The sequence below is a fragment of the Aulonocara sp. 'chitande type north' Nkhata Bay genome, linkage group LG7, assembly GCF_057382095.1.
Source record: "Aulonocara sp. 'chitande type north' Nkhata Bay isolate Kocher_YH1m ecotype deep benthic linkage group LG7, A_spYH_male_GT1.1, whole genome shotgun sequence".
In the NCBI taxonomy this organism is placed as follows: domain Eukaryota; kingdom Metazoa; phylum Chordata; class Actinopteri; order Cichliformes; family Cichlidae; genus Aulonocara; species Aulonocara sp. 'chitande type north' Nkhata Bay.
Genome location: NC_141350.1, coordinates 67729234 through 67785400, shown reverse-complemented (window position 1 = coordinate 67785400; position 56167 = coordinate 67729234). Strand labels below are relative to the sequence as shown.

The 56167-nt window shown below is 42.6% G+C and overlaps 5 protein-coding genes and 1 pseudogene across 5 annotated transcripts; 4 read left to right on the top strand and 2 right to left on the bottom strand.

The window, feature by feature from the left end:
• Nucleotides 1-5474: 5474 nt before the first annotated feature.
• LOC147326793 (mixed lineage kinase domain-like protein) lies at nt 5475-10907 on the bottom strand. Its single transcript, XM_086302686.1, has 2 exons — nt 10673-10907; nt 5475-6508 (listed from the first exon to the last, which is right to left on the bottom strand). Exon 2 carries the CDS (start codon nt 6500-6502, stop codon nt 5843-5845), a length of 660 nt encoding a protein of 219 aa, XP_086158812.1. The 5' UTR covers nt 6503-6508; nt 10673-10907; the 3' UTR covers nt 5475-5842.
• Nucleotides 10908-18096: 7189 nt separating this feature from the next.
• Nucleotides 18097-23303, top strand: LOC147326792 (zinc finger protein 277-like; annotated as a pseudogene).
• Nucleotides 23304-34779: 11476 nt separating this feature from the next.
• On the top strand, nt 34780-35807 carry LOC147326791 (mixed lineage kinase domain-like protein). The gene has a single exon (XM_086302684.1). It carries the CDS (start codon nt 34780-34782, stop codon nt 35437-35439), a length of 660 nt encoding a protein of 219 aa, XP_086158810.1. The 3' UTR covers nt 35440-35807.
• Nucleotides 35808-38979: 3172 nt separating this feature from the next.
• Nucleotides 38980-42110, top strand: LOC147326790 (uncharacterized). Its single transcript, XM_086302683.1, has 2 exons — nt 38980-39150; nt 39835-42110. Exons 1-2 carry the CDS (start codon nt 38995-38997, stop codon nt 41710-41712), a joined length of 2034 nt encoding a protein of 677 aa, XP_086158809.1. The 5' UTR covers nt 38980-38994; the 3' UTR covers nt 41713-42110.
• A 610-nt stretch (nt 42111-42720) lies between these two features.
• LOC147326789 (uncharacterized) lies at nt 42721-44156 on the bottom strand. Its single transcript, XM_086297801.1, has 2 exons — nt 43674-44156; nt 42721-43095 (listed from the first exon to the last, which is right to left on the bottom strand). Exons 1-2 carry the CDS (start codon nt 44154-44156, stop codon nt 42769-42771), a joined length of 810 nt encoding a protein of 269 aa, XP_086153927.1. The 3' UTR covers nt 42721-42768.
• A 7958-nt stretch (nt 44157-52114) lies between these two features.
• Nucleotides 52115-55834, top strand: LOC147326788 (transmembrane emp24 domain-containing protein 6-like). Its single transcript, XM_086302682.1, has 4 exons — nt 52115-52888; nt 53113-53239; nt 55031-55203; nt 55440-55834. The coding sequence occupies exons 1-4, from the start codon at nt 52463-52465 to the stop codon at nt 55671-55673; spliced, it is 960 nt and encodes a 319-aa protein (XP_086158808.1). The 5' UTR covers nt 52115-52462; the 3' UTR covers nt 55674-55834.
• Nucleotides 55835-56167: the final 333 nt, after the last annotated feature.

Below are 56167 nucleotides of genomic sequence, written 5' to 3'. Positions count from 1 at the left end.
TCATTCATATCATGTCAAATGGCTGAATGACAGTGAAGCTGAGTCTGAGCTCTCTTCTGCTTTAGTCATTTGTGGCACAAATTTAAAAAGTTTCTGGAAACATCCCTCAGAGGTTTTGGTCCATGTTGACATGACATCATCACACAGCTGCTCCAGATCCATGATGTGAATTTCCTGTTCAACCAAATTACATTCAACTCAGTTCACTTTTATTTATACAGCAAAAACAACAACAGTTGCCTCCAGGTACTTTATATTGTAGAGTAAGAACCTTATGATAATAAAGAGACAAAAGAGAAACTCCAACAATGACATGTGAGCAGCACTTTGGCGACAGTGGGAAGGAAAAACTCCCTTTTAACAGGAAGAAACCTCCGGCAGAACCAGGCTCAGGGAGGGGCGGGGCAATCTGCTGTGATTGGTTGGGGTGAGAGAAGGAAGACAGGATAAAGACATGCTGTGGAAGAGAGACAGAGGTTAATAACAGATATGATTCAGTGTAGAGAGGTCTGTTAATACATAGTGAGTGAAGAAGAAAAACTCAATGCATCATGGGAATCCCCGGCAGCCTACGTCTATTGCAGCATAACTAAGGGAGGATTCAGGGTCACCTGGTCCAGCCCTAACTATATGCTTTAGCAAAAAGGAAAGTTTGAAGCCTAATCTTGAAAGTAGAGATAGCGTCTGTCTCCTGAATCCAAACTGGAAGCTGGTTCCACAGAAGAGGGGCCTGAAAACTGAAGGCTCTGCCTCCCATTCTACTGTTAAATACTCTAGGAACAACAAGTAGGCCTGCAGAGCGAGAGCGAAGTGCTCTAATAGGGTGATATGGTACTGTGGGGTCATACATACTAAGTATGATTTAGTCTGATGCTTGCAGTGTTAGTGCAAACAAAATGGAAGGAAACAATAATCAAAGCAATCTGGATTCTTCCAGCAGTGTCACTAACACAGATGTAGTGATGGACAGGTGTGACACAGATGTTTCTGATGCCCCTCGTGGTTCTGTCAGGACATCATTAGAGTGACATGAAAACCTTCAGATGTTATGATGTTACTCTTTCAAACCCTTTCACCACCCTCTCTCTCCCTCTGGAGGTGGTGCTCTCTCGGCCTCCCTGCGGCTCCTCGTTCTGCTCGAGCAGGCCGCTCAGGTGCGCTCAGGTGCTGCATTATTCACACCGAGCCCGGGGGCTCTAATTAAACCCTGGAGAGAATTGGAATCGTATGCCCTTTTGTTTAAGTGCGCTTTTCACTTCTCTATGTGCACGGCGCTGTTGTACTACCGTGGCAGTATAATCATGGTCAAAATCGATGGGTTTGTCTTTGACGAGGATCTTCTTCTGCCATGCGTTTCTGAGGACGGTTTCCTTTGTTTTGAACGGAAGAAAACAGACGACAATGGAACGGAGAGCGGCATCAGCACCTGGCTTAGGACCGAGGGATCGGTGAGCCCGTTGTATTTGTGGGTCAGTGCCATCAGGTATTAGCCTCTCTCTTCTGATCACATTTTCAACAAAGCTCATTACCGAACTGCCCTCTTCTCCTTCTCCTTCTCGATCTAGACTGAAGGTCTTCTAGCCTTTCACACAAACGCGGGGGCAAGCTAAGATGTATGTTATGTATGTTACGTCGTTGTTTTAAAGTAAACTAACAAAATCCAGAGCGACTGCAGATATGTGTAATTTCGCATAAAATTACTCACCGTTCGCGATGAACACAGCTCTTGATAAACCTTGAACATGTGCTGTTGAATATGTCCGCTTGTGTAGAAGAAGGGAACTGTGAGCTGTTTACACGTCATCAAGTTGTATTTTACATCGACAGAACTTAAAATTATATTGTTTTTTGATTAAAAGAAGATTTTAAATTCAGACAAATCACAATTATATATTGAGTAAAGAGGCATAATTTATGTGTCACCCGAACTCAATAAAATAAAAATTTTAATTAGGAAGTCTAACAGTATTTATGAACTTGATTTTTCATTTCACAACAACATATATATGTAAGTAATGACTAAAGATCCCATTAATTACTTTTTAGAGTGACAGCCAATCACCTTCTCAGCAGAGCGCACAACACGCTGCAGTCTCTGTTTGTCCCTGATAGTGGCTCCAGCGTACCACACGGTGATGGAGGAGGTGAGGATGGACTCGATGATTGCGGTGTAGAACTGCATCATCGTCCGTGTTGGCAGGTTGAATTTCTTCAGCTGCCTCAGGAAGTACATCCTCTGCTGGGCTTTCTTGATGACGGAGGTGATGGTGGGCTCCCACTTCAGGTCCTGAGTGATGGTGGTACCCAGGAAGCGGAATGAGTCCACAGAGGTGATGGGGGTGTCAGTCAGGATGATGGGGGGGAGTGGAGCTGTGTGCTTCCTGAAGTCCACAATAATCTCCACTGTCTTCTGGGCATTCAGCACCAGGTTGTTGTGGCTGCACCAGGACACCAGACGTTCAAAAGCAGAGCAGGAAACTGTTTTCTTTGTGAAAGTGGTCGCTGAGGAGTCCATGTGCGCTCAACGTGAGGTTCAGAGATTTAGCAATCCTAGTCATTATAATTTGAATGTGACTCATTGAGGGCTGAATAAAAACATTTTGTTCCCTGGCACATGTCTCTTCAGCTGAACAAGGAAATAATGACGACATTCAAGGATGTTCACAGAACGATTGAGAAGATGAAGGATAATGTCCAGCAAATTCAAATTCAAATTCAAATTTTATTTGTCACGTACACAGTCATACACAGTACGATATGTAGTGAAATGCTTGGACAACTGCTCGTGACCTAAAGAAAACAAAAAAGGAAAAGGCTATGAATAAGATAGGAAATAAATATGAAAAATTAAAAAGGGTAAATTTAACTAGGAAGGAATAAAATATAAATTAAGGTTAAAAATGAAATAACTGTACAACACAAATTAGAATGAAGGGTAAATTTAACTGGGAAGAATAAGATAAAATATATAAATTAAAGTTGAAAATAAAATAACTGTACAACAAAATACACAATATAGAACTATATAAGAATGTATGAAGAAATATAAATAAATATATGCACAATAACAGCAGCATATACACAATAACAGCAGCGTGATTTAAGTAATGAAGTGAAAACAAAGTCCAGAAAGTCCAGTGTGTGTGTAAGAACCATATGTGTGGGTCAGTACTGTGTGGTGGTGTGATTGAGAGACCGTATCGCCTGCGGGAAGAAGCTCCTCCTCAGTCTCTCTGTGTTGGTCTTCAGGGAGCGGAATCGCTTTCCTGACCTCAACAGAGAGAACAGTCTGTTGTTGGGATGGCTGAGGTCCTTCACGATCTTCCTGGCCTTGGTCCGGCACCGCCTGCTGTAGATTGAGTGCAGGTCAGGGAGCTCGGAGCGGATGGTGCGCTCAGCTGACCGCACAACCCTCTGTAGAGCTCGTCTGTCCTGCATGGTGCTGTTCCCGAACCAGGTTAAGATGTTTCCCGTCAGGATGCTCTCTATGGTGCAGGAGTAAAAGTTCCTGAGCACCTTGGAGGGCAGTTGGAAGTCTCTCAAGCGTCTGAGGTGGTAGAGACGCTGTCGGGCCTTTTTCACCACGGTGTTGATGTGACAGGACCATGACAGGTCCTGCGTGATGTGAACTCCGAGGTATTTGAAGCTGTCCACTCTCTCCACTGGGCACTCGTTGATGACGGGGGTCTGGTAGTTCCTCTCCTGCTTAGTGCTGAAGTCCACTATCAGCTCCTTTGTCTTACTGACGTTTAGAAGGAGGTTGTTCCTCTGGCACCAGTTCTCCAGATTCCTAATCTCCTTCAGGTAGGCCGTCTCGTTGTTATCAGAGATCAGGCCCACCACGACGGTGTCGTCAGCAAACTTGATGATGGTGGTGGAGCTGGTAGTGGCCACACAGTCATATGTGTACAAAGAGTACAGCAGGGGGCTCAGAACACACCCCTGGGGGGCTCCAGTGCTGAGAGTGGTGGAGGCTGAGACATGTCCGCCCATCCTTACTGCCTGTGGTCTGCCAGTTAGGAAGTTGGAGATCCAGGCTCCCCTCGTCGTGAAAAGACTTGAAGCTCTGTGGAAACTGGTGTTTTTCCTCGACCAGAGGAAGGAAGTTCAGCTGTCTGATGTGAAAAAAGCTCTGGAGAATTTCCTAGAGACTTTGCAGAAAGCTGAACTACTGAACATCAAATTCACAGAGGCTCACAAGATGAATCAGATGTGGAAGAGTTTGAAAATCTGAACAAGAGCCTCACTGATGACTACATATCGCTGTCTGGGGCTCTACACATCGATCGGGAGATGAAGCTGGATAAACGAGAAAAAAATGTCCAAGCTGGAGGCAAAATTAGCAGAGCAGGAGGAGACACTGGAGGAGACACAGAAAGGAGTGGCATCAAATTCAGCCCAAGAAAATAACACGTTCTACTGTGTCCTGCAATGAAGATCAGACCACACATTATAGGAAACTTTGTTAAACCTCTGAAATCACAAAGTTTAAAATATTTGAGATTATTATAATTAACTAGCTCATGATGTGCTTCATTCTTCAACTTGATTTATATGTGATGTGTAAAAGTATAAAAGTCCTACGAATGTATTATTCTTGATCTTTGTGGTGTTTTCACTGTGAATTTTAATTCCAGAAAAGAAGAAGAAAACAGAAACGCAGGAAAGGTTTTTCATCCGGCTCAGTGTTTCTCTGCAACAGCTGAACACTCGATCCGACTAGTTTGGCGTTTCAGCTCACCGATGCGACAGAAACATTAGTGGGAGATATTTCTTGGCAACTTTTAAAAGATTTGTCCAACTTATTCCAACGTAAACCCTGTCCGTGAAGCCAGGGGACATTTCATGGGCTTATGCGATTGGACGAGAGGGTGTAGTGCTACGTTATTAGCCAATGACTTGTCACGGTCCGGGGCAGCGGCCGTGTGAAGAGTGGAAAGGAGGACTCAAATTCAGCACTTACTCAGATGTGAAGGCGATTTATTGACAATATCAAACATAAAGTGGAGATGGCAAAACAGAACTAAGGATGAACTAAACTGGGTGAAACTACACAAAGGAGTGGCAAACCTGAACATGAAGGGAGAACAGCAGGGAGAGCACGCAGGGGATTTCACAGAGTATGAACACAGACGACGCGACGAGGAGCAGAGGAAAACACACACTATAAGTACACAAAGAGACACTGGGAAATCACACACAGGTGGGAGACACAGCTGGACCTGATTAACCTGACGAGACAGGGGAACACTAACACCAGGGACCAACAGAGGGAGCACAAACCCAAAACCCAGTATCTAAAATCCCAAAACACAAACCATCCCAAAACAGCCCAAGAATAATAAAGAGAATAATAACAATAAAGAACATAAACACAAAGTCACTGAGTCATGGCCGCAGGACCATGACATGACTGTTGATCACCACGCTGCATCCTCAGACTGCACAGTTTGAAGCAGATCAGATGAACGATTGTTAAATTAGATGAAAACCACACAGACACACATAGGCTCCTTGATTTATTAGAGATTCATTTAGCACTAGGACAAGAGGACACAAATTACATAACAATGTGAAAGAGAATAAATATGTGTGCACTCATTTCAGCAAGGAATAATTTCATTGTTTCACAAAACTTTATTAAAATTGTTTGTTTTTGAATCCCTCTCAAATCTATTTAATCGTGAAAAAAAGTAGTATTTCTTTTACAAAAGAATTTCTCGAGAATGAAAGTTACCTTCACAGCTTCCCAGTCAAGAAGACCTTCCAGGAGGAATGAAGGCCCATGAGGATTAAATAGGGATTATTATTGATCACAAATCATGCAAAGCGACTGGCCAAACTAGTAGAGCCGAAAACCCATCGGTGAAACAGTTCTGACGACAGAAACAGGGCTGATGGTCCTAATGACGGGCATCGGGGGCATGTTATTGGAGACAAGAACGCGAACTGTTGTAGTTTTGCAGAAAGGCTGGGCCAGAACAGGCGTCGAAGCCCGCATGGGTGCCATGATGTAGGCGGCAGACACGGGAGGAGAGGGGATAGGCGGTGCTGCTGGGGAAAACGTAGGACATGGGGGGTTAGGCAGCGGTGTGTAGGGGCGCCCTAAAACAGTTTCATACACCTTGTGCAGTATGTCGCTCTGCTCAACCTGCAGAGCTCCAGAAAGCATCTGGAAGTTCTCAGTGAGTCTTTGGTTCACCTCGCTGAACTTTGCTCCAATGCTGCCTGACATCATGAACTGCTTAAGCCGATTATTTTTTGAGAATTTTGACACCAGTTTCTCAGCATGTTTCAAGATGGTGTGGAGTTCCTTCAGCGCTTTCTCCACAGCGCCAGAGTTTCTGCCTGATCCCCTTTCTTTGACGGTTAAAACCAGTCCCTCCAAAGCTCTGACCCTGTCAGCAATCCGCCTGCAGCGTTCGTCATTGTCCTTCATATTGTCATACATCTCGATGATGGTTGGGCAGAGGCCGAAAAGTTCGGAGACCAGCTTATCCATGGTGAACTGTAAGGAAAGAAAGGTAACAGAACTGTAACGGTGCCATGGAGAAGTAAACTTAACTAGACTGAATTCAAATCAAAATCAAATCGAAATTTATTTATATAGCACATATTAAAACAACAGTGTTGACCATAGTGCTTCACAGTCAGTATAAGCATGAGACAATTAAAACAAACAATAAAACAGGACAACAAACAATAGGTAACAACACAACAAGCTAGACCAACTAGTTAGAATCAAAAGCCAAAGTAAAAAGATAAGTTTTAAGACGTGATTTAAAAGACTGGATCGACTCGGCAGTACGAACATGAACAGGGAGGTTATTCCAGAGTCTGGGTGCCACGGATGCAAAGGCCCGGTCACCTCTCGACTTCATTCGAGACCTAGGTTGTGCTAGGAGCCTGTGATTGGACGATCTGCTCTGTTGGGATTGTATGAGTGGAGTAGTTCAGATAGCTGGGCGCTAAATTATTCAGAATATTAAAAGTGAACAAAAGAATTTTAAAATCTTTGCGATATTTAACAGGGAGCCAATGTAATTTGGCTAACATTGGAGTTATGTGTTCATGAATTCTCGTACCTGTTAAAAGACGCGCAGCTGCATTTTGAATTAACTGAAGCCGGCAAAGAGAGGAGTGTTGGAGGCCCGAGTAGAGGGAGTTACAGTAGTCCGATCTGGATGTAATAAATGCGTGGATAAGCTTTTCAAGATCTTTTAAAGGAAGGAACGGCTTTGCTTTGGATATCTGACGCAACTGGTAAAAGCTGTTTTTTACCACAGTGGAGACCTGTTTCTCAAGTTTAAAAGAGCCCTCCAGGAACACTCCGAGGTTCCTTACAGTGGGCGAGAGATGGCTAGCGAGAGGGCCTAGGGCATCAGCTAACTGGTTTAGCGGAGTGTGACTACCAAAGACTATGATTTCGGTCTCGTTCAATGTAAGAAAATTATGTGATAACCAAATTTTAACTTCATGCAAGCAGTTGAACAGAGGTTGCAAAGAAGCAGTCACATCAGATTTCAAAGGTGAATAAATCTGGATATCATCAGCATAACAGTGAAAGGAGATGTTGTATTTACTAAAAATTAATCCCAAGGGCAACATGTACAAAGAGAAGAGAGCAGGACCGAGCACGGACCCTTGAGGCACACCACAGTAAATAGGGGCAGAAGCCGAGGAGTGTTGCCCCATAGCAACAGAGAACGACCTCTCTGAGAGGTAGGATTTAAACCAAGATAAAACCTTTGAGACCAACAACATGTTCCACTCTTGATAGAAGAATGTTGTGGTTAACCAAAGCAGCAGTCAAGTCAAGTAAAACTAAGACCACAGAATATCCAGAATCTACAGTTAAAAGAAGATCATTAAAAACTCTAAGTAAGGCTGTCTCTGTGCTGGGGCGAGGTTTCAAACCAGACTGAAACTTGTCATTAATACCATTTGCATCTAAAAAGGCCTGAAGTTGTTTTAGAACTACCTTTTCCAATATTTTGGAAATAAAAGGGAGTTTAGAGATCGGCCTGTAGTTAGTGAGAGCATTAGGGTCAAGATTTTTCTTTTTCATAATAGGTTGCACAACAGCATGCTTAGAGAGACGGTACACAACCTGATGACAATGATGCATTCAGCAGAGATAAGATACAAGGACCAATAACATGTAAAGCTTCCTTAAAGAAACAAGAAGAAAGAATATCATGCGGGGAACCAGAGATTTTGAGATGATCAATTATATCTTTTAAAACAGAATAAGACACTGGCTCAAACTGTTGGAAGACAGTCAAGCATTCAGAGGCTGGAACTGGGTCTAAAACTGATGATGAATGAGATGGATGAGAAGCCCTTAAAGCTGAGATCTTTCCAGAAAAATACTTTAAGGATTTATCACAAAGAGCAGGGGAAGCGTCCCTGTAAGTGGTATCAGAATTAAACTGGGATGAACTTCATCTGGAAGCTCTGATGAGCTGAACCTGAAATCTCTCAAAAAGGAAGTTTCAGATTCGGCTCAGAGGTCTGAGTGTGAGAGCTTCCAAAGTAACTGGAAGGATACGTTAAACTGGTGGATTACACACAGATTTATGTTCTAAGAAAAGGCTGCAATCACAAAGTTGGAGACTCCGCCCATAGAAACAAAAAATCATTTACTGTGAATAGTTTGAAGTGATGACTGCATTTGAAGAATTTAAAAAACAACAATGAGACACAACTTCACAAGCAGAAAATATGAACACTTGCCACTGTACATATACACCTCATGTAGAAGAACATGTATACAGAATGTGTTGAAGTTGAGAAAGGTCTAACAAATACCTGCTTTCCTCTTCTAAGGTAGACAATCCAATACTACATACAGAGAAAAATCCAACAATCATGTGACCCCCTATGAGCAGCACTTTGGCGACAGTGGGAAGGAAAAACTCCCTTTTAACAGGAAGAAACCTCCAGCAGAACCAGGCTCAGGGAGGGGCGGGGCCATCTTCCCCGACTGTATGTGTAATTGAGGCTCACAGTCAGAACCTGGTAGAAGCTGAATTACTGATTAAACTTCTTTACAGGCCCTGAAATTGACTCAAATATCACTTTGAGATGTGAAAATGCAGACGTGGAAAACAGGTGAGATTTAACAAACAATGAGAAAACAAAACAAAGTCCCAATGGGCAAAAGTGAAAAGTCCAAAAGGGAGAAAATCCAAAGGCACAAGGAACTGGAGACCGCAGACGGGGCCTGGAAACAGGCGCTCTGACATAGACTAGAGATAAGAAAATAAAAGACAATGACACAGGAAGTGAAAAGAGATGACCAAGCAGGGAATGAAGGACAGTGGATATACTGGACAGAGTGATGAAGATGGAGCTGCCAGGCAGGAGGAAAAGAGGAAGACCTCAAAGGACGCAGTGACGGAGGACATGCAGAGGGTTGGTGTGACAGAGGAGGATGCTGGGATAGGAGGAGATGGCGGCTGATGATCTGCTGTGGCGCCCCCTGAAGGGAGCAGGAGGAAGAAGAAGACTGAAATATGTTCATGTTCTGCTTTGTGATTGTGCAACAACCAGTGTTTGTTAAGTCAAGCATTCCTCAGAATCAGTGTTCAGTGTGTCTGTGTGACATCGCCGTGAAGATAAAGGTTGTTTTTGCATCACGACTCCAAAGAACTCTGTCCCGTCAGCAGCTGAACATTTTTCATACCAGGGATAAAACACACATACTATTGTGGAACTGCAGAAATGAAGCTAAACGTGCGTAGTCAAACGTAAAAACAGAAATGTTAACCAATTGTTTCAACTAATTTTAGTTCATAGACACAGCCTATGAACTGAATAGGCTGTGTGTAATAGGTTTGTAAGGCCATGTTACCCCTAAATTTCTATCTTGTTCAAAGAGAAGATATAAAACAAAGTTCTGAGCTAATCGACCTCAGTGTTCTCCTTTTTTAAAAATAAATAATAATAAATATATAATTTCCACATTTATAAGTAATGCAGTTTCTAACGAAGCATGAAGAGCATTTTGCATCTTTAGGGGTAAATGAAACTTTTCTGGAGCTTTAAATATACTTTCATACAAACGTGTAAAACTGGACCCAGTGGCAGCAGCTGATTCCACATTTAACTGCTGTATTAAAGAAACACTTAGCTTTTTATTTCTGCTGATTTAAAGCTCAGCTCATTTGAGCAATGGACAAGCTCACGTTAACAATCAAGGACGCGATCAGCTTTTCTAGTTCTTTCATGGACATTAAGAGAGAATTTGTTGTGAAAAAAGACACATTTTGTGAGCTATCCACTCGGTCTGTGCATTCGGGGTGGGGTGGGGAATCTCTTGAATGTTCGGTTACTGCAGGTTAAGCAGGTTAACAGAGTGGCACTGATACGTGTCCACCTTCACATTCTTCACTGTGAGTTTGTTTTTACAAAAGAATGCATTTGAGGAAAGATCGTTATCTTTGGGCGTAGAAACTCCACCAGTTTCTCATAAATGAGAGCATGCTGCAAGTGTCCGCGTTGGGAAATGACAAAGAATTTCCACTGACAAGAAGGATTATTTTAAAGTGGCAACTGCATAATTATGCTGTTTGTCCTTTCAAGACTGACGCAGACATGACAGGGTCATTGTTTTCTTTGTTATTTAGGCAACAGCACGCTGGACAACGGGCGTAGTCTTACAACTTACCTGCACATAAAGCTCCGTCACTTTTATATTCGGCTCAAAGAAACTGCTTGTTGTGCCGTAGCTACACACTCCTTTGAGCTCAGTGACTCCCTGCAGCCTCCCTGCAACAAATCAAGAGAGAAGATCCATGCACAGGTTTCTCTTTGTCTCCGGCACCAACTTCCCTTTAAGTTTCATTCTGCGTTGGTCAGCTTTTTATTGCAAATGCAGCAGAGGTGCACTCTTCTGTGCACCGGACCACAGCTACAACCTGGCAGGTCAAAATGTATTAAAGTTAGTGAAGGGCAGGATTTAGCCTCTGGCTGCTGAATACAACACGTTTCAACTCTAAATTCCCATTTGAAGAAAACACTTTCAAAGCATAGTTAAAAATATTAAACTGCTGCTGGTTTTAACAAAGATGACTCCAGGGTAAAATCTCCCATCGTACAGGAGCAGAGGAGTAAAGAGTTTGGGTATTTACCAGTCAGTGGAGGTCACAAGTGTTGCTGCTCAGGTGTTGAGGAAAATGAATGTCAATTTCATTCTTGTGAGTTTTTTAGGTGATTTATCTGAAACATCTCTGTGCTGACGTACAGCAACAGACACAACGATCTGCGTTAGCCCCGTTTATTATCAGCAGAATACTTCAAAGTAAAGCACGGATACCTGGAATGCTTAAGTATTTTGTACTTAGTTACCACCCAGCTGTTCTTGGTTTTGTTCTGACATGAATTGAATCAGAGTGAGCCGATGTTCTGAGCACAGACGGTCCAATCCTGACCCAGGTGAGCCTCAGCCCAACAGTCCAAGCAGAGAGGCCTGTAACGCTTCAGGTGAGTCACAGCCAGCGAATCACAACTGCCTGCTGTCGGTTTGCTTCATCCACACAGGAAGTGGCCCTCTGTGAAAAGACGTTTCTGTGGTGTGTGTTGGTAATCGTAAATGTAAAAACAGAAATGTTAACCAATTGTTTTTGAACTAATTCTAGTTCATAGAGTCCAGTTTGATGTGAGCGGCAAATATTTGATCTCTTTAAATATTTCACAGCAAACCCAGTAAGGCTGCACAGTTGGAGGCGATACCTGCGCTGCATGCACGTCATTGTTTACATCATGAAGGTACCAGTGTTGGGACTAAGGCGTTATTAAGTAACGCGTTACAGTAACTACGTTATTATTGTGGTAAGTAGCACGGTAACTAGTTATTATGCCAAAACCAGGAACGCGTTACTCGTTACTGGGATTTAAATATGCTGGTTATTCGTTACTTCGTGTGGAGGCATCGCGGAGCTTCCACAGATTCAATAACATTAGCAAGTGGTGGAGGCAGCAGGTGGAGGAGGGAAAGGGGAGACAGGAGGAGAGACCCGAGGCGGCCGCCGGTCCGAGTGTGAACTGAACTTCAGGTAAGAGGTTATGACCTGCAGTCTCTCTGGGTCAGATATGAACCAAGTTTAGGTGGAGTTTATTTTAGCTGTGCTGACTTTTTCGTACTGCGTGCTAGCTAGCATGACAGGGTTTCTATACAGCTGGGTGGTGCTATGTTACTGATGTTGAACTTTATTTTGTTCATAAGATTAATTATTAGAGTTGCCAACCGTCCTGTAAAAAACAGAATCGTCTGGTATTCAGAGAAAATATTACGCGTTTCTTATTGAGGTGAAAAGGAACAGTTTGTCCCTTAATTCAGCTACAATGAAAAAGACAAAGCTGCAGTTATTCTGTGTCTTTGCTGCACAGCTGCCTCTTCTTCTTTCATTCTCCCCCCTCCCTCTCCTGTTTCTACTTCAATCATGAAACTGATCAATGATCAGCTGATCGGCTTTTCTCTGTTGTTTGTTTATCGCCCACTTTGTGCCAGAAAGAGGAAACCAGCGGATAAACAACAGCAGCACGTTCAAGCTTGATCAGCTGTTGTTAGAATTTATTTAATATTAATTTCTAGTATCAGCTGATGTTTGCTGGAGCCACAGCTGTAAAGCTGCTGGTCATGGTGTGGGTTTGGATATGTGGTGAGAGGGAAACATGAAGATGAAACCAGGAGATGTCCTTACTGAACCATCAGAGCTGAACAGGTGATGGAGAAACAGGTTTACCTTTTAGGTGACAGGAATGAGTTGAAGTTATGAACTGTTTCTGAGAGACAAATAACACCAGGATCCTTTTCTAAGTAGCTGACAGCTGGTAACTGTGCAGGGGCGGGTCTAGCAAAGTGCTGCCAGGGGGCCATGTAGGGCATTAACAGGGAGAGGGGGGCACAAAGAAATACTTTTCTTTCTTATTATCATTTAAAATGTCTCGCTTTTAAAAAATAATTATCTGAGTCTTACAACAAACGATTGATAGATTGATGCATATATACCATCAGAACAGTGCACATCACTGTCACAACAGGGTTTATTTTCATTCAAAGGCTTTATGATTTTTCCTATAATGGCGGCCGGTCTCTAGTCAAATTCCCCGGGCCGATTTTTTGTCCCAGTCCAGCCCTGTAAGCAGCTCATCTGCAGTCTGGTGTTACCTACATCTTCCTATTCAGAAGGCAGAATTTCCGAGTTCTGAGTACAATCGAAAGCACCACGACTGCAGTTTTTGTGTTGGATGTAAAAAGCAGGATAGGATAGAATCAGGCGTGGGATTTCTCTCGTGGAAATGTGCACATTATTTTTTTCCTTTCTATTGGTAGGTGGCACAGTGCACTGTGGCAAGTAAGCAAGCTAGAAGACTGACAGTCTGGCTGGGTATCCAGTTACGGAAGCAACACATTAACAAGAGAATTCTGAGTAAAACCAAAGTTACTTTCCCTAGTAACTAGTTACTCTGAAAGTAACGAGTAACTTGAAGTAACTGAGTTACTTTTGATAGAAGTAACTAGTAATGTAACTAAGTTACTAATTTAAAGTAACTTACCCAACACTGGAAGGTACAGCCAATAGAATGAGAGGTGATATTTTGTTTCTAAGAGATGCACTCAGGTCAGGTACATGGAGACCTTATTTGTCTGCAATGATGTTTTGATGAACAGGAATGTAGCACAAAGTAAAGGTGAAAGCAGCCAGCTGTTAGCTTTAATGTTAACAGTTTCATTTATATTTTTATTCTACAAGCTGCACTGAAGTTAGGAGAGAAGAACAATCAATTATAGTTTGCTGCAAATACCTGTATATGTCTCCATCACTAACTGACACAACAAAGGGGACTCTTACCTTGTAGCGTGAGTGTTGTTGGGAAGCACAGCAGTGACACCTTGTGGTGAATAAGTTAATCACCATCACATAGCTGGTTGCCCTCCATCTACAGCAGCACAGTAGCCAGTAGCTGGAGATTCTGAGGCTGACGGTGCACCGGAGCCCTAGCATCCATACGCTGTTCCAGGCAGTGAATGTTCTCATGTTACCTGATGAATCTGTCTGATTGGTTATTATGTGTTATTATTGTGTATCACGCGTGCATATAACAGGTATTACGGTAAATGATACCTGTTGTACCGTAAAGTAAAAGCTATGTTTTTAGGTGTGACGTTAACAATGACAAACATACATATATATACACATACATACACATATGTATATGTATACCATATATTAGAACATTAGACTGCTGATTTATTGTGAATGGATGATATTGTTTTATGATGCACTATACTGCTGAGTTAAGAAGAGAATATTGTGTGCAGAGAGTCAGGGCCTTGCTGTTCTGATAGCAGAGGAGACAGAGCACATTCCACAGGAGGTTCACCCCACCACCTTGTTGGGAGCAGGAAAAACAATGAGCCGAGGTCATAACTTGGGCGCCGTGTGAGAGAAAGAATGTGAATGTTTAGGCCTTTACGACTAGGTGTTGCCCATTAGAGGCTATAAGAGCTTGAGTAACCCTCCACCAGTTTGAGATTTGCTGTGTCACTCTGCATGCATGTCTCCCCATCCGGAGGGTTTGTGCTCTTAAAGTGTTGAATTGTATGGAATAAAGGATTGTTGATTGAGCATTTATACACCGAGTATTGTCCTTCCTTCAGCCCAAAGATCAAAAGAATTGGGAGAATTGAACAATACATACATACATGCACACACAGACATACATATATATATATGTATGTCTGTGTGTGCATGTATGTATGTATTGTTCAATTCTCCCAATTCTTTTATATATATTTATATATATATATATATATATATATATATATATATATATATATATATATATATATATATATATAAAACACCCAGCACGCCCCTGCGGGCGGTTTGTCCTTGAAGCTCGGGTCCTCTACCAGAGGCCTGGGAGCTTGAGGGTCCTGCGCAGTATCTTAGCTGTTCCCAGGACTGCACTCTTCTGGACAGAGATCTCCGATGTTGTTCCCGGGATCTGCTGGAGCCACTCGCCTAGCTTGGGAGTCACCGCACCTAGTGCTCCGATTACCACGGGGACCACTGTTACCTTCACCCTCCACATCCTCTCGAGCTCTTCTCTGAGCCCTTGGTATTTCTCCAGCTTCTCGTGTTCCTTCTTCCTGATATTGCTGTCATTCGGAACCGCTACATGGATCACTACGGCCGTCTGCTTCTGTTTGTCTACCACCACTATGTCCGGTTGGTTAGCCACCACCATTTTGTCCGTCTGTATCTGGAAGTCCCAAAGGATCTTAGCTCGGTCATTCTCTACCACCCTTGGGGGCATCTCCCATTTTGACCTCGGGACTTCCAGGTTATACTCAGCACAGATGTTCCTGTACACTATGCCGGCCACTTGGTTATGGCGTTCCATGTATGCCTTGCCTGCTAGCATCTTGCACCCTGCTGTTATGTGCTGGATTGTCTCTGGGGCATCTTTACACAGCCTGCACCTGGGGTCTTGCCTGGTGTGATAGACCCCAGCCTCAATGGATCTTGTACTCAGAGCTTGTTCTTGTGCTGCCATGATTAGTGCCTCTGTGCTGTCTTTCAGTCCAGCTTTGTCCAGCCACTGGTAGGATTTCTGGATATCAGCCACCTCCTCTATCTGCCGGTGGTACATACCGTGCAGGGGCCTGTCCTTCCATGATGGTTCCTCGTCTCCCTCCTCTTTCTTGGGTTTCTGCTGCCTGAGGTATTCACTGAGCACTCGGTCAGTTGGGGCCATCTTCCCAATGTATTCTTGGATGTTCGTTGTCTCATCCTGGACTGTGGTGCTGACACTCACCAGTCCCCGGCCCCCTTCCTTCCGCTTAGCGTACAGCCTCAGGTTGCTGGACTTGGGGTGAAACCCTCCATGCATGGTAAGGAGCTTTCTTGTCTTTATGTCAGTGGCTTCTATCTCCTCCTTTGGCCAGCCTATTACCCCAGCAGGGTACCTGATCACGGGCATATATATATATATATATATGTGTGTATGTGTGTGTGTGTGTGTGTATATACAGGGAGTGCAGAATTATTAGGCAAGTTGTATTTTTGAGGAATAATTTTATTATTGAACAACAACCATGTTCTCAATGAACCCAAAAAACTCATTAATATCAAAGCTGAATGTTTTTGGAAGTAGTTTTTAGTTTGTTTTTAGTTTTAGCTATCTTAGGGGGATATCTGTGTGTGCAGGTGACTATTACTGTGCATAATTATTAGGCAACTTATCAAAAACAAATATATATATGTATATATATATATATATATATATATATATACACATATATATGTATATATATATATATGTATATATATATATATGTATATATATATATATATATATACATATATATATATATATACATATATATATATATGTATATATATATATATATATATATATGTATATATATAAACAAATATATAAACAAATTCTTTAAAGCACGTGCGTAAACATTTTAAGGTACCCAATTATCGCAGTTTGCGCCGTCTTTTGCAATGGGCCCATCGCACAGGCTGATATTGCGATGACAATAAATTTTTTATTTATTGTGCAGGCCTAGTACACAGCTGACAGCTCTATTTGACAACTGTTAGAATTCATATTATGGCAAGAACCAATCAGCGAAGGAAACAACAGTCTGTCATTTCTTTAAGAACTGAAGGTCAGTCAATCCAGGAAATTGCAAAAACTTCACAAAAACCATAAAGCGCTACAAAGAAACTGGCTCACACGAGGACCATCCCAGGAAAGCAAGAGCCAGAGTCCCCTCTGCTGCTGAGGATACATTCATCCACCAGCCTCAGAAATCACAAGTTAACAGCTACTCAGATCAGAGCGCAGATAAATGCCACATAGAGCTCCAGTAACAGACACACTCTACATCAGCTGTTCAGAGGAGACTGTGTGAATCAGGCCTTTATGGTCAAATAGCAAGCAGAGGAGATTAGTTTGGGCCAAGAAACACAGGGAATGGACATTAGACCATCTGTGCTTTGGTGTGATGAGTCCAAATCTGAGATCTTTGGTTCCACAAAGGTGAACGATGGTCTCTACATGCATGGTTCCCACCATGAAGCATGGAGAAGGAGTGTCTGGTAGTGTGTGCGCCAGTGAACATGAACTTTTAAAACTCAAAATATTTTTTTATATACTGGTTAAAAGTGTTTGTGAAATACTTTGTTCTTTATGCTGGACTAACAAACTGCAGTCACAAAGACTGACTGTGAGCACTTTTCGGTGATTACAGAGTCATAATAACGTGTCATATATGAGATTATCACCATGGCATGACATCACATCATGTATGTATTTGCAATATTTAAAAAAAACAGCTGACAGTGTGTTTTCATATTTTCATTCTGTGCTTAAAGGGAGAAAGGTTTATTATTTCTGCAGTATTGCTGTCATTGCTTTTATCTATAGTTTTTTTTTGTTGTTGAGAATAACAGAGTGAGTCAGACTGCAGGATGAACACTGAGCTGTTTGTGCCCCCCAGTGGTCTTTGACCACAACGTGCTTCCAGTGAATTCCCGAATCCAAGCTGTGTGTCATCAGCAGCCACTCCACCTTAAAACTGACTTCACGTATAAAACTTGGGTCATTTATTTAAGAATTTGCACCATATCCAGCCTTCTTGTGCCCCCCTGTACAGAAACTCAAATGTTATTTTCAGACTTTTATTTTAGGGAGCCTTACACCTGTACACATGGTACGCATTCACAAATAACGTTTCATTTAAAAATTTGTAATAGAGGGGAGGACACATATGCTAATGTAATGTTAATAAATGGGGATTTATGAACACTAAACTTTCATGTTCAGAGAACACTCTCAGGTATATCTTGAGGATCTGAGTGTTCATGTGATTTATATGCTTTGCTATATATATGCAACAACGTCCAACGTTACATGTTAGTCAACTTCATTCACATTAATTAACCTTCAGCTATCGAAACTTAAGTTTTTATATTTCCTTGAACCACTTGAATGCACCTTTTCTAATTCGTGTTTTACCGGGGGTCCGCGAAGGCGCTTCGTTGGCATTTTACGGCCTCCGATTGGTTTGGTTTGTGTTATTTGCACCACGTGACACCAGACATGGCCGCCAGCGAGCCGAGTAAAGACGGTAAGTGTGACTTTTTAAACGTGTCCGCGGCTTTAATGCTGATATCTGGTGGTCTGCGTGCAAAGGTTTGGGTGTCGGTGACTCTCCGAGTCTGTGGGAATCCACAATCAGCAGAAAAAAGGCTAAAAAAAAATCAGAAAAGCAGGCGGGAACCCGCCCGGCTAAGCTAGCAGGCTAGGAAATAGCTGGGCTGCTAACTGTGATTATACAGCAATCTCTATATTCAGTCAGTACTCAGTCTGACAGCTGTGAAGTTTATTCAGGATTTAACAGCGTGTAAAGTCTGAGTTCGATTAATGAGTTATTTAATTCATTAATTTATTTATTTTTTTACTTTTAGATCATAGTTTTGTCCCCACGGGTGATGAAAATAATTGTATACAGACAGATTTTTGTAGATCAGAGGGAAATGCTTCTTCATGCCAGGCTGTACATTCTCGCTTCCGCTTGGTTTTGACTCACCTGGTCTGGAGTAGAGTGTGTGTGGTATATAAGGTGTAGTCTCTCTTCTGCTTTCTCAGGTAAGGACAGCATTCTGGAGCCGCTGTGTTTCCCCGATCAGCCGGCTGACATCTCCAGCCCTCCCGGTGTTCAATGTCCCGGCTCCGAGCCGCTGGTCTGCCTGTTCTGCTCTGAGTCCGTCCCACCGCCGCGGAAAGACGTCCTCCTCAGACACCTGCTGATGGAGCACAAGCTTGTCATCGCCGACGTCAAACTCATCGCAGACGTCCCAAAGTACGAGCCACACATGCTCCGGCTCACTCGTTTAACTCTCGGGAACACGTTTGGATGTTTTTAGCATTTGGAACTCGATCATTTCACCAAAGACTTCCTGTAATTATTTGGGGTGATGGGGGGAAACCCTTACCTTACAAGTATAAATATATACAACAAGTCCAGCATGTCCACGCCTGTTAGTGTGCTGCTTTTATGAACCGTGACGAAGTGTTTCTGTGCGCCGGTAAACCTGGCTGTGAGTCGGTTTTTACTGACGAGTTTCCTCCATCAGGTACTTGCTGTACTGGAAGGGCAGATTCCTCGAGCAGCCGCTCACAGATTTCTGCAGCGTCATCAAAACCAACTCCACGGGCCCAGTCGGTGAGTTCACTCAAACCCACAGAGGACCTGACCTTTCAAAGTGAACCACGTACACTTCCTCCAGCTCTGATTAATGACTCATTAAAAACTCTTCTTCCTCGCTGACCTGACAGAGAAGCAGGAGGACTACTTCCTGCTGTGTGACGTCCTTCCAGAAGACAGAGTCCTCCGAGAGAAGCTGCAGCAGAAACGACTGGTGAGGAGACGTGACACTCGGAGCATCCTGAGTGAATCTTGTGCTGCTGGAAGTTTCGTTTCTTTTAAACTTTATTTTGAGGCAAAGTCTGAAAATCAGGAAAAATCAGAAAAATTGCAGATTTGAGTGATTTGACACGCTTTGTGTCGTTGTAACCTCTGCACTTTAAATATCTGAGCACTCTGAGGTAGTTTTCTGAAGAATTCCTCTGAGCTCTTCTTCTGTGCTCCCACAGGAGGAGGTCCTGGAGCAGCAGCAGAAGGAGCGAGACGACAGCAGCTTCCATCGTCTCTGCATGTTCTGCAGCGAAGAGTTCACGGGAAACGGGTAACGCGCCGCGGGATTCCCATCAGTCCTGGAAACCTCACGTGTGTTAGATGAAAGCAGACAGAAGGTAGAGCTTCCTGAAATCATGTGACTAAAAGCTTCTTTGCTTCCTGTAGTCATCTCTTATGTCAGCCTGGATGCAAAAGTTTCAATCAAGTCCACTTCCTAGTCCTCCTCTGATCCTGTGTAAATGTCTGCTCGTGTCATCTCTGTATCGTCCGCAGTGATTGGTCGGACTGGCAGGCTCATCCGGTCTCTGCAGTGTGTCTGTTCTGTGATCACCAATCGGAGACGTTGGAGCAGATCTACGCGCATATGAAGGTACGGGAACGTAGAAGTTTCAGAGAAGGAAAATATCGTTTTCTGCTTTTCATCCCTGAAACGATTCTGCAAAGGCTTCTGGGAGAACGGAGACAGTGCACACTAACAGGAAACGATCTGCTTCCTGAGGTCTCTGCAAACATATGAATCCATCGTTCGCACAAAACATGGATTTTACTCAGAAAGTGCCCTCACACACAGACGGACCGAAGCTGAAGAGCTTTTAAAATGAAGCGCCTTTTATTTTGAAAAGTTTCCAAATAAATACATGATTGTCAAACCTTTAACGAGCAAATAAAAATGTTTCCTCGTTGTTGGGTCTGTGTTTCCACAGGCCCCGCTAGTTTAGAGACTTATTCATCATGAAGGAAACAAGACATAACAGAACATCTTCAACCGGTTTTTCACTCGCTAACGAGGGAAGTCTTTGGTCAAGAACCAGCTCTTGGAGCCCACGCCCCTGTCCTGTCTCAGGCCCGAAGTCCTTCAAAGAGCAGCTTCCCCCGTAGCTATTTATTGACATGGCAGTTACAATACACAATACAACACAAGCACCTCCCACGTAAAACCCCCCAATGGTTCTGAGACGTGTGTGTGTGTGTGTGTGTGTGTGTGTGTGTGTGTGTGTGTGTGTGTGTGTGTATCATAAAAGCAGGAAGCTCACAACAGATCTGTCAGGATGCATCTGCAATAAAAGCTCCCCCAGCACAGAGTGGCTGGAGAGGTCAGAGACAAAGGAACGTCTTGATCCTATAGGTTGAACTCAGACCGTACAAATTTAAGAAACACGATGACAACATTCAACAATTAGACTTAACACTCGTGAACAATAAATAAATCTAGGATTGGACGTCGACTGCAGTCCGATTTTGTCGTTGATTAAACGTTCTGGTTTAAAGTCAGAACCAGTTTCCCAAACGTGACTCTAAGTTTGTGCTCACGAGTGACGAGTTTACCTGAGAGGCAGAAAAGTTTCTCTCTGCTTTCTGGTTTTGTTATTTATGAAGTCTGTAACGGGCGTCGCGTGCGTGACCCTGACATCTTTCTGTTTTGTGTTTGCAGGAGGCTCACGGCTTCGACCTCCACCTCCTTAAGACCGAGCTCAGTGGGTGAAATCGCCGTGGTAATTCGAGCGCAGTTTGCTTCTATTTCTTCCTTCTGAGTGTTTCTAATGTTCTGTCCTCCCTCAGACCTCAAGTTCTACCAGCAGGTCAAACTGGTGAACTTCATCCGGCGGCAGATCCATCAGAGCCGCTGCTACGGCTGCACGCGGATGTTCGACTGCCGGGCGGACGCCCTGCGTCACATCGCGGCTGAAGGTCACGTGATGAAACTGCCAGAGATGTCCGCCTGGGACCAGCCGCAGTAGGTTTAAGGAAGCGCCTGCAGAATTAACCAATGAGAGCGCGGGCTTTAAAGCTGGCGTACAGCTGCTGATGAACGTGGTCAACGCCACAGATGTTTACACTTCATTTGGAGTATCTTTATCAGCTGAGGAAAATGGCGTCCTTTTTGGGACTAATTTGAGCCTGAGCACTAAACGTCGTCTCGCTCCGCAGGTATTACTTCCCCACGTACGAGAACGACGCTCTCCTGTGCACGCTCTCTGACAGCGAGGAAGGCGACGGTGACGAGGAGCATCGCGGCGAGGAGATCCCGGTCATCGCGGAGGACATCTCTAACCTGAGAGCGCTGAAACAGTCCAGTGTCCTCAAGCAGCTGCTGAAGGAGCGAGGAGGCAGCAGCTAGGACCACAGACGGACACGTGTCATACGTTTGACTCAAAGGCGTCTCTGACGTCGGCTGAGCTCAGCTCATGGTGACCACATCCCACATGGCTGGAACGCAGCGGCACGGGTTTGAGTCCGGCCCTTTCCCTCTCAACTATTTCCTGTACGTCTCTACTTAGTAAAGATAAGAAAGGCAAAAGAAGAGTCCTCTCCACAGCTGGACACGCGGACGCCATGATGTCCGCTGAAACGTAATTGCTCTGCCTCGTGCAATGAAGCTGAAACATGCGTTTTCTTGAATGTGAATTTTAGTACTCGAGTAAAAATGATTTTCTTTTGTAACTTGTAACTGAGCTGGATTCAGTGCTGTTGTGGACGAGCTCATCGTCAAGATGAGACGAGAGACTCTTTATTGTCATTGCACAGTCACACTTAGAACAACAGCACTACACAATTGCAAACTGTCCCGCGTCGGCACTACGCACAACACAAACAACACAACACAGGAACTTAATAAATGAAAAGAATGAGTGTATGTTTTACTGCACATTGTTATTATTATTGTTGTTGTTGTCCCCTCAGAAAGCCCAGGGACGTCTCGTGCCTGAAACATCTGTCCTATTTGGTGTTTCTGTTGTTTTTCTGCATCGCTTTGCTGAGCGACACCTGCCGTATGGTGGAGCCGAACTGCAGCGCTCAGAGTTTTCACCGCGTCCTTCGCGTCCAGGCTCACGTTCACGAACATGCAGCACTGAGGAGAGAAACGAGAGGTCGCTGCAGGAACTCACTGCTGTCAAACTTCCTGTTTTATCCTCATTTCGTACTCTGGCAGGCTGTAGGACATTTTGGACAATCTATAATCTTCTAACACAAAAACATACAAGTGTTCACTGAAGTAAACACACAGAGCAGTAGCAGATTTTTTTAAGTGTTTTATTTATTTTCATTTGCTGCTAACTGCCTTGTTTTCATTTGTAGTTTTTGTAGTAGGAAGAACTACAAAATCTACAAATAAACAAAGAGCAGTTAGCAAATGTAGTGCTCTCCACTATGTGAAGCCCTCACATGAATTTTTAGATTTTTCAGTTCAAGCCAATTAAATGAAATCCAAAAATTCAGCCCCAACAATCAAATGATCCCCTATGAGCAAGCACTCTGGCAACGGTGGAGAGGAAAAACTCCCTTTTAACAGGAAGAAACCTCTGGCAGAACCAGGCTCAGGGAGGGGCGGTCTTCTGCCATGACTGGTTGGGGGGTGAGGGGCAAAATTAAATCAAACATAAAGGAGAGCACAGCATATTTATGACAGGTCGGTGGACTGTGGCTCGAGTTCAAAAGATGCTCGAATCCCGCCTGAGGTGGTATGGACACGTGATTCGAAGCAATGAGAACTCAGCAAAAACGACTATTAAGGATCGACCCAGACGGACGCCGGCCTCGAGGCAGACCCCACAGAGCGGGACATTCGCTTCAGCTGAAAATCTTAGAGGCGACCCAGAAAGCTGCAGGAAACGCAACAGTTAAACCTTTACACCACACGAACCAGGCGATTCTCTTTCTGTTGTCTCTTGTTCCCGTACCGCTGGGCACTGAAGATTTTCCACAGTTTGTCTGAGTTCTGCCATCTCTTGCCTGAGTTGTGTGTTTTCTCGACAGAGTCGTGTGTTTTTTTGAATGTGTCGTGTGACATCGTTACTGAGTTCTATGTGTTCTTTACTGAGTTCTATGTAGTTTTCACTGAGTTGTGCGTTTTCTAGATTGAGTTGTGCGTTTTCTAGCTCGAGTTGTGCGTTTTCTTGACCGAGTTGTGTGTTTTCTCGACCGAGTCGTGTGTTTTCTTGAATGTGTCGTGTGACATCGTGACTGAAGTCTATGCACATTTCATTGACTCGTGCGAGTTCTTCGGTGAGTCGTGCGTTTTCTTCCCAGAGCTGTGCGTTTTGATGCCGGAGTTCCTCTCTCGTACGCTCCAGTTGGTCTAACGAATCTCCACTTGCCTGTGACATTTTTGTAAAGGTTTAAGGCTGAAGGGTGTCAAAGGGTAGCTGTGTCTCAAACAACTGTCTCTTTCTGCTGTAAACTGTTGAACGAGCTCCTATTTATAGACTCGGTGGGCGTGGCAGAGAATGCGATGTCGCTGTGACAAAACAATGATCCTTTGATCTTCTCAAAGGATCATTGTGATGTCGCCGTGACGTCACGATGATCGTTCGAGAAGATCAAAGGAGCGCTGTGGATCATTCTGCGCATGCTCAGATCAATGAACGGGAGAACTATTTGTAAATACTTTGCTAGCTAACAAAGGTGCTTTTAGCAACAGCTGGTGGTGGTTCGTCGCTATCAACCCTTAAACTCGTGAACTGGCTCTCTAGCTTTTCGATTGCTACTGCTGTCTATCACATATGTATTATTTGGAACCCAGCTTACCTGTAAAAACAGACACACAGCAGGTAACAGGAACTACTCGGTGCGCCAGCTCGGCACCACTAGGCTGTGTCCCAATTCAGGGTCTGCACGCTTGAAGTACGCGCACTACGCACGGTGCGTACTATAAGTATGAGAAGTGCGGAAGTGAGAGGCTTGTGAAATAGGACGGTCTTGCCTTCGTCGCGCTGCTCAGGTTGCCTAGCAACCATGATACTAACCGCGAGAAACGTGTCATACAGCTTTGTGTGACAGAAACGAAGGAGAACATGTTTTGTTCATTTGAGACCAAAGGACCGTAAAACATGATTGTTGGGCTTCATTCCTGTGCTGAACAGTCATTTAAGATTAGCTAGTAAATAACAATTAGCTGATGTTGGTCATGAGACTAAAGTCATCTCACTGTGGTAATGTAAATATAATATGGCCAATATTAAAGTTATAGTCAGATTATTATGATATATTACAGCAGTGAGCTTGAACAGTTGTTTATATGTCCTATCACCTTAAATCTTCACTCAAAGACGAGTATCTGTGAGTGTGTATACAGATGTGTTATATATAAGAGACAAATATTGTTCGTTTAATACGTTGGCATTATTACATTTGGCTCAATGCTTACATACATGTGTATAAAGCAAATGTACGAGCTGTGATAACTGTGTCTGATAGAATGAAGAGTAGACTGATATATGAAATATTCCTTTATTGGGTGAGAAAATCAGACCATGTCATAACTGCTGTAAGTCACACAGAATAGATATCAGAGCCTTAAACAGGCTGACGTCTGCTAAATGGGTCAAACTGGGCAGAAAGTCTACAAACACATAACATCCTTATAGAATATGATGTAACACTATAGATCAACTTAGCTCAGAATATATAAAGCATATAAACAGTTACAGCAATATGATGCAACAAACACAGCAGCTACTGATCCAAAATCCTCAAAGCTTCATAGAACTGAAACCAACATTTATTTTAGCTCCATTCTGCTGCTGATACAGACTTTAGGTTTCTGAACATTAAACTTGTTGCTGCCTTTCATGGTGTGTAACTTGAAGGCCCTGAGTACTCTGAGTACTTTCTCCCACACTGGAAACACTGGGATGATCACATTATTTGAACATTACCTAATAAGACTGATTCAGCACAGACAGTTCTGTTAAACTTTCCTAGCAGTCCTTCACAAACAGGGAACAGTCTGTCTATTCTCTCCATCTGTCAGCTGCTGCTGGCTCTTCCTCCTCCTCTTCCTCACACACTGCCGAGTTTGTCCTGGTGGATCATCAGGGCTGCAAAGCCTCACAGATGATGTGCAGCAGTGGGTCCCTCAGTCTGTCCTCACTCTGGACACTTGCAGTCGTCACACATGGACATCAAATGTGTGATAAGCTGCAGGATTCAAACACAAGTGTAACTTATAAACACACGTTCATACTTTTATTCCACAATCAGAGAGAAAGAAACAGAGAGAGAGTGCAGGACAGACAGACAGGTGACAGTCTCAGGTGTACACACTGCTACACAACAGCACAGAGAAGCAGGATTTAGTGTTTGTGTCATTACGAGTGTAAACAAGAAGAGTTCCAGATGGTGCAGTGGACACATGTGTGACTGCTGTGATTAAAGCATCTTTCTTTCAGCTTAACGAGTGAACCGTCAGCTCGTTCAAACACACGTTAAAGTCCGTTTGGCTCGACACCACCGAACAGAGGCAGCAATATAACACAGCTCACATTAACAGTGCAGTGGATCCTGCTTGTGCCGTGATATTCAGGACTGCAAACCGAGCAGCATCACTGACTTTCAGCTTGTTGTGTTTGTGGATATATGACTGACTTTAATTATCCACAAAATCATCACATTCTCTGCAAGATTAAGGTCGACTATATATATATTTATATATGGGGCGATCGTGGCTCGACCCTATATTATCACGCCCAAACCTCGCAATAATAGCGGTGTAACAACTTGTTCTTTGTGACAAGATAAACATGTCTCCTATACAAGATAAACACACCTTTACAATATTGACCACAGAAATGTACAATCAAGAACATTTTAACTGCTGGAACCATCTATTAAACTTCTTTATACACAAGCCATTTCTGTGACACTTACAGTATGTCTCTACCAGCTTTGCACATCTACAGACTGAAATCCTTGCGCATTCTTCTTTGCAAAACAGCTCCACAACTGCTCTGTGATGGCCTCAGAGGAGAATATTGGGAGCAACAACACCATGAAGTCCAAAGAACACCCCAGACAGGTCAAGGATAAAATTATTGAGAAATTTAAAGCAGGCTTAGGCTACAAAAAGATTTCCCAAGCCTTGAACATCCCACGGAGCACTGTTCAAGCCATCATTCAGAAATGGAAGGAGTATGGCACAACTGTAAACCTACCAAGACAAGGCCGTCCACCTAAACTCACAGGCCGAACAAGCAGAGCGCTGATCAGAAATGCAGCCAAGAGGCCCATGGTGACTCTGGACGAGCTGCAGAGATCTACAGCTCAGGTGGGGGAATCTGTTCATAGGACAACTATTAGTCGTGCACTGCACAAAGTTGGCCTTTATGGAAGAGTGGCAAGAAGAAAGCCATTGTTAACAGAAAACCATAAGAAGTCCCGTTTGCAGTTTGCCCCAAGCCATGTGGGGACACAGCAAACATGTGGAAGAAGCTGCTCTGGTCAGATGAGACCAAAATGCAAAACGCTGTGTGTGGAAAACTAACACTGCACATCACTCTGAACACACCATCCCCACTGTCAAATATGGTGGTGGCAGCATCATGCTCTGGGGGGGCTTCTCTTCAGCAGGGACAGGGAAGCTGGTCAGAGTTGATGGGAAGATGGATGGAGCCAAATACAGGGCAGTCTTGGAAGAAAACCTCTTGGAGTCTGCAAAAGACTTGAGACTGGGGCGGAGGTTCAGCTTCCAGCAGGACAACGACCCTGAACATAAAGCCAGGAAACAATGGGATGGTTTAAAACAAAACACATCCATGTGTTAGACTGGCCCAGTCAAAGTCCAGATCTAAATCCAATCCAGAATCTGTGGCAAGATCTGAAAACTGCTGTTCACAAACGCTGCCCATCTAATCTGACTGAGCTGGAGCTGTTTTACAAAGAAGAATGGGCAAAGATTTCAGTCTGTAGATGTGCAAAGCTGGTAGAGACAGACCCTAAAAGACTGGCAGCTGTAACTGCAGCAAAAGGTGGTTCTACAAAGTATCGACTCAGGGGCTGAATAATTACGCACACCCCACTTTGCAGTTATTTATTTGTAAAAAATGTTTGGAATCATGTATGATTTTCGTTCCACTTCTCACGTGTGCACCACTTTGTGTTGGTCTTTCACCTGGAATTCCAATAACATTGATTCATGTTTGTGGCTGTAATGTGACAAAATGTGGGAAAGTTCAAGGGGGCCGAATACTTTTGCAAGCCACTGTACATGCCAGCCGAGCAGCCTCAGGTAGTTCTCTAAAACATTTTAAATTATAAAGCTGGGTTTCACTACACCCTGAGAGGTCAGTGAAGGCAGCAGCGAGCTCATTTACCATCTTACAGTCTTCCAGTTTGATCTTCAGACACTCTGTCACCTGTCCCGACTGCTCCTGAGCTGCTGCCTCTTCTGGACACAGCCCGCTGATCTACACACACACACACACACACACACACACACACACACACACACACACACACACAGGTGAAATCTCTGGTATCTGAGGCACACAGTTGATGTAAAGGTAGGTTGGCTGTAAAAGGGGAGGAGCTAAAACATATATTTGAACTGTGATTCATGCAAAGCTACTCTAGTGGAGCAGAAGTAGAAACCCTTGATGTAATTCCTGTCTTCATGCGAACGTGCTATAATTCAGTCCGCACACAAATGTCCCCATGTCTGCTGACCTTGCAGACTTTTGTAAAAACTTGTGCTGTCAGCGTTAATCTCGTTAAAATGATGCTAACGCCATAACCGCATTAACACGACAAATCTGCCTTAGCGAGTTATCGCGGATCGCCCCGTGCGTGGGGCTACATGGCACTAACGCGTTAATGAGCTAACCGTGCTAACGCATTGCAGCCCACGCTAACATACATATATACATATATATACGTGTATGTATATATATTGTTAAGGTTCAAAATATTGGGGATGGAGACAAGAGAAAAACCACAATAACAACACTGGTCCGGTCGGGTTGAGTCAAACGATGATTTAATGATCACACACGTGGGAGATGGACACTGATGCAGACAGCCTCAAAATCTCAAAATGGTGGAGCATTGCTCAAACTTTTATAGCCTCTGGTGCCTCCACCTTATCATACAAAGCCTAAACATTCACATGCTTTCTCTTACACAGCGCCTAAGCTACGACCTTGGCTCCCTGTTTATCTGCTCCTGCTGAAATAGGGCAGAAAACTCCAGCACACTCATCTCTCTGTGTAAAGATGCCCCAGAGACAATCCAGCACATAACAGCAGGGTGCAAGATGCTAGCAGGCAAGGCATACATGGAACGCCATAACCAAGTGGCCGGCATAGTGTACAGGAACATCTGTGCTGAGTATAACCTGGAAGTCCCGAGGTCAAAATGGGAGATGCCCCCAAGGGTGGTAGAGAATGACCGAGCTAAGATCCTGTGGGACTTCCAGATACAGACGGACAAAATGGTGGTGGCTAACCAACCGGACATAGTGGTGGTAGACAAACAGAAGCAGACGGCCGTAGTGATCCATGTAGCGGTTCCGAATGACAGCAATATCAGGAAGAAGGAACACGAGAAGCTGGAGAAATACCAAGGGCTCAGAGAAGAGCTCGAGAGGATGTGGAGGGTGAAGGTAACGGTGGTCCCCGTGGTAATCGGAGCACTAGGTGCGGTGACTCCCAAGCTAGGCGAGTGGCTCCAGCAGATCCCGGGAATAACATCGGAGATCTCTGTCCAGAAGAGCGCAGTCCTGGGAACAGCTAAGATACTGCGCAGGACCCTCAAGCTCCCAGGCCTCTGGTAGAGGACCCGAGCTTCAAGGACAAACCGCCCGCAGGGGCGTGCTGGGTGTTTTATATATATATATATATATCTATATATATATATATATATATATATATATATATATATATATATATATATATAAATATATATAAAAGAATTGGGAGAATTGAACAATACATACATACATGCACACACAGACATACATATATATATATATGTATGTCTGTGTGTGCATGTATTCTTTTGATCTTTGGGCTGAAGGAAGGACAATACTCGGTGTATAAATGCTCAATCAACAATCCTTTATTCCATACAATTCAACACTTTAAGAGCACAAACCCTCCAGATGGGGAGACATGCATGCAGAGTGACACAGCAAATCTCAAACTGGTGGAGGGTTACTCAAGCTCTTATAGCCTCTAATGGGCAACACCTAGTCGTAAAGGCCTAAACATTCACATTCTTTCTCTCACACGGCGCCCAAGTTATGACCTCGGCTCATTGTTTTTCCTGCTCCCAACAAGGTGGTGGGGTGAACCTCCTGTGGAATGTGCTCTGTCTCCTCTGCTATCAGAACAGCAATGCCCTGACTCTCTGCACACAATATTCTCTTCTTAACTCAGCAGTATAGTGCATCATAAAACAATATCATCCATTCACAATAAATCAGCAGTCTAATGTTCTAATATATGGTATACATATACATATGTGTATGTATGTGTATATATATGTATGTTTGTCATTGTTAACGTCACACCTAAAAACATAGCTTTTACTTTACGGTACAACAGGTATCATTTACCGTAATACCTGTTATATGCACGCGTGATACACAATAATAACACATAATAACCAATCAGACAGATTCATCAGGTAACATGAGAACATTCACTGCCTGGAACAGCGTATGGATGCTAGGGCTCCGGTGCACCGTCAGCCTCAGAATCTCCAGCTACTGGCTGCTGTGCTGCTGTAGATGGAGGGCAACCAGCTATGTGATGGTGATTAACTTATTCACCACAAGGTGTCACTGCTGTGCTTCCCAACAACACTCACGCTACAAGGTAAGAGTCCCCTTTGTTGTGTCAGTTAGTGATGGAGACATATACAGGTATTTGCAGCAAACTATAATTGATTGTTCTTCTCTCCTAACTTCAGTGCAGCTTGTAGAATAAAAATATAAATGAAACTGTTAACATTAAAGCTAACAGCTGGCTGCTTTCACCTTTACTTTGTGCTACATTCCTGTTCATCAAAACATCATTGCAGACAAATAAGGTCTCCATGTACCTGACCTGAGTGCATCTCTTAGAAACAAAATATCACCTCTCATTCTATTGGCTGTACCTTCCAGTGTTGGGTAAGTTACTTTAAATTAGTAACTTAGTTACATTACTAGTTACTTCTATCAAAAGTAACTCAGTTACTTCAAGTTACTCGTTACTTTCAGAGTAACTAGTTACTAGGGAAAGTAACTTTGGTTTTACTCAGAATTCTCTTGTTAATGTGTTGCTTCCGTAACTGGATACCCAGCCAGACTGTCAGTCTTCTAGCTTGCTTACTTCCCACAGTGCACTGTGCCACCTACCAATAGAAAGGAAAAAAATAATGTGCACATTTCCACGAGAGAAATCCCACGCCTGATTCTATCCTATCCTGCTTTTTACATCCAACACAAAAACTGCAGTCGTGGTGCTTTCGATTGTACTCAGAACTCGGAAATTCTGCCTTCTGAATAGGAAGATGTAGGTAACACCAGACTGCAGATGAGCTGCTTACAGGGCTGGACTGGGACAAAAAATCGGCCCGGGGAATTTGACTAGAGACCGGCCGCCATTATAGGAAAAATCATAAAGCCTTTGAATGAAAATAAACCCTGTTGTGACAGTGATGTGCACTGTTCTGATGGTATATATGCATCAATCTATCAATCGTTTGTTGTAAGACTCAGATAATTATTTTTTTAAAAGCGAGACATTTTAAATGATAATAAGAAAGAAAAGTATTTCTTTGTGCCCCCCTCTCCCTGTTAATGCCCTACATGGCCCCCTGGCAGCACTTTGCTAGACCCGCCCCTGCACAGTTACCAGCTGTCAGCTACTTAGAAAAGGATCCTGGTGTTATTTGTCTCTCAGAAACAGTTCATAACTTCAACTCATTCATGTCACCTAAAAGGTAAACCTGTTTCTCCATCACCTGTTCAGCTCTGATGGTTCAGTAAGGACATCTCCTGGTTTCATCTTCATGTTTCCCTCTCACCACATATCCAAACCCACACCATGACCAGCAGCTTTACAGCTGTGGCTCCAGCAAACATCATGTCACGGTTCTGGGTCCGTTGGACCCAGTATTTTGAGTTTATTATGTTTTGGTTTATTTCTGCTTCATGGATTGTTTTCTTCTCGTAGATGATAATTATTATTAGTTTCTTGTTTCTGTTTATCCGTGCTTAAGGATTTGTTCTCAGTTATATCTCACGTTTAGTTTAGTTCAGGTTCCATGTGTCATTCTGTCTGTCTCTCAGTGTAAAGTCTGCATGCTTGTTCAGTAATTCATGTTTCCTGTTTTATTGTGAAAGTCTTTGTCTTATGTTAGTGTGTGCAGCTTAGCTCCCCCGTCTCGTTAGCCCTGATCTCTCCCAGCTGTGTCTCCCTCCTGTTGCCGATTCCCCCGTTACTACCCTGTGTATATAAGCCCTGTGTTTTCCCATGCTCAGTGTCGTGTTGTACCCTCAGAATTATGCCTGTGTGTCCTTGGTCTCAGTGTTCCATCCTCACTCCATGTTTGTTTTTCTGCCAGCAATAAAGCTGAGGTTTTTTGAGTTTCACGTTTGTGTCTGAGTCCTGCCTTTGGATCCTCCTCTCCGCCCTCCCGCACACAGAGCCCTGACACATCAGCTGATACTAGAAATTAATATTAAATAAATTCTAACAACAGCTGATCAAGCTCAAACGTGCTGCTGTTGTTTATCAGCTGGTTTCCTCTTTCTGGCGCAAAGTGGAGATAAACAAACAAGAGAGAAAAGCCGATAAGCTGATCATTGATCAGTTTCATGATTGAAGTAGAAACAGGAGAGGGAGGGGGAGCGAAGAAGAGTCAGCTGACAGTGTAAAGACGCAGAAAAACTCCAGCTTTGTGTCTTTTTCATTGTAGCTGAAGTCCGGGACAAACTGTTCCTTTTCAGCTCAACACGAAACCCGTAATAATTTCTCTGAATACGAGACGATTCCGTTTTTTACAGGACGGTTGGAAACTCTAATAATTAACCGTATGAACAAAATAAAGTTCAACATCATTAACTTCATAGCACCCACCCAGCTGTATAGAAACCCTGTCATGCTAGCTAGCACGCAGTACGGAAAAAGTCAGCACAGCTAAAATAAACTCCACCTAAACTTGGTTCATATCTGACCCAGAGAGACTGCAGGTCATAACTTCTTACCTGAAGTTCAGTTCACCTGACACTCTCGGACCAGCGGCTGCTTCGGGTCTCTCCTCTTGTCTCCCCTTTCCCTCCTCCACCTGCTGCCTCCACCACTTGCTAATGTTATTGAATCTGTGGAAGCTCCGCGACAGCCACCACACGAACGAATAACGTGCCTATCTAAATCCCAGTAACGAGTAACGCGTTCCTGGTTTTGGCATAATAACTAGTTACCGTGCTACTTACCACAATAATAACGTAGTTACTGTAACGCGTTACTTAATAACGCGTTAGTCCCAACACTGGTACCTTCATGATGTAAACAATGACATGCATGCAGCGCAGGTATCGCCTCCAACTGTGCAGCCTTACTGGGTTTGCTGTGAAATATTTAAAGAGATCAAATATTTGCCGCTCACATCAAACTGGACTCTATGAACTAGAATTAGTTCAAAAACAATTGGTTAACATTTCTGTTTTTACATTTACGATTACCAACACACACCACAGAAACGTCTTTTCACAGAGGGCCACTTCCTGTGTGGATGAAGCAAACCGACAGCAGGCAGTTGTGATTCGCTGGCTGTGACTCACCTGAAGCGTTACAGGCCTCTCTGCTTGGACTGTTGGGCTGAGGCTCACCTGGGTCAGGATTGGACCGTCTGTGCTCAGAACATCGGCTCACTCTGATTCAATTCATGTCAGAACAAAACCAAGAACAGCTGGGTGGTAACTAAGTACAAAATACTTAAGCATTCCAGGTATCCGTGCTTTACTTTGAAGTATTCTGCTGATAATAAACGGGGCTAACGCAGATCGTTGTGTCTGTTGCTGTACGTCAGCACAGAGATGTTTCAGATAAATCACCTAAAAAACTCACAAGAATGAAATTGACATTCATTTTCCTCAACACCTGAGCAGCAACACTTGTGACCTCCACTGACTGGTAAATACCCAAACTCTTTACTCCTCTGCTCCTGTACGATGGGAGATTTTACCCTGGAGTCATCTTTGTTAAAACCAGCAGCAGTTTAATATTTTTAACTATGCTTTGAAAGTGTTTTCTTCAAATGGGAATTTAGAGTTGAAACGTGTTGTATTCAGCAGCCAGAGGCTAAATCCTGCCCTTCACTAACTTTAATACATTTTGACCTACATTGAACGAGACCGAAATCATAGTCTTTGGTAGTCACACTCCGCTAAACCAGTTAGCTGATGCCCTAGGCCCTCTCGCTAGCCATCTCTCGCCCACTGTAAGAAACCTCGGAGTGTTCCTGGAGGGCTCTTTTAAACTTGAGAAACAGGTCTCCACTGTGGTAAAAAACAGCTTTTACCAGTTGCGTCAGATATCCAAAGCAAAGCCGTTCCTTCCTTTAAAGGACCTTGAAAAGCTTATCCACGCATTTATTACATCCAGATCGGACTACTGTAACTCCCTCTACTCGGGCCTCCAACACTCCTCTCTTTGCCGGCTTCAGTTAATTCAAAATGCAGCTGCGCGTCTTTTAACAGGTACAAGAATTCATGAACACATAACTCCAATGTTAGCCAAATTACATTGGCTCCCTGTTAAATATCGCAAAGATTTTAAAATTCTTTTGTTCACTTTTAATATTCTGAATAATTTAGCGCCCAGCTATCTGAACTACTCCACTCATACAATCCCAACAGAGCAGATCGTCCAATCACAGGCTCCTAGCACAACCTAGGTCTCGAATGAAGTCGAGAGGTGACCGGGCCTTTGCATCCGTGGCACCCAGACTCTGGAATAACCTCCCTGTTCATGTTCGTACTGCCGAGTCGATCCAGTCTTTTAAATCACGTCTTAAAACTTATCTTTTTACTTTGGCTTTTGATTCTAACTAGTTGGTCTAGCTTGTTGTGTTGTTACCTATTGTTTGTTGTCCTGTTTTATTGTTTGTTTTAATTGTCTCATGCTTATACTGACTGTGAAGCACTATGGTCAACACTGTTGTTTTAATATGTGCTATATAAATAAATTTTGATTTGATTTTGATTTGAATTCAGTCTAGTTAAGTTTACTTCTCCATGGCACCGTTACAGTTCTGTTACCTTTCTTTCCTTACAGTTCACCATGGATAAGCTGGTCTCCGAACTTTTCGGCCTCTGCCCAACCATCATTGAGATGTATGACAATATGAAGGACAATGACGAACGCTGCAGGCGGATTGCTGACAGGGTCAGAGCTTTGGAGGGACTGATTTTAACCGTCAAAGAAAGGGGATCAGGCAGAAACTCTGGCGCTGTGGAGAAAGCGCTGAAGGAACTCCACACCATCTTGAAACATGCTGAGAAACTGGTGTCAAAATTCTCAAAAAATAATCGGCTTAAGCAGTTCATGATGTCAGGCAGCATTGGAGCAAAGTTCAGCGAGGTGAACCAAAGACTCACTGAGAACTTCCAGATGCTTTCTGGAGCTCTGCAGGTTGAGCAGAGCGACATACTGCACAAGGTGTATGAAACTGTTTTAGGGCGCCCCTACACACCGCTGCCTAACCCCCCATGCCCTACGTTTTCCCCAGCAGCACCGCCTATCCCCTCTCCTCCCGTGCCTGCCGCCTACATCATGGCACCCATGCGGGCTTCGACGCCTGTTCTGGCCCAGCCTTTCTGCAAAACTACAACAGTTCGCGTTCTTGTCTCCAATAACATGCCCCCGATGCCCGTCATTAGGACCATCAGCCCTGTTTCTGTCGTCAGAACTGTTTCACCGATGGGTTTTCGGCTCTACTAGTTTGGCCAGTCGCTTTGCATGATTTGTGATCAATAATAATCCCTATTTAATCCTCATGGGCCTTCATTCCTCCTGGAAGGTCTTCTTGACTGGGAAGCTGTGAAGGTAACTTTCATTCTCGAGAAATTCTTTTGTAAAAGAAATACTACTTTTTTTCACGATTAAATAGATTTGAGAGGGATTCAAAAACAAACAATTTTAATAAAGTTTTGTGAAACAATGAAATTATTCCTTGCTGAAATGAGTGCACACATATTTATTCTCTTTCACATTGTTATGTAATTTGTGTCCTCTTGTCCTAGTGCTAAATGAATCTCTAATAAATCAAGGAGCCTATGTGTGTCTGTGTGGTTTTCATCTAATTTAACAATCGTTCATCTGATCTGCTTCAAACTGTGCAGTCTGAGGATGCAGCGTGGTGAGCTAGTTAATTATAATAATCTCAAATATTTTAAACTTTGTGATTTCAGAGGTTTAACAAAGTTTCCTATAATGTGTGGTCTGATCTTCATTGCAGGACACAGTAGAACGTGTTATTTTCTTGGGCTGAATTTGATGCCACTCCTTTCTGTGTCTCCTCCAGTGTCTCCTCCTGCTCTGCTAATTTTGCCTCCAGCTTGGACATTTTTTTCTCGTTTATCCAGCTTCATCTCCCGATCGATGTGTAGAGCCCCAGACAGCGATATGTAGTCATCAGTGAGGCTCTTGTTCAGATTTTCAAACTCTTCCACATCTGATTCATCTTGTGAGCCTCTGTGAATTTGATGTTCAGTAGTTCAGCTTTCTGCAAAGTCTCTAGGAAATTCTCCAGAGCTTTTTTCACATCAGACAGCTGAACTTCCTTCCTCTGGTCGAGGAAAAACACCAGTTTCCACAGAGCTTCAAGTCTTTTCACGACGAGGGGAGCCTGGATCTCCAACTTCCTAACTGGCAGACCACAGGCAGTAAGGATGGGCGGACATGTCTCAGCCTCCACCACTCTCAGCACTGGAGCCCCCCAGGGGTGTGTTCTGAGCCCCATGCTGTACTCTTTGTACACATATGACTGTGTACCAGCTCCACCACCATCATCAAGTTTGCTGACGACACCGTCGTGGTGGGCCTGATCTCTGATAACAACGAGACGGCCTACCTGAAGGAGATTAGGAATCTGGAGAACTGGTGCCAGAGGAACAACCTCCTTCTAAACGTCAGTAAGACAAAGGAGCTGATAGTGGACTTCAGCACTAAGCAGGAGAGGAACTACCAGACCCCCATCATCAACGAGTGCCCAGTGGAGAGAGTGGACAGCTTCAAATACCTCGGAGTTCACATCACGCAGGACCTGTCATGGTCCTGTCACATCAACACCGTGGTGAAAAAGGCCTGTCAGCGTCTCTACCACCTCAGACGCTTGAGAGACTTCCAACTGCCCTCTAAGGTGCTCAGGAACTTTTACTCCTGCACCATAGAGAGCATCCTGGCGGGAAACATCTTAACCTGGTTCGGGAACAGCACCATGCAGGACAGACGAGCTCTACAGAGGGTTGTGCGGTCAGCTGAGCGCACCATCCGCTCCGAGCTCCCTGACCTGCACTCAATCTACAGCAGGCGGTGCTGGACCAAGGCCAGGAAGATCGTGAAGGACCTCAGCCATCCCAACAACAGACTGTTCTCTCTGTTGAGGTCAGGAAAGCGATTCCGCTCCCTGAAGACCAACACAGAGAGACTGAGGAGGAGCTTCTTCCCGCAGGCGATACGGTCTCTCAATCACACCACCACACAGTACTGACCCACACATATGGTTCTTACACACACACTGGACTTTCTGGACTTTGTTTTCACTTCATTACTTAAATCACGCTGCTGTTATTGTGTATATGCTGCTGTTATTGTGCATATATTTATTTATATTTCTTCATACATTCTTATATAGTTCTATATTGTGTATTTTGTTGTACAGTTATTTTATTTTCAACTTTAATTTATATATTTTATCTTATTCTCCCAGTTAAATTTACCCTTCATTCTAATTTGTGTTGTACAGTTATTTCATTTTTAACCTTAATTTATATTTTATTCCTTCCTAGTTAAATTTACCCTTTTTAATTTTTCATATTTATTTCCTATCTTATTCATAGCCTTTTCCTTTTTTGTTTTCTTTAGGTCACGAGCAGTTGTCCAAGCATTTCACTACATATCGTACTGTGTATGACTGTGTACGTGACAAATAAAATTTGAATTTGCTGGACATTATCCTTCATCTTCTCAATCGTTCTGTGAACATCCTTGAATGTCGTCATTATTTCCTTGTTCAGCTGAAGAGACATGTGCCAGGGAACAAAATGTTTTTATTCAGCCCTCAATGAGTCACATTCAAATTATAATGACTAGGATTGCTGAATCTCTGAACCTCACGTTGAGCGCACATGGACTCCTCAGCGACCACTTTCACAAAGAAAACAGTTTCCTGCTCTGCTTTTGAACGTCTGGTGTCCTGGTGCAGCCACAACAACCTGGTGCTGAATGCCCAGAAGACAGTGGAGATTATTGTGGACTTCAGGAAGCACACAGCTCCACTCCCCCCCATCATCCTGACTGACACCCCCATCACCTCTGTGGACTCATTCCGCTTCCTGGGTACCACCATCACTCAGGACCTGAAGTGGGAGCCCACCATCACCTCCGTCATCAAGAAAGCCCAGCAGAGGATGTACTTCCTGAGGCAGCTGAAGAAATTCAACCTGCCAACACGGACGATGATGCAGTTCTACACCGCAATCATCGAGTCCATCCTCACCTCCTCCATCACCGTGTGGTACGCTGGAGCCACTATCAGGGACAAACAGAGACTGCAGCGTGTTGTGCGCTCTGCTGAGAAGGTGATTGGCTGTCACTCTAAAAAGTAATTAATGGGATCTTTAGTCATTACTTACATATATATGTTGTTGTGAAATGAAAAATCAAGTTCATAAATACTGTTAGACTTCCTAATTAAAATTTTTATTTTATTGAGTTCGGGTGACACATAAATTATGCCTCTTTACTCAATATATAATCGTGATTTGTCTGAATTTAAAATCTTCTTTTAATCAAAAAACAATATAATTTTAAGTTCTGTCGATGTAAAATACAACTTGATGACGTGTAAACAGCTCACAGTTCCCTTCTTCTACACAAGCGGACATATATATTATATATATATATATATATATATATATATATATATATATATATATATATATATATATATATATATTACGGAAGCGTAGAGCTGCCACCCAGGCAAAAGAAAAATACAAGTGTATCACGTTATAACGTGAAAGGTTTATTGTTCTAACAAGATACTTTTCCTGTTTGTACAATATACTATCATGTTTGTACAATATACTTTTCACGTTTGAACAACATAATATCACGTTATTACAATATACATAATGATCACGTTCGTACAATATAAATATTATATTGTACGAACGTGATCATATATTGTACAAACGTAAAAAAAAAATACCATTACAATAACATTTTTTATTGTAAGAACGTAAAACGTGTTGCATTCGGAAACCCAAATCCATGGTAGTTGTGGAGAGTGCACGCTCGTCAGAACTGGCACTTAACTTTGAATGCCCTGCTTTCAACATGGACACAAACACTGATAGCCCACTTCTGAGATTTCTTCGGAATCGTGGTGTACCTGAGGACTGTCTCTTACGAATGCTACAAGAACACGTAAGTGCACTCTTGAGGGGGAAACTTGTAAAACTCGCTTTTTACGAAGTTACAGCGTCTAAAAATGTGACATATTGCTAAGTTAGCAACCACAGCGGTTTTCGCTTCTCTCGCTTTGACTGCGTAAGGACGTAACGGTAGGCTGCATTGGTGTGGATCTTTAATATGGAATGGAGAATGTAAAACAAATTAACCCGCTGTATAAAACTGGGTCGTTGTATGACCACATGTTACTACTTAACCCGTATGCAGATTCCAGGTTTCTTAAATATATCGCTATATTATGTGATGCACAATGTTTCCTTGTTTATCTAAAAACAAATGAATTAAACTGTGTTTATATTGATATTTGTCTTCAATTTAAAAAAAAACAGTGAGTTCAACCCTTTGTGCTCTGTGCAACTGAAAGATACGTGAATACTAATTTACTTTTTCAAAGGTGGGCGTTGTATATACTGTAATATTTCTATTAATAACATGTTAGAGAATCTCATTAATGTTGCTGCCATAGAGAGAGGAAAAGAATAAATGCTAAATATTGATGGCTGCCACTAAAATAATAACAGACAATTATCAAAACACATGTGAAATTTACATACATTTTTTTAGTGAGGTACCTCATGTGGTGTGGCAGCAGGTATACCTTGTACTTCTGTATAGTAATAAATATCCCTGTTATTACAGATTGATGCCACAGTGATTGATTTCATGGATGACAAGACCCTGTCTGATTACATCCCAACATATGGTGACCGGATAGCTGCCAGACGGTTCTGCTTGGAAAAATTGAAGGAAAAGATGGGAATCAATGAAAATGAGAAGAAACCTGATCATGAGGAGGCATTTGTTTCTAAGAGAAAAAGAACATATGCAAAAAACAACAAATGGGCTGAGAAAAAGACACGAAAAATTGAGTTAGGGTGGATCCATGAAGGTAAGCAAGTGAGAAAGCGCAGAGGAGGAGGAACAAGGACCTTTGATGTGCCCAAAGACTCCAAAAAAGCTGACATATTACAGTATGCTAAAGATCTTTTCTTTCCAAGTGGAAAAAGCAAATTTGGAAGATGGGAAGTGTTCAGTCATGACATATTAGACTATCAGGAAGAGGCCGTATTTGATGAAGATGTCACAGTTGGAGAACTCTATTCAGCACTTAAAATGGGACTGTTGAGATTTTACTTGTGCACAAGAAGATTTTCCAATGATGAAGATGATGAAGAAGTTTATGATAGAGGGAAAACACATGTAAACAATGTTACACAACTGACTGACTCACATCAAGGAGATGAAGAAGCTTCTCACACTGTTGTGATCTCATCATCAGAATCTAGGAATGCTGATGAAGATGTATTATTAGACACATCTGAGGTAATGATTGGACCCTACCTTGGAGAGCCTCTGCCTTGTCAACTTGATGACACTGTAATAGATGAACCATTCCTGCAGTTTGAGGAAGATGATCTGGTCATCACATCCATTACACTTCCTCCAACAAACACAGCAGTCAGTAGTCCAGAAACATCTATAAGCAATGAAGCAATAAGCTCTGCAGGATCATATGATGTTGTCTGTGTTACCATCAAACTTCACAGGGTTACTATTCTGGAGGAGATGATCAGCCAGTTCAAAGATCCAACACTCCTCATACACCCTCTAAAATACACCTACATTGATGAAAAAGGAGCTGACGCAGATGGCGTATCAAGAGATGTGTATGCTGCATTTTGGTCAGAGTTTGTGGACAACACAGCTGAAGGAGAGGAGTTCAGAGTGCCATCACTGTCTCCTAAATGGCAGGAAGAAGAGTGGAAATCCATGGGTAGAATTTTACTGAAGGGATTTCAAGACCATGGATATTTCCCTTGTCGCCTTGCTCCTGTTTTCACAGTGGCACTCATCTTCGGTGAGAATCAAGTATCAGATGATCTGCTGTTTGAAAGTCTTCTCTTTTACCTAAGTCAATCAGATAGGGATCTGATAACAAGGGCACTAAAAGAAGATCTTTCAGATGAAGACAGGGATGAAGTGCTGGATCTCATGGATCGCCTGGATGTATCAGTGCTTCCAACCAAAGAGAACTTAAAAGGCCTTCTTCTGAAAGTCGCACACAAACAATTAATCCAAAAACCAGCATATGCCGCAGAGAAAATGTCCTTAGTTGCAAGCTACTTCCTAAAAGAAGCTTTTCAAAGCCCACAAGATGTCCTACAAATGTATGAGGATAAAAAGCCAACAACGAGAAAGCTTTTGAAGTTGCTTACTGCCTCTCCCACCACTCAAGCAGAGAAGCAGAGCTTCAGATTTCTGCACCAGTACATCAGAGGACTTGACGATACAGGGCTCAGAAGGATGTTCAGGTTTCTTACTGGGTCAGATGTCATCTGTGTTGACAAGGTTGAGGTACTGTTCACGCCTGTGGATGGACTGGCACGACGACCTGTGGCACACACATGCGGCCCTCTTCTGGAACTACCATGGACATACACGTCCTACCCAGAACTACGAAATGAACTGAACAATGTTTTGGCTGCTAAAAGCTCTTATGAGTTCAGCATAGCTTGATTAAAGTCCATCATGTTTAAACCAAAGAATGAAAGGTTTGCACTAACAATGACTGGCTATGAAGCTCTAAAGTTTGTTAAACCCACAAACAGGGAACACATCATTGTATAAAAAAAGAAAGAGCTTAAATTTCAGGGAAGTGTTTTATTTCATATTTGAATTTATTTTCAAAAATTGTGGATAACATCAATTTGTTTCCACCATGAAAAATGTAAATTTCAGTTTAAATTTTCATACTTAAAAGTTTTACTAGTTTAAATGTTAACTAATTATGTTTAATAAGTTCATATGGTTAGCAGCAAGTGGTGAACTATGCTTATTATTAGTTCTTATCATGTGTCAAGGTCCTTTTCCACAGGTCTGTGGTGCAGTTTTGTAGGATACAAGATGTCTGCTAGAGGGGATGTTTTGTTTAGTAATAATTCAAAAGACTTAATATTAATTATTTTCAAGTATATTTTTTTTACCTTTCCACCAGTCATTTGTGCAGAACATATTTTAAGGGAATAACTTTGGAAGGCAATGTGTTTGATGCAATAGTTGACTGGAATAAAAGACAGAAAATTGGCACATAAGTTAAGTTTTGTAGTGTTTATCAAGAGTCCGTGTTTTCTTCTCCTTGAACACAAATAAAAGGGAGGTTAACATCTAACACTATTTGTTAATTATTAAATAATGCAGAATTTGTACATTTACCAGTTTACAAGAAACTGTTCGTGGATGAATAGCAGTTGCACAATGTGTTCAGTAAAATTGAAAACAATATTTCATGAATGATAATGTATAGGATCAGCAGTTTAAAAAATGTTTTTTTGACAGTCTTAAAACAGAAATCAGATATAATAGAAATTCCGTTAAAAAATAATTGGAAATGCCAAAAGGTTGGAGTACGCAGATTTGGTTAAATATATTTAGACATGCTTGCTTGCTACTATCTTGAACCGAAAATCCAAACAAAATAATAATGATTGTCTTTTCTATTGTTTATTGCACAAATAAAACATTGTACCCAAAAATATATGCGTAAAAATTCCCAAAGCCCAATTATATTTAGGTTTATAAGTCCTTCAGTATATAGGCTCTCAGGAAGAGATACAGTTCAATGGATTCATCTGCTGTGCTTGGTGGAAGTAAGAAGTTCTCTGACATTATAAGGCAACACAAGCTGAAAACGGTTTCATCACAGGTATAAGGTCCTCTCTGTTGACATTCTTGCTTACAAGCATCCACTGCCTCCCGAGAAACCTCTTTCAGATGATCCTGTCCTCCAAAGAGATGAGGGATGGTGTACATGAGAATCGGACGTCCACTTGGAGCAACTGCATTTCTGCTTCTGCGTATTATGTGGGTGTTCCACATATGTGCAACTTGCTGCAGCTCTTCCTATTAAATATTAAAAATTAAAAAATCTCATATCAGTAAAAGAACACATTTCTCTTGGCTCAACATGTTACCCAAAACGGCGCTGGCACGGCTGGCAGCCTTAACCCAATTTCCCTCGGGATGAATAAAGTACGATCAATCAATCAATCAATCAATCAATCAATCAATCAATCAATCAATCAATCAATCAATCAAAAGCACTACACAATGACAGTCGGAAAAACAGAGTTTATCAAAAATACTCAACAACAAGAATAACAGTGGTAGACACGTGATACTTTGGAAAATTTTAAGTAATTATTAAACGTGAATTGTTTTAGACAGTGCGATTTTATGTTTCTGGCCAGTGAAATATGCATTTTTTTTATATCCTCAACGGAGTGATAATAGGGATGGTGCATGGTAGGTGTTAAAGCAAACTTTTTATTCTCTCTCCGTGTCTCTCTTTCTCTCTAACACACACACACACACACACACACACACACACACACACACACACACACACACACACACACACACACACACACACACACACACACACAATGACTCATTAAAAGAATATAAACATGGTTACATACCTCGATGACGTTCAGGCACGTAAACAATATGAGCTGCTTGTCCAAAAAACATCCAGAAAAGCAGTCATGGTCTTTTAGTTCCTGGAGACGATTTATCCAGTGCTGAGCATGATGTCGTCTCAGAAAGGCCCACCAGCCTTCAATACGCTGATTGTGATTGCTGGATCCAGTAATAAAACAGTTTCTGACGTTCGGATCCATAGTCCAGCGCAAGAATCGTTGCATCTCGGCCATTATGACATTTTCTGTTCCCAAATCAGAGCGAATCCTAGCAGGTGTTCCCATCCTCTTTTCAACTTCTGCTATGAAATAGCCAGCAATGACTTTGGGATCATTGTTTGTTGAATAGGCATGAAGCCAAATCATAACTCTCGAAAACCCATCAATAGCTCCATTTATACAGATTCCAAAAGGCTTCAGTTTGTCATAGGAGTCAACATGCCACATGAAATTTGGTCCAGGATTTACATACATGCGTCGCATTAGGCGATTTCTGCGTCGTTGCTCAACACCGTAAGGGTCAAGATATTTCAGTAAATGTCTCACAGTACTCTGCGTGACAACATAACCTGCCTGAATGCAGTTCAGGTGATGTAGTTTGTATCCATGGAGCCTCCCATGTCCCTCCAGTTGATCAATAAGAAATCGTGCCACCTCAATCGGATCGGACTCATTCTTTCTCCTGTACAGTCCCATGCGTTTTAGGTTTCTTCTAAGTGTCCGCATGCTTATCACAATACTGTCCAAACTGCTCAATAACAGCAAAATCTCCCCATGCCTCAATCCAAGCATAAAATAGAACTTAATTAATTCCAATAAACGAGCCATTTTCTCGCACTCTGATCTGCACTGTCACCCACTTCACTATGTTTTACACTTCCGTATCTTTACGGCAATATATCATGCTCGAACAATAAAATATATGTTATAACGTGAAAATTTTATTGTTCAAACAATATAATTATCACGTTCGTACAATATAATATTTATATTGTACGAACGTGATAATTATGTATATTGTAATAACGTGATATTATGTTGTTCAAACGTGAAAAGTATATTGTACAAACAGGAAAAGTATCTTGTTAGAACAATAAACCTTTCACGTTATAACGTGATACACTTGTATTTTTCTTTTGCCTGGGTGGCAGCTCTACGTTTCCGTAATATATATATATATATATATATATATATATATATATATATATATATATATATATATATATATATATATATATATATATATATATATATATATATATATATGTATATATATATATATATATATATATATATATATATGTATATATATATATATGTATATATATATATATATATATATATGTATGTATGTATGTATGTATGTATGTATGTATGTATGTATGTATGTATATATATATGTATATATATATATATATATATATATATATATATATATATATATATATATATATATATATATATATATACATATATATATATATACATACATACATACATACATACATACATACATATATATATATATATATATATATATATATGTATGTATGTATGTATGTATGTATGTATGTATGTATGTATGTATGTATGTATGTATGTATGTATATATATATATGTATGTATATATATATATATACATACACACATATACACACACACACACACACACACACACACACACTGTATGAAATACACAATGTTGACAGCATGTGATGGAGGAGTCGTTCTGCTGAATATAAAATAGTGGAACAGTTTAGAAAAAACACCTTTATTGCTGGTGGAAAACTGTCTAGCGAGTTTCCAAAACTATCAAAAAAATAACCGCGTCTGTCTCTCAAAATAAAGAGCCAGCCAGTGTTCCCCGGGCACTGTAGAAGGGTGAGTGTTTACAATAGCCATAGCTGGGAGTCTTTGAAGCTGCGCATTGGGTACCTGATCGCAGGCTAACACGCCAAGAAAATATGTTTTTATTGATAATCATGCCCATCACAGATGTTGGTTCTATAGTGTTCATGACCGTCTTTGTCGTCTCAATAGTAATCCAAGAGCACCTGTCTCATGTTAGATATTTCAATGACTGAATCAAACACAGAATAACACAACACAAGCTCTTGGCCAACGCCCTCAGCGACTTTAACTGCCGTTTTGATGAACCATCAAGAAGCCTTCACACAATAGAGACACTTTGGACACTCACCCCCCCAGAGCCATCACCTTCACCCTGCACCCCCCTTCTTCACCCTAGACCACCTTCTCCCACTACAACCCTTCATATTCATGAAGCAGATGTGAGGAAGCAGTGTAGCAACTCTTTACCCTATTCAGGATACATCTCACTGTCAATCTGATGTCGGGGATTGTGACGACAGACAAAAGTACATGCTTGTGGAAGAGCGCGTGTCATAGATGCCTAAAAGGAGCAGATAGAAATTTGTCAGGTGAGATGCCAAAACCTTTTTAAAAATCTACAGCAGCATAACAAAGATGTGAAACTTAAAGGTTTGTTATGCATCAGTTTGCTTATATGCAACTTCATTTGTTCAAGATTTGTAAATTCCAGAGGATACATTTCAGGCCAGTCTTAACCTTGTAACAAATCAAAGCCAACCAACCACACGGATTTAATATTTACGTTGTTGCACCTCCTGAGTTGGTACTGATCAGCCTGGCCATGCCCACACTGTAAACTATTCCCCTGCTAAGATAATTTTTCAAACCAGACTGGCTGCATAGATTTCCTTGTTGTTCTTGCAGGTTTCAAAACTACATTCTCTGGGCTGCCAGCCTATTCTCTTTCTTGGCCAGAATAACCATAAGGGTCATATTGTATGAGACCTGATCACCCACATCGAGCCAGTGGAAGATGCTGCGCATGAGATCCTCATGAAGATGAGGAAACTTTATGAACACCTGCTGAGGAGATGTCCTCTGTCCATCATTTCCTTATCAGGTAGCCTATCCTAGCGGACTCAGGGTACACCCTAGATAAGTTGGCAGTTCATCATGGGTTACCAACCACCATTTTCAACACTGCAGTGACTGCTCACACCCTCACCAGAGTCCTGACACCCCTCCCCACCCATCACTTTCACTCAAGACCAGGTACAGTTGCAGATTAGGAGACTCCAATCAGGCGAGTCTGCTGGATCAGACGAGTGGGTCCCTGTGTCCTCAAGTCCTGTGCCCCCAGCTTTTTTTGAGTCTTCCATAAACTGTTCATGCCGAGTCTGCAGAGGGTCCCAGTGCTGTGGAAGACATCACATCCCAGTGGCCCCCAGGATTACAGGCCTGTGGCACTGACCTCCCACATCATGAAGACCCTGGAGAGACTCATCCTGGACCAGCTCCGACTCATAGTCAGACCACATCAGGATCCCCTTCAATTTGCTTACCAGCCATGTCTTGGAGCTGAGGACGCCATCATCCATCTGCTCAATCATGACTACGCCCATCTGGACCAGCCGGCGAGCACTGTGAGGGTCATGCTCTTTGACTTTTCCAGTGCTTTCAACAACATCAGGCCGACTCTCCTGGGTGATAAGCTAACAGCGATGCAGGTGGATGCTTCTTTAGTGTCCTGGATTATTGATTACCTGACAGGAAGACCACAATGTACGTCTTCACCTTGTCAGACAATGTTGATCAGCAACACAGGAGCACCACAGGGGACTGTCCCCTCGCCCCCCTACACCAGACTTCAGCCACTGAACAGAGACCTCCATCTGCAGAAGTTTTCTGATGACTCTGCGGTGGTTGGATGCATCAGCAGGGGCGATGAGTCGACTCCTTTGCCACGTTGAGTTGCAAAGGAGACTTGACCCCTGTTTCAATCCACGGGGTCAACGTGGACCTTTGAGTACACAGACAAACTGGACTGGGTTAAAAAACACCACTGCACTTTACAGGAAGGGCCAGAGTCGTCCCTGAGGTCCTTCAACATCTGTCAGACAATCTCAAAGTGAGACAGGTATGTGCCAACTCCACATGAGCTGATTGTTCAGAGTGAGTATCACAATAGTCTTTGAGCAAAATGACAAAAAAAAAAAAAAGTTTAAAAATCGAGGTAGCGCTACTCTTTACTGGACAAAAAGTGTCCTCAATGGTAGAGGCAAGAGCACAAATAATGAAATAGCTGACTTTAGATACATTTTTAAGTCTGTGTATATAGTCCTTCCCCGGCCTTGTTAGCCTTTGTCAGTTATGCAGATGGTAGTTTTTAAAACAGTTAATGAACAAGAACTGCTTTAGACAAGTTCCTTTGATCCTTTACCCCGAGTCCTAAAGTGTACATTTATTTTCTTACTCATTTTATATTTATTGTTTGTTTACTTGCACTGCTGTAGCTGGAGCCTCGTCGTCTCGTCTCTATATGCTGGACTGTCTGTAGCGGAGATGACAATAAAGTTTACTTTGACTTCAGCAGCGAGCACGCGCACCGAGGGCTCTCGCTCACTTTTCGTGTACAGAATTTCAAAAAAACACATCGATGCAAATTATAAGTCTGTATCATGATGTCTGGTGTTTTCGTGTTTGTTTTTATTTTGTTTTATTTTGCGAGTTGGTTATTAGATGCTGCTCCAGCCACCAGAGAATCCCCCGCCGCCCCGCCCTCTCCTCCCTGCCGCAAGCAGCAGGCGCAGGGCGCCCTTACTCCCAGCAAATGGGCGATAGAAAACCGATCGGTGCCTGTGACATTCCCACTATGCGCTGGCATGACGTCGGGGCAGCATGAGTAGGAGGATTTTTTTTTTGCAGATGCCCATGATGCCGCCCCGGGCAACTGCCCGTATGAAAATCCGCTACTGCATGTCGCACATGGGGCGATTAGGAACCAGTGACACCAACGAGATGAGGCCTTCTGGCACGCCTTAGATTTGCCACCTCAACATGCAGTTAAGGTCTAGAGTCTGGCTTATGAGCTACTAAAGTTTAAATTCAGGTGTGTTGCAGCAGGGACACGTAAGGGTTTCAGGAAACTGGCCCTCGAAGTAGAGGGAAGGGTCTACCATTGCACTGGCTTTGAAATGCTTGTATTTGAGGGGAAAGCACCAGAGTTTGTGGCCCTGCATGGAGCGCAGACGCAAAGTTAACAATGTTTGATGGGAAGATCTGGAGTAGATGCTATCAGCTTTAAATTTTATCAAAAATGGGAGTCCCTAATAAAACATGCAACTTGTTTTAATGTTGTGAAGTGGCTGAGTTAGCGTTGGATTATTTTTATCTTTACGGCTAATATCTCAGCACCTCACATTTGTGTTTTGTCTTTTACTGCATGGTGTATTGTAAAACAGTCTTGATTCACTCTGATGCTGGAAGACAAACTTTAGGACGCAGTATGAGTCTTTATGTCCCTGCTAATGATGGACGGGCAGATTTATTTTGTTTGGGAGAAACACAGCTGTCAGCTTGCAGATTGGCCGTGGGTAAGCCTTTAGAAATTAAAACCTCTATATAAACACTGCAGAACACAAACTTATATACTGCCTAAAAGGCCCAAAGCAACAGCAAGACCCAACAGACACAACAACCTGCTGAAGACTGACAGAGAGAGAAGCCACACTAAATACACCGGCTCCAGGAGGCGGGATAACAACGCACAGGTGAACCCAACCAAGACAATAACGAGGGTCTTCCTGCAAAAGAGGGAAGGAAAAATCACAGAAAGCCACACGAGAAACTCACTTTGGAAAAAAACCAACAAAACTAAACAGAAAGGAAATCTGAAAGAAACGAACAAAGAAGAGGAAGCTGCTGCGAGGGGAAACACTGGTTACCTGGTGTAGATACATCACAGCAAGTTACAACACAGATGCAAAAACATCCACAAGTCTTTATCCTTGCTATCATAAGCTTATGTTTTTGACTCACACTGAGGATAACAAGGCTCAGGTGCTCCGACGAGACAGTAACGAGGAGGGAAAAGGAACAAAGGAGGGAAAGTCCAAAAAGCCACTTCAGGATAAAAAAGAGGGAAAACATGCAAGGTTCAGAATCAATTCATAAAAATGTATTAATAAATGATTTCTGCTGCTTTTTCATTGTGTGTACATGAAAACTGGGTGTTGGAGTTTGTTTGTCTTCACATCTTTTTTTAGTGGGTTCAAATCTGAGAGCCTGAAGTGATCGGTGGGCAGATTTTCAGGGAGCTTCAATACTTTAGTTTCTGTTGAATATTCTTAATGCTCTGCTGGACAATAAAATGTCCTTTTAATATTTATGTATTTATTAATTTTTCCTTTTGTTTCTACTTATTTTTTTCTATTGTGGCTTTGTTTACATTTTCACATGGTCTTACTGAGGTGATGCAAAGTGAAACATGCTTTCTGTTCGCTTGTTTTTTCGGTCATGTACTCGAAAAGCTTGAACATGGACCTTGAAAGATCTTAAAAAGTGCTTGAATTGGAGCCAGATAAAGGAACCCTGTTTAAAGTTGATTGGGAGGTGATGGAGTCTGAAACCATGTGATCACTGTAAGCTCTGTGATTTATTACCCGATGGACCAGCAACGCCTTCACTGTGTTTAAATGAGAATGAATCCAGCTTTACTTTAATATAGTCGGTACTGTGCAAAAGTCTTGAGCCCTCGTTTCACTCGTTTCTTTACATTTTGCAGGAGAATTGGAAACGGATGCAGCGATTCACTGAAATGTGCAAATATTCATTAAAAATACAGAATATGAGGCAAAAATCTAGTCTTTACAGTTCTAACGAGCTTGAACGTGAATGTTTGGTCTGGCCTTCATCCTTCAGCTCTCTCTGAACTCTCTGAGCAGCTCTCTGGCGTCTCTGTGAGGACCTGCAGGAACACTTCTCCAGACTTCTTGAAGGACATTCAAAGCTCTTCTGCCTTCTGTTGATGATGTTGATGACTCCACGCTGTTTATGTCCTGCTGAGCTTTGTGCTCTGGGACTGCCAGACCATGACTGATAGTGTTATTGTCTTATAGCTCACGTCACTGCTTATATCTGAAGTCCTGCTGGCAGAAATGCCCTTCAGTCAGAAAGGTTGATGGTCAGGATGAACCTGGACACTTCTTTGCACACATGTGTGTCGTATCTTTTGCATGATAAGTACTGATAGAGACAGACGTGAGTCTGTATTTATATTTCTTGCAGCCTGTTAGCACTGTACCTCCTGCCTTTCCAAACGGCTCTTCTGTGTTTCTGTCTCATCGTTCTGCTGATGAACATTTGTCGCCCACCGTGATCTCAGCACGTCGTCCTGGTTCTGGACAGCAGACGTGTGTTGATCTGAGTCCTGTGATTTCCAGTAGTGATTTATTCCCAAGACCAAATCAAACCGTCCTCTGCTGCCGTGTTGTTGCACAATAAAAATGATGCAGCTGTCAGAAACGGTCCGGCCCTGGTTATTGTCTCAGATATGACGCTCGTCTTATCCTGTCGGCTTCTGTCGCTTTCCTTCATTTACTTCTTGTTATTTTCCTGAAATGTGCTCCAGAGTGACAAAAATATGTGCTGGAGTTTATGCTGCACTAAAACCTCTGTGACATCGATGCACTCACTGCTAACAGGAAAGCCAGAGGAGCAGATGCATCCCAGCAAAACACTGATGCAGCTTTTTCACATTAAACTGAAGTGATATCAGATACAGTCCTGATTAAAGCTTTAAGACCACTTGAAAAATGGAAAAAATCATATTTTGCATGGTTGGATCTAAATAAATGTTGTTACTAAGAGAATGTTTTATTCACAAATGCAGACATTTCAAAGCTAAACGACATGATTTTGAAAATGAGAAGTGATATGAAGTGTATGTTAATCACAGAATCATAATTCATACATGATTTCATTGATAGTTAATTATGTTTAACTGCTCAGCACTGATCAGGATATAACCAGGAATACGTTTAAGCTGTTTGATAGATCAGCAAAGATAATATAGACGAGCTTCACACAGAGTCTGTGTGTCTGCGTGTGTGTGTCTGTGTGTGTGTGGCAGCTCCAATTATAGAGCCAGCATTCCTCACTAGTTTGTCTCCTCTCCTTGCATCCTTGTTCCTGATGATGCCCCCCAGCAGACTGCAGCAGCACGCTTCCTGAAGCAGACTGAGTGCTGCAGATGACAAGTGACATTTCTTAAAGAGAGGCTCGACCCTTTTGAATTCTACTCTCTACCTGACAGTCCTGAATGTCTGACCATCAGTTTGTGCCCTGAAGTTCAAAAGCACTCCAGTTATGCAGCAGCACCACGATCAGCAGCACGTCCACCTCTCAATGAGTCCAAAAACAGATGAAGTGTTTGGAGTGCCCGAGTCAAAGTCTGGACTGAAATCAGACTGAGGTGCTTCAGCGTGACCTTAAATATGTGTCTGAATTCCAACAATCCTCCAAATAAGAGTGGACCAAGATTCCTCCACAGTGATGTGAAAGACTCACTGCAGGACCACAAACACGTGACTGCACTTCCTGCTGCAGAGGGTGGAACAACCAGTGATCAGGTTTAGGGGGCAGTTACTTTTGCACACAGGGCAGGTTTGGGGAGAGTTTTTCGCTTTATAAATGAAACCATCATTTAAACAATACTGTTTGTATTCTCTTTATGATCTTTGTCTAGAATGGAAACAAGTTTTATCATGTAAAACATCAATCAGACCATCTTCTCAGCACTACACCCACTCTCCTGTTGGCATATGTCTGCTGTTTCCTGTTCACCAGTGGATCAATGGATTCATGTAAATGTTGAAATGACGGCCATGAGAATAATCTAAATGTACATCCACCACATGGTCAAATATTACTGAACCGGTGGTCCAAACCTCCACAGGATGTCGGGATCTGTCTGTGGAAGTTTCAAGGTTCATTTGTTTGGATCACCTGGAGAGTTTCCCTCCTGCAGGGTTTTCCTCTCTATCAGCAGTGCTTCCATCTGTGCAGCCCGTCCAGTTTTCCCAGCAGAGGAGGAAACATTTCAGGGCTGGTTAATCATTTTTGATCTAACTGCAGCACAGACTCTACTCTCACCCTTCCATGTTTTAGACATGCTGTGCTGGATTCCCTGCTTCTTTCTGGGCTTTTTATTTTGGGGCTCAGCTCATGGGGTTCCCCAGACAAACGCCCGCCCCGACGTCACAGACCAGGAGCTGTTCTGGGGTTCTGACCAGTACGACTTTGCTATAGTGCTTCCTGCTGCTGGGTTGGAGTGTTTCTGGCACTTTGCTCACCGTGGAGAGAGATTTTACTTGAACTTCATGGTAAGAAGAAAACTCTGTGTCAAGCTAAGTGACGCCACCTGACATGTAGTCTGTTTTCCCACAAATGTCAGATTAGCATGGACACCAGCATCGGTACCATCTGTTGAAAAGAGCTCACAGTGGTAACATCAAACAGGATATTTTACACTGACAGAGCTGCTGCTGCTCGTTCCTGCAGTGTGTGGACGCTCTGTATGGTTTTTAACTCTGTATTGGTTTTGTAGGTCCAGTGGGTGATGGGAGTCGGCCATGACAGACACCTGTCTGTCACCGTCAACACTCCGAGTGATCTGTTGCTGTCTACTGTTGATGATGCGAAGGGCCAGATCAACTTTGAGGCTGCAGAATCAGGTAGCTGTCTGTCTGATGGATAGCTCTTCCATGCTGTTATTTCACTTCAGCTGAATGCGATGAACAGATTGTAGGAAATTATGTCTAGATATTCACTTTAACATTAAATGTTGATACAACACAAACTCTCGTAGAGGATATAAAGTCAGAGAGATACATGTTTTAAAGGTGAGCAGCCAAATAATTATTAAAACACAAAAACACCTTGTTAGCGTTAGCTGGTAGATTAGCATTTGAGATTTCCATTGAGATTTCATCTTTTATTCTCATGATACAGGTCGTCCCACTGCATCTCACCCTGCAGGAGTTTTACAGAAATGTTCAATAAAATCTTCTAATTTTCATCATGTTTTTCTGTAATGGTGCCTGGGTGGTGCCAGTGTTTTAAGTTTGGACATTTTGTTAGTGTTTAGTTTTCCTGTGTCTGTTTCCTGTTTTATTATGATAGTCTTTTGTCCTGTGCTCGTTATGTGGAGTGTACTTCCTGTTTCTTTAGTTTCTTCCAGCCATGTTTTCACCTGTTTCTCATCCTGTCATTATTTATTTGTCACTGCTCATTGTCACGTCATCGTCAATGCCTCGTGCGTGCACCCTGTAGATCAGCGGTCTCCAACCTTTTTTGCGCCACGGACCGGTTTATGCTCGACAATATTTTCACGGACCGGCCTTTAAGGTGTCATGGATAAATACAACAAAATAAAACTAGTACCGGTACCGAAAAAAAGAAAATTTATTCATAACACACGTGGAAAGACCCAGGAAAACCGAGTAAACGATAAAAACAATAACAAAATAACACTGAAAACCGATAAAAACCCTGAAAACCAGACATTTCACACCTGAGCCTGAACTCTCGCGGCCCGGTACCACACGACTCACGGACCGGTACCGGTCCGAGGCCCGGGGGTTGGGGACCGCTTCTGTAGATGTTATTAGTCTCATCATTGAGACTCAACTCTTCAGTCGGTTTCGGCACCGTTTTCTGAAGGTCCCACCACAGCTTCTCCGTCAGGCTGCGGTCTGGACTGGCTGGAGCATTGCACCACTTTGATTCTTTTTCTTTTGGAGGTTTGGCACTCTTCTTGGTATCATCGTCCTGTGGCTGATGGCCTCACATCTGACTCTAGAATACATTTGTATACAGAGGAGTTCATGGTTTACTGAGTCACTGCACGGAGCCCAGATCATCATCCCTCCACCACAGTGCTGACAGCTGGTCTGGCATGTTTCGTTTTCTCCTTTATGGACAAACATGTCCACTTTGGTTTTGTCTGTCCAAAGGAACCTGAGCGTTGCTGCAATGTTCAGTTAAAGAGAAGAGGCTTCCTCCTGGTAACCCTTCCAAACAAGTCACACTTGTTCCGTCTGTTTCTATTTGTACTCTCATGAACTTTAACATTTAACATGAGGCCTGTAGAGTCTGAGAATGAGAATTCTTGGGGTTTTGCAGTTTTTCTGAGCGTTTGGATGGTCTTAGGTTGAATTTGCTGGAACATCCACTCCTGAGATGATTGTAGTATTGTGTTAACACACAACTGAATGCTGCAGACCAGCAAACTGCAAAAACGTCTGCATTTGCAAAGGTTCTCACATCTGCCGTTGGATACACCAATCAAATACAACTGATTTTAATTCCTATGGAAACATTAAGGATAAACTCAATTTTCACAGGATTCTGCGATACGTAATAGGTTTGCTTTAACTGGAAAACATTTTGTGTTTGCTGTGTTACTTTTAACTGTGCTATATGGAAAAAAAAAAAGAAAAACATCTTGACTTGTCTACTTCCAGGTTTCTATCAGATGTGCTTCAGCAACTTCCACAACCGTTTCGGCTCGATGCAGGTTTCCCTCAGCTTTGGTGTTTACTATGACACCTACCAAGATCCCTCAAAGAGCGAGGAGGAGGAGAAGAAGAAGGAGGAGATCAGCAAAGAGCTGAACAACACACTGAGCGTCATCGAGGTACACATAGCTACCTGCTGTTACAGTTGTTATAGTGTTGTGGTGTCTGTGGCAGTACTGACAGCAGTTGGTGAGCCAAAACAAGTCAAATGTATTTAAACTTCACACTTAAGTTCAAAGTGTTTCACAAAATGAATTAAAAACAGTAACTGGTAGCAGAGGCGGGATTGTTGGAGTTTGACACATCAAAAGTGAATAAACAGATTTTTATACCTGCGTCTGTTCTGCTGTGTCAGACTACGACCCACAAAGTGGAGACCTACGTCTTTCACATGTTCCGGCACTACGGCTTCAGTCGGATGAGAAAGAGCGTAGACTACTTCCTGCTGCAGTCCAACTCAAAGTACATCACCTGGTGGTCGATGGCCCTCAGCCTCCTCATCGTCACCTCTGGGTACCTGCAGCTACTCTTCCTCAAAAGCCTCTTTGTCAACAATACCGGCACAGAGGGCGAGAAGCCTCGATGCTGATAGACTAAAAATAAAAATGTCTGGATGTTTTGTGGAGGAAAGGCAGACACGAACAAATTGAAAAGCAGTGATGGTTCTTTCTCTTTGAATGAATAAATATTAGAAATAATCATGTTGAGACTTTGTGATGCTTTTCCAAACAGACTCGATCAGTTATCTTAACACGTTTTTTTTCACAATATACTGCATTGATACAGTTTGATAACAAATAAAAACAATAACATATATGTGATGGTGATTTTAAAAATATGTAAACATATTATACTGATAGCTACCAGTACTCTCCAGAAACCATTCATCAGCTGTTTGCAGAATCTACACGTTGGCATAGCAATGGGCGGTTGGCGAGGGGTTAAGGACCGGTCTCTAGGCCAGCATGACGGGGCAATAGCAGCTAATCACCAAGCACTTACAACGGGTTGGGAATGATTGGTGGTTCAATGGTTTCCTACAGGTCTCTGGGCCTTTGTGACACAATATGAGTAGACTGTGTT

Excerpts from the sequence above, each read along its gene's own strand:
- LOC147326793 (XM_086302686.1), bottom strand. The coding sequence starts at position 6,502 with ATGGATAAGCTGGTCTCCGAACTTTTCGGCCTCTGCCCAACCATCATC.
- LOC147326791 (XM_086302684.1), top strand. The coding sequence starts at position 34,780 with ATGGATAAGCTGGTCTCCGAACTTTTCGGCCTCTGCCCAACCATCATT.
- LOC147326790 (XM_086302683.1), top strand. The coding sequence starts at position 38,995 with ATGGTAGTTGTGGAGAGTGCACGCTCGTCAGAACTGGCACTTAACTTT. Across the intron at positions 39,151-39,834 it reads TACGAATGCTACAAGAACAC|ATTGATGCCACAGTGATTGA; the intron begins GTAAGTGCACTC and ends CTGTTATTACAG.
- LOC147326789 (XM_086297801.1), bottom strand. The coding sequence starts at position 44,156 with ATGCGACGCATGTATGTAAATCCTGGACCAAATTTCATGTGGCATGTT. Across the intron at positions 43,096-43,673 it reads CGTGCCTGAACGTCATCGAG|GAAGAGCTGCAGCAAGTTGC; the intron begins GTATGTAACCAT and ends AATATTTAATAG.
- LOC147326788 (XM_086302682.1), top strand. The coding sequence starts at position 52,463 with ATGTCGGGATCTGTCTGTGGAAGTTTCAAGGTTCATTTGTTTGGATCA. Across the intron at positions 53,240-55,030 it reads CTTTGAGGCTGCAGAATCAG|GTTTCTATCAGATGTGCTTC; the intron begins GTAGCTGTCTGT and ends GTCTACTTCCAG. Across the intron at positions 55,204-55,439 it reads ACACACTGAGCGTCATCGAG|ACTACGACCCACAAAGTGGA; the intron begins GTACACATAGCT and ends CTGCTGTGTCAG.